This window comes from Malaclemys terrapin, chromosome 1 (genome assembly GCF_027887155.1).
Source record: "Malaclemys terrapin pileata isolate rMalTer1 chromosome 1, rMalTer1.hap1, whole genome shotgun sequence".
In the NCBI taxonomy this organism is placed as follows: Eukaryota; Metazoa; Chordata; order Testudines; family Emydidae; genus Malaclemys; species Malaclemys terrapin.
The window spans coordinates 133,345,489-133,417,577 of record NC_071505.1 but is presented as its reverse complement, the minus strand read 5'-3'; the positions used below and the strand labels follow the sequence as shown (position 1 = coordinate 133,417,577).

At 40.2% G+C, this 72,089-nt stretch overlaps 2 protein-coding genes across 12 annotated transcripts; one reads left to right on the top strand and one right to left on the bottom strand.

The window, feature by feature from the left end:
- Window positions 1–14,980: 14,980 nt before the first annotated feature.
- On the bottom strand, window positions 14,981–30,598 carry RAD51AP1 (RAD51 associated protein 1). Its single transcript, XM_054039357.1, has 9 exons — window positions 30,472–30,598; window positions 26,889–26,938; window positions 25,587–25,728; window positions 23,695–23,804; window positions 22,488–22,574; window positions 20,535–20,687; window positions 19,998–20,156; window positions 16,992–17,141; window positions 14,981–15,802 (listed from the first exon to the last, which is right to left on the bottom strand). Exons 1-9 carry the CDS (start codon window positions 30,489–30,491, stop codon window positions 15,675–15,677), a joined length of 999 nt encoding a protein of 332 aa, XP_053895332.1. The 5' UTR covers window positions 30,492–30,598; the 3' UTR covers window positions 14,981–15,674.
- On the top strand, window positions 30,250–58,515 carry C1H12orf4 (chromosome 1 C12orf4 homolog). Of its 11 annotated transcripts, none has more exons than XM_054039271.1 (15): window positions 30,634–30,722; window positions 32,168–32,335; window positions 32,538–32,732; window positions 33,011–33,156; window positions 33,970–34,151; window positions 37,328–37,427; window positions 37,511–37,632; window positions 39,188–39,294; window positions 40,036–40,233; window positions 42,608–42,736; window positions 45,744–45,818; window positions 48,057–48,259; window positions 54,230–54,287; window positions 56,164–56,231; window positions 57,857–58,515. In XM_054039271.1, exons 3-15 carry the CDS (start codon window positions 32,555–32,557, stop codon window positions 57,947–57,949), a joined length of 1,659 nt encoding a protein of 552 aa, XP_053895246.1. In that variant the 5' UTR covers window positions 30,634–30,722; window positions 32,168–32,335; window positions 32,538–32,554; the 3' UTR covers window positions 57,950–58,515. The 11 variants fall into 11 exon arrangements, with proteins under 11 accessions (XP_053895310.1, XP_053895246.1, XP_053895282.1 ...); XM_054039281.1 differs by lacking the exon at window positions 30,634–30,722 and adding an exon at window positions 30,734–30,906; XM_054039291.1 differs by lacking the exon at window positions 30,634–30,722 and adding an exon at window positions 30,913–31,123.
- Window positions 58,516–72,089: the final 13,574 nt, after the last annotated feature.

The following is a 72,089-nucleotide window of genomic DNA, read 5'->3' as shown; positions in this document are numbered from 1 at the left end:
ACAACCTGCAGTGTTCTGCTATACTTGTAAAATGGTGATTTTAAAATGAAAGATTAAGAACTTGTTGGCTTTTTAGAAAGTAATATTTGTGGCTGTTGTTGTTGTTCAAAGAATCATAAAAATTCAAGATGGAAAAGGCCTGTAAGATCATTCTGTTCGTCATCCTAGAACTAGTGTATGTTTGTTTCCTACAGGAAATTATCTAGAGCTTCGGCTAATCTATGTGCCAAAAAATGGAGCTTCCAACATTTCCTCTGGAAAACTATTCCACAGCCTAAATTTTTTCCTCTGGAGATCACAGTTTTAGGGGGCCGAGGGGTGGCGTGCTCTTCAAAATGGCATCTCTTGTCCAATACCAGACAAAATAACATCCAGTTTTGTCTCAGAATCAGTCAGGGAACAAACCTTAGAAAAGGAGGACAAATAGCTTGCCTAGTGTTAGAACATATTTTTGAAAGAAATGTCTGATTGCTACCCTCCACTGTTGTTCAATTCAGTTAGTGCTGTAACATGACCAGAATGAACAGATTTTCCAGATTTAAGATAGATACCAATACTGAAAAAGCAAGAGATGCCCTTCTAAATTACCTCATTTGTTCAAGAAGGAAAACATAAAACTGTCCAACCTCCGATTTTTTGGAGCTTTCTCGGGCTTTCTCTTCTGAGGAGTTTTGGTAGCACTGTAAATGTGGATTCCTGGGCCACAAGCACAAAAACTGTGAAAGTGAAATTGGATATGTAACCCCCTGCTTTGTGCCCCTCTGGTAAAGGGTGCCTACAGATAAAGTAGAGGAGCTTGGAGATCAGAGAGATGGGAAAGTAGACACACAGAGATAAAAATAGATGGGAGTAATAGACCAGGGGAGGGGGGTCTTGTAAAAAAAAAAGAGAGAGAGAAAGAGAGACTACTATTGATTTTTGATCCTCCTTGTCCAAATTCACTTAAAGTTGGGGATTTGTATCTTTTTCCTGATTGGAACAATATTAAGATTATTTGATGTCTTTTTGCTTTGTAGTGGCAGTGGAAAAAAACAGGTGGTGGACGAGGGAGGAAGCTGCAGAAAGCAAAACCTCACATTTTTAAGTGTGCCACTGTCCACAGGTATGGAAGCAAACCATCACCGTCCTGACAAATCTCAAAGATGACAGTCAGCTGATCTACATGTGACACCTCGAGTGTTGAGTCGACGGACACTGAAAAATATCCCACATCTTTGATCTCATCTACAATGGCTGATAGTGTCTTCTTTGCCAGCAGTGGAATGAATTAATCACAAATAATCTTTGATAGATATGATGCATGGCCTTTTCCATGATTTGCGTGTTCATTGATGTGCTGAACTAAGAAAGGGTTGAATTTAGCGATTAGCTCTAAAACGCCAAGGTAATTGCCAATGTGTTTCGATCCAACAGTCTCATCTGAGCCACGGAATGGCAGACCATGCTCAGCAAGAAAAACTATGGTTTCAGCTATGCGTCTGAGAACGTTCTTCCAATAAGCACAAGCTTCCAAAAACTGGTTTTCCATTTGGGTATCAATTCTGCCACTAACTTTCTTTCTGGCATGGTACCTGTTAAATGACAATGCATGCTGTTTACTCATTGCATGATTGGTAACGTATGCAATATACTTCCAATTATTGAAGCCTTTGCAGAACATTCCCCACTTTTTGGTATCAGAAAACAGGTGGCAATAAAAACAGTACACTTTCTTCTTAGAAGGCTAATAGATGAGCCATTCTCTCTTGCCAATCTGTTTGTTAGGCTTCACATATTCAAACATTGATTTGGTCAGATAACGATTCTCATTGGTGTACTCTCGCTTTGTCAATGAAAAGTCAGTATCTAGATTCGGGCATTTCTGTGGGCCCTTCTCAGTCCAATACGCAATGAGATCTTGAGATGTGATGTCCCACTTGCCTGGATGGTTGGAGAAGGATATTTTTGTATTACTATCACTGGGAACGTCTTCAGAGGAGTGGGGTGAGACTGCAGCTAGAGAAGTCACAGGTGGCTGCTTGTTTTCATCAGGTGCAGGAGCAGCAGGTTTACTTGGGCTGGTATTCACCTGGACTTCCTCACCACCAGACTTAGTAGGAGGAAAAAACGTTAGGATGAAAGGAGTACCTTTCAGCACTACATCTTGTCTTTGCCGTCTTTCTTTGACCTCCTTCAATTTCTGCCATCCTCCTATCTTCAACATGGTTTCTATAGTCCAGTGTAGGCCTTCTGTGTACAAAGTTCAATATTGCTTGGGCCCACAAACACTTACTTAGCCCACAAAGACAAAATCACAACCACCATAAATTGAATTCACAATCTTGATTGATTTGTACAAAGCAATATCTAATGAGACAAAAAAATTCTGCTGGCCCTGCTACTGTCGCTCAGCTGTTACTTCAATATGGAATGGGGGGCCAACAGTAGGGCCTAAAAATAGGAGGGCCTAAGGCTATAACCTTATTAGCCTATGCGTTAATCTGGCCCTGAAAACACCTGATACACAATTGTATTTTAATACAATGTACCTTACTGGTATTAACTGCTAATTCAATAAGTTTCGGAGGAGAGGGGCTTAGTTGGAGCAAACATGAAACAGGAGTTAGACTATGATATTGCAACTCATTATGTCAGTGTAGAGCGGATGTCCAGTACAGGTACTCTGTAGGGAAGGGACACAGTGATCAGATAAAATGGATTGGAAAAAAATTTAAAGGAGGTATTCTTTAAAGGAGAGGAAACAGGAGAGGCTCAGGGCTTTTATGACTGGTATATCTTGGAGCCAATCCCCTCTCCTTCATAGTCCCTCCCACTCAGCAGGTTGGGTGGGGACCAGGATGGGTAAGGGGGAGGTGTAGTGGGGCAGCTGCCCCACTCCTGGGTAAACAGGGCTAGTGCAATCAGCCTAGCTGAGCCAACCAGCTAGGCTGATTGCACTAGCAGCCACAGCTGTGGCTAGGTCAATTAGGGCCCAGCTGGCCCTTATAAGAGGGTTGTGGCCAAGCGCTAGAGAGAGTCTCTCTCTAGCTGAGGAGGGAGATGGACCTAGCTGCCTGATTACTAAAGGGTACTGGAGTGAAGCAGGGCTGGGGAAAGGCCAGAGGACCTGGGGAGCTCTGGGCCAGCAACTCCCCAGGCTGCAGGGCCTTGTACAAGGCCCATGGAGGTACTGGGTTGCAGAAAACGCAGCAGGTGAAAACCTCCCTTGCCTATGATGGAGGCTTATACAGACTGCAGTCGGCCCCAGTGAAAGGGGGCTAGATGGTGACTGGCAGTAGCCCATAGGCTGAGGCAAGGTGGGGATAGAGGGTGGGGGTTCCCCAGGGAGGGGAGACCCAGATCTGTGGGGTATTGCCTGGAGGGGCAGCATCCCAGGTAAAAGGGCACTGAGTTCCAGGAGGGACATGGGGGCCAGCGGCGGCGAGACACCAGCAAAGGGCGCTCTAGAGCTGGTAAAAAGAGCTAATTCCTGGACAACCAGCAGGAGAAGCTGCAGGGTGAGGCGTCGCCCCACTACAAGCGGGTTGACAGAAGCCTCCTGGGTATATATTGAAATGGTTATGGAATTACCTGCACTGTACACTCCCAGACAGTTAAGAATAAAGTTGCAGCCTAATTAAACCACATCCAGTGTCTCCTGTCCTTCTTCCAACATAGCTGGATAATGAGGTTATTAGAAACTTATAGAAACTTGCTTAATATTGTGTGTGAGGAAGGCAAAGATGTAGCACATCAGAGGTGGACTTGATTCAAATAGGATTTTATTTTTCATTACATTGATTTATGACACAATGCTGCCACACACCAGCTGCAGCGCACCAAAGCTACTTTGGAATTTCTGGACAGATTGTGGTCAAATGCAATCAACAATTTGCTGTAGGGTGACCAGATGTCTCGATTTTTATAGGGACAGTCCCGATATTTGGGGCATTGTCTTATATAGGCTACTATTACCCTTCACCCCCTGTCCTGATTTTTCACACTTGCTGTCTGGTCACCCTACTTTGCTGCATAGAGAATCACAGAATTAAGTGGCACGCCATCTAGTTTCTGTACATCTGGGGTCTATAGTGACAAGGTTGTTAGTATGCTGGGCCAAAGTCCACAAAGACAAGAGAATTAATCAAACATGTAAGCCATATAAATACTGATGCGCTAGGAGATACAGGTCTCATTAAGGGATATTCTATAAAGCATGGCCTGATACCTACTGCAAAGCCCAGGGGAGATTATCTGTTTCACTGGCACCAAAAGTGCAGGTGGAGTTTGAATGAGGGAGAGTACTCGAATTATTGTGCAGATTCATGAAGCAATTGAGTGGCATGAGCTTATTGTTCCTGTTTTTGAAAACAAATGAAACGATAAGGATTTGTGTTGACCTTATTAAATTCAGCAACACTGAAATAAAAGTAAATTATGCCTTCACTACTTACCTCACCAATGCAAAGAGAGAGCTTGTAACAATAATGCAGTATCTTAAAGAGGGTGGCTAAATATACTACTGATGAGGGCTGAAGCTCAGATCTTTTTGCTTTACTTAATGAATTGAGTGTCACTGCACTGACAAACCAAGAGCCTCTGAACTGAGAATAAATTCACAGTCTTCCCAGAAATACTGAAAGGTGAGGGAGTGATCCAGATATTTGAAGCTCACATGGGATTAAGCATATGTTGAGAACAAGCACACAAGCCATCTGGTACCTAGAAATGAGTATAGCCATTAAAAATAAAGTAATATCTTGCAACGGCAGTGACAACAGGCTCCCGGCACAAAGAACATTTAAACCCCTCTGCCTGATGGATCATGCAGCTACAGCTATACCTGACTACAATGGCCAATCATATTTAGTGGTCATTAACTATTTTTCATGTTTCATAGAGATATTACTCATGTGAACTACATTTGGCAAGATAGTTATAAATGAAAGTGTTTGTTTGGTCTCTATGTAATGTATAATCAGTTAATTTTCAATCATTTTTCACCTGCAAAATTCAAGACATTCACCTCTAGTCCATATTACCCTCAAGGGAATGGCAACACAGAGAGAGAAGTCCAGACTGTCAAAAGTATCCTGAAGCAGAATGAGCCATTCCAGCCTTCCTGAGCTAACTGTTTAAACAGTGATAAATAGTCCACCAGTTGTTATTAGAAAATCAAATTCACATATATATACCATCATTTCCCCAAAACTAGAGCCTTATTGGCCAAATTCTGAAAAGGATAAGGTGTTATATGAAACAGAAAGATTCGTGTAAAATGTTTCATGACAAAAGAAATTCTACTAGGCCCTTACCAGACTTAAACGCTGGAGCTAAAACAGTTGTTTAGAAATAGTGGATAAATGAAACAGGATAATTGAAATACTCCAAGATCCTATCTCATCAAAGCTGAGGAAAAAAATGTTACAAATTACTTCTGTCTGCTCAGGATTCCTGGATAGATTTTGCTGACATTTCACAAACAAACGAAAGTACAAACAAACAAGACAATTTACCCAGGGCTGAGGTCATGCATAAAAAATTTAAGCTAAATGGATCATTTTTCATAAAGTTATGAGCAAGTGGAAACAAAGTGTTATAATGTAAATCCCAATGTCGTATTAAACAATGGCTTTTACTACTATGTAAGTATATATATATATATAGCTTATTTTAATTGCTTATAATGCACCTATCACTGCAGTAGTTTATATGATCACTCAGCTTTATCTGTAATAATATAATTGTGTATACACAAAATTATGTATTGGTTTATTTGTATTTATTTATTATTTATTTTATTGTGTTACCTATTGTTTATTTATGCTAATAATTTATTCAGCTCTGAAGAAAACTAGAAAATAGGATGAGTACAAAAATCATAGCAGTGCTCATAAAATATTGATAAATCTTAATTCTCACTTCATTTTAAGGAAACCCCAATTGTTATTGTAAATCATAATTGCTTTAATTATCTGTCTAGGTTTTTCTACTACACCCATCGCTGTAGTATTTCAGCACCTTAGAAACAATAAACTTGCAACAGTGTTTTCTCTCTTGAATGAACCCTAAGCATTTGAATACAAAACACACTTTTCACATATTGAGGAAATAGAATTTAGCACATATTCCTGTTCTCAGATGCTCACCGCAGATCTCTTTTGCATATTTTGCATCTGATCAGTGAGCAAAACTCCCACTAAAGTCAATGGGAGTTATCTGTGGGGTATGAACGCAGACTATGCAACCAAGTTCTGCAGCATAATCAAGAGTTAAGGAATGTGGATAAGAGTTAGATCCAATGGGACAGTCTTAACTCTAGTGTCAAAGATAGTTTCCAGAAGTATTTGGATGCTATCAGCCTCTCCCATGCCTCCTGATACTTTCTGCACATTCTATGAAGACCCAACACTGCTAGATAATACTTAGTCCTGCCATGAGTGCAGGGGATTGACTAGATGACCTCTCGAGGTCCCTTCCAGTCCTATGATTCTACTGCCCTCCAATCTATCAATTTTTTAAAATAACATATTTTCTTTAATTAATACACTGCTCACATTATTAAGTCTTTCAACCTCCATTTCCAAATGTCATAGACCTTGCTATATAATTATGGCAGTATTAATAAACAATTAGTAAGTGTCTGCAAAGTTTCCCACCATGATTCAATAGAAGTTTCAGTTTTTAACAACTGTGGAGCCAAGGCATCAATCTTAATCTCCAACCTTTCCTCCATGGATCTTAATGCAGAAAGAAACGTCTTCCATGAGATCCCCAGAGAATCACCATTTTCAAAAATGGGGTCCCTGGGACTTGCCTGCCGTGAAGGAGAATAGGGAGTTGCACTGGGTGTACCCGAACATGCAGCTCCATCCCACCAATCACCAGTACTTAACCTCAAATTGTGTTCAGTAGGCCTCTGCCGATTGCTCTCATCTGGCGATTTTCTCTTTTTCTGTGGCATTATCACTACACTCAAAGAGAGTTTGAAGTGAGAAATGCACAAGCCGATGACACAGAAGAATGCCTGCAGGTAAGGAAACCTGCTGCATGCACATTCACAGCACCACCGTCCTGCACTGTCCCCAAGATTTTGCCATTTTGAATCTAGTTTTTATAAGCATGCCTGGGATCAAGGCTAGTGTTAGGGCCAGAGCAGATGCATGGTGTTTGTGGCAGTGGAATTCTGCGGATTGTATCTATGATGTATTAATATTCTATATGACAAACTGGCATTCTTGTGGTCATAGTGACCAAACTACCCTCAAAAGTCATGCAAATAGTTTGTAAATTTGCATGTGAGCTTGCAATTATATTGTTTTTGATTTCATCTGTAGGATATGGTAGCCAGATATAGCTCTGAATAAAATTCCTTGTTACTCTGGAGTGACAATCATCCTTTTGCTTCAGCCAGGGTGAGTGTTACCAAGCTCAATCAGATTTTTAGAGGAGTTGGAAGCAAGGTAGTGGACCAGGAGCTACAGCCAGAGACCTTGTCTGCCATAACCCTTTTCTTAAACTCTCTCACTGTTGCCTTATCACCAGTGCAGTTCTACCAATGGTAGCAAAGGGGAGAGCACTAGTGTAGATAAGGCACTGGCCACGTTTACTACTATGTTGTCTAATGCTGCTCCATCTTCTGTTTACAAAGCGCTTTTCCTTCTGAAGGATCTCAAGGTACCTTACAACTAAAAGCAAAATGTATACAAAGACCACTTAATGTCTCACTTAATGAACAGTCAGCCAGTGGAGTGAAACACAGAAAAAGTTTAACAGTGCACAGCAACACTACAAAAGAATTTAGAGCAGAAAGGGAAGAAGAATATTATATATAACTGAAATTGGAGGTGGAATTTACATAGAGTGATTTCCTGAGATGGAAAATGGCCAGGATAATAGAATCAGCCTATGCTTGACAAAAGACTATGGGATTTCAAATGGTCAGGGTCTCTATTTTATGCATTATCCAGTCTTTTTTTGGCTACTTCTGTGTCCCTTTATAAGTTGGGGCACAAAGGAAGCAAAACCCTTCATAGCAATGACCCTACCTACCAGACATACCAGCAAGACTTCTGTCTTCTTCAGGTGAAGTGTGAGGCAGCCCTGACACATTCAGCCAGAAATATTGTCTATACACCTCTTAAGAATAGAGACTAAGGCTATGTGTAGGCTACAGAATTAAGTCGACACAAGTTATGCTGCCGATCATAAACCGCTATAATCCCATTGCTTGTGCATGTTCACACAACACTCCTTGTGTTGTTGGAGCATGTCCACAGTTGGTGTTCTAGTATCGAGAGAGAGCAGTGCACTGTCGGTAGTTATCCCTGTGTAGAAGCTGCTAGGAGTTGTGGGAATGGATTGCAATGCATCATGGGTGCAGGCTCACCATCCCATGATGCAGTTTTTTCTGTTCCATCATTCCGACTACATTTCGCGCATTTTTCAGCAGCCCCTGTAAACTGTGTGCCTGCCATCTCTGCCTGAAAGCATGGATCCTGCACTGCTCTCTAGTCTTGTGATAAGTGTTATGAACACAACACGACTGATCATGCAGTATTTCATGACCTGCAAATCTGAACAGGAATTTGTGGTGCTGACCCTGCTGTGTGCCATGGAAAGAAACAAATCTAGATTACTTTTGGCATTCATGGAGCAGCTAAACACGGTGGACTGTCACTATTGGGCTCGGGAAACAAGCACTGAGTGGTGGCAGCAGAACTTTTGGATGCACAAAGCCACCTTCATGGAACTGTGTGTGGAGCTCCCCCCTGCCCTGCAGCATGAGTACACCAACATAAGAGATGCCCTCTTGGGGGAGAAACGCATGGGGATCGCTGTGTGGAAGCTGGCAACTCCAGACTGCTCCTGGTCAGTCACGAGTCAATTTGAAGTTGGGAAGTCCACTGTGGGGGTTGTATTCACGCAAGTGTGCATGGCAATTAATCACATCCTGCCAAGGACTGTGACTCTGGGAAATGTGTGTGAAATAGTGAATGGGTTTGCGGCAATGGAATTCTCTAACTGTGGCAGGGTGACAGATGACATGCATATCCCAATTCTGGCCCCAGACCATCTTATGACAGATTATATCAATAAAATGGGCTACTTCTCTATGGTACTGCAGGCACTGATGGATCACCGGGGTCGTTTCACTGCTATCAATGCGGGGTGGTCAGGGACGTATATGACGCACATATCTTCAGGGGGAGGGATAGTTCAGTGGCTTTGAGCATTGGCCTGCTTAAATCCAGGGTTGTGAGTTCAATCCTTGAGGGGGCCACTTAGGGATCTAGGGCAAAATCAGTACTTGGTCCTGCTAGTGAAGGCAGGGGACTGGACTCGATGACCTTTCAAGGTCCCTTCCAGTTCTAGGACACAGGATATCTCCATTAATTTATTTTTTATTTTTAACACTGGCATGGATAGCAGGCTGCAAGCAGGGACTTTCCAGACCAGAAGATTCAGATGGGGGTGGTGAAATGCCTACAGTGAGCCTGGGAGATCCAACCTACCTCTTACTCCTGTGGCTCAAGAAGCTGTACACCAGAAACCTTGATAGCAGCAAGGAGCTCTTCAACAAAAGGCTCAGCAGGTGCAGAATGACCATTGAATGTATGTACCTTTGGCAGATTAAAGGCTCATTGGCGCTGCCTATTTGGCAGGTTAGACCTCAATGAGGAAAATATTCCCATGGTTATAGCAGCCTGCTGTGCTTGGCATAACATTTGTGAAGCTAAGGGGGAAAAGTTCCCCCAGGGGTGGAGCGTTGAGGCGGCTCGCCTGGCGGCTGACTTTGAGTTGCCAGATACTAGGATATTAGAGGGACTCAATGGGGGGCTATTTGAATAAGGGAGGCTTTGAAGTAGCATTTTGACAATGAGCCCCAGTAATGTGTCTTTCTATAATGCATTCAGCAAGGCTTTGTTTACTTGCTGCCTGGAATGACCCTTGTAATGACTGCTTCTTGAGCGTGATTAGTAGTCTGCAAATACGCCAGTTGCCTCTGTGTATGAATTCCAGCACCAACCACTGTGTGTAGGAGAAAAAGATTCATTTTCTATGAGTACATTTTTATTAAACAGCAATAACCAATACACAGAATTCAATGTCTTGCAAGGAAAATGACACTGAGGAGCACTCTCTTAATGGAGGTTCTCATAGCTATGTGTAGGTCCAGCTGTCATTAGGCAACCTGTTTGAAGGGGTGGAGTGAAAGGGGTACTGCGATGGGCTGGGAACATGCAAGGAATGTGTGTGGGGAGTTTGGGAAGGGGAGGGCATGGCACGCAGTTCTGTATAGTCTCTCTAATCTCTTGGAGCATTTCTCAATCACCATTGTCATCCTGCTCAAGTGGCTGGTAGTATATTCCTACTGATATATTCTTATTATTCAAGGATGGAATTTCTATCCCTAGAGATTCTATTATACAGTTTGATTCATTTAAGACTTTTACTATATTTAATTTTCATATACAGAGACACTCCCCCCGCCACCCCCGAGCACAACTTACTCTGTCATTCCTATATATTTTGAACCCTAGCATTACCATGTACCATTGATTATCATCATTCCACCAGGTTTCTATGACGTCTCTTATATCAATATCCTCATTTAATACCAGGCACTCAAGTTCACCCATCTTATTATTTAGAATTCTAGCATCTGTATACAAGTACTTATAAAATTAATCACTTTTAAGCTGCCTGCCATTGTGATGTAATTGAATGGGATTCTTTTTCATTTGACTGTTTCTCTTCAGTTCCCACCTGAATTTGATCAACTTCTATTCTCTCATTTTTACTAGGATATAGAGAATCCTCGTTAATATATCCTCCCATAAGGAATATCTCTGTCTGAACCATATGCTCCTCCGCATCTGTTGGCTTTCCCCCAGCCCTTAGTTTAAAAATTCCTCTACAAACTTTTTAACTTTATCTGCCAGCAATCTGGTTTAGGTGGAGCCCATCCTTCCTGTATAGGCTCCTCCTTTCCCAAAAGGTTCCTGAGCTCCTAATAACCCAAAGCCCTCCTTCCTATACCATTGTCTCATTCATGCACTGAGACCCTGCATCTCTGCCTGTCTAACTGGCCTTATGCATGGAACTGGAAGCATTTCAGAGAATGTTATCATGGAGGTCACAGACTTCAATCTTCAAGCTGTGTCAGTCCCAGGACATTAGAGAGACAAAGTGAGTGAGGTAATATTTTTTATTGGACCAACTTCTCTTCGTGAGAGAGACAAGCTTTCGAGCTTATACAGAGCTCTTCTTTGGGTGTGCGTAAGCTTGAAAGATTGTCACTCTGACCAAAAGAAGTTGGGCTAATAACAGAGATTACCTCATCTTGTCTCTCTGTTAGGATTAGGGTCAGTGATGAGAGGTTCTTTTGTTCTGTTTTAAATAATTTTGATAGGGTTGTCAAACTATAGCAAATTGAGCTAAATACTGTGTTCTTTCTTCATTTATACCCTCACCCCCCCTTTGCTTTTTATTAACAAAAAAAAGTAGTGGTATTAATGCTAGAAACCAAACTATACAATTACACTGGTCTACAATTTTTGAGAAGTCGTCTGCTTCAGAGATAAAATGTGCTATCTATTATGTATTTTGATGTGCTGAATTCAAATATGACAATTAAAACAACTGATTGGCTACTGTTTCTAAGATATTTAAGTGTTTACATTTTATGTCTATGTATATTGTGTAGATAGTAGAGTTTTAATCATAAATTGTAAACCTAGGTCTTTTCATGTGTTTATGGTTGCTTTACATTATAATATTTCACCTGTCCTGTTTATGTAACACTTTAAAAATCAGCAAAAGGGTTATCTAAATACATTTTATTATGAAACAAAAGGCAAAAAACTATTATGTACATAGTTTAGTCCTATTCAGTGTCTATTCGGCGCTTCTTGGCTTGTCTCTTGTATTCATTAAATGAAGCATCTCTTGTCACTGTCCAGCAATAGTCTGCAAGCATTGATGGGCTCCATTTGCCCTGATAGCGTTTCTCCATTGTTGCAATGTCCTGGTGAAATGGCTCGCCGTGCTCGTCGCTCACTGCTCCGCAGTTCGGTGGAAAAAAATCTAGATGAGAGTGCAAAAAATGTATCTTTAGTGACATGTTGCAACCAAGGCTTTTGTATGCCTTGAGGAGGTTTTCCACCAACAACCTGTAGTTGTCTGCCTTCTTGTTTCCGAGAAAATTTATTGCCACTAACTGGAAGGCTTTCCATGCCGTCTTTTCCTTGCCCCACAGTGCATGGTCAAATGTATCATCTCGAAGAAATTCACGAATCTGAGGACCAACAAAGACACTTTCCTCTATCTTAGCTTCACTTAACCTTGGAAATTTTCCACCGAGGCACTTGAAAGCTGCTTGTGTTTTGTCAATGGCCTTGACAAAGTTCTTCATCTGACTCAGCTTGATGTGTAAGGGTGGTAACAAAATCTTCCTTGATTCAACAAGTGGTGGATGCTGAACACTTTTCCTCCCAGGCTCCAATGACTGTCGGAGTCTTTCTTGATGTAGTGGGAATCTCTTGCACGACTATCCCATTCGCAGAGAAAACAGCAGTACTTTGTGTATCCAGTCTGCAGACCAAGCAAGAGAGCAACAAACTTCAAATCGCCACAAAGCTGCCACTGATGTTGGTCATAGTTTATGCACCTCAAAAGTTGTTTCATGTTGTCATAGGTTTCCTTCATATGGACTGCATGACCAACTGGAATTGATGGCAAAACATTGCCATTATGCAGTAAAACAGCTTTAAGACTCGTCTTTGATGAATCAATGAACAGTCTCCACTCATCTGGATCGTGAACGATGTTGAGGGCTGCCATCACACCATCGATGTTGTTGCAGGCTACAAGATCACCTTCCATGAAGAAGAATGGGACAAGATCCTTTTGACGGTCACGGAACATGGAAACCCTAACATCACCTGCCAGGAGATTCCACTGCTGTAGTCTGGAGCCCAACAGCTCTGCCTTACTCTTGGGTAGTTCCAAATCCCTGACAAGGTCATTCAGTTCACCTTGTCTTATGAGGTGTGGTTCAGAGGAGGAGGATGGGAGAAAATGTGGGTCCTGTGACATTGATGGTTCAGGACCAGAAGTTTCATCCTCTTCCTTTTCCTCGTCTGACTCAAGTGAGAATGATTCTGGTGCATCAGGAACCGGCAGTCCTTCTCCGTGGGGTACTGGGCGTATAGCTGATGGAATGTTTGGATAATGCACAGTCCACTTTTTCTTCTTTGACACACCTTTCCCAACTGGAGGCACCATGCAGAAGTAACAATTGCTGGTATGAGCTGTTGGCTCTCTCCAAATCATTGGCACTGCAAAAGGCATAGATTTCCTTTTCCTGTTCAACCACTGGCGAAGATTTGTTGCACAAGTGTTGCAGCATATGTGTGGGGCCCACCTCTTGTCCTGATCTCCAATTTTGCAGCCAAAATAAAGGTGATAGGCTTTCTTAACCATAGTGGTTCTACTGCGCTTTTGTGATGCAAAAGTCACTTCACCTCAAACATAGCAGAAGTTATCTGCACTGTTCACACAAGTACAAGGCATCTCTGCTCACTTTGGCTAAACAGAAATGTGTCCCTTTGCAAAATCAAACACTGACAAATAAGAGAGCACGACACTGTTATGATTTCTAGAGCTGATATAGGGCAATTTGTTCAGCAGAGTGATGTAAGCTTCGTTATGATTGCATCATCCATGACTTCTAGGAATAACATGATGCAATTCATACCATGTATGACGCAATACCAGCTTCAGATTGCATCATTCATTGTTTTGCCTAAAAAGCAAGTACTGTCCAAACCCAGTCATAGATTTATTCATAGATCCAGTCAAAGATGTATTTTAGTCATTTCTGGTTTAAATTGAGATCCCTTCCCTTTATAACTCACTTATCCTCCGCCATTCCCAAGTCAAGGGTCGTATATACTGACCCAATAGCATATCTTGAAAACTAGAGCCAATCAACAATTTTAAGCATCATTTTCGTTCTCAGTGACCCAGAATTAGTAAAGTTTGACTACATTTATTTCAGAAGCATTTTGGCTGTAGAGCAGTGTTATTTATGACAAAAACCAAATCATGGCATGTAGTGAACTGTTGTGAATGCATTTAGAGCTCAAATAAATTGCATAACTACTGAAAGGAATTATGTGTCTTTCGTTGATGTTCCAGCTTTTACCTAACATTGCCAGTGGGACGATTCAGGCACCCAGAGGTCAGGTGACTTGCCTAAAAAGTTGAATCCATTACTTAGAACCAAGAATTCCTCTTGGTTATTCCCAGGAAACCATTAACCTCCTCAGTTTCTTAAATCCACAATAAATCTTTTAGTAGCTTGTTTTATTTTTATAATCACATTTGTACTGCAAAAGTATAATTATATAAAGGATTAATTACAGTTAAGTTATATTTTACTTCAAACAGCATCATACTTCACAAAATTATATTCAAATATCATTCTGAACAATTGGGCTATTTATCCCTTTAATGCCTTTGCCCCATATCCCATACTGAAGGGAATTAAGAAGTTAAAAACTATCATCTATTTGCAAATGATTCACTGATTCATTACCCAATCCTTTGAATTGTTATGAGGTCAAATTCATCCCTTGTGTAAGTTGGCACAACTGACTTTTGTGGGAATGCACCTGCTTAGACAAGAACTGCTTTTGGTCCATGGACTCACCATTTCTAAATTAAGGTCAGGTCCTGGTGTTTCAGTAACTACCATTCCAAAACTATATGAAAATCTATTTATTGTGCAATAAATAATCAAACACCTTGATTCTGCAAAAATTTAAGCATGTGCTTAACTTCAATGGGTTTTGGATTTGTCTCATAACTAGTTCCACTGACTTTAAGGAACTAGTCACATGCATAAGGTAATGCTTGCATATTTGCAGGACTAGGGCCAAAGTTTGTAAGAAATTTTCAAAATGCATAAAGGCAGCTATTATTACAAACTAGCTGTTTATAAAATATATTTTATTTTACTTTTTTAAAAAATACAGTTTTCTAAGCAGCACATTATACATTCTTAGAAATAAAATCCACACAAATACAACTATCAGTAAGTTTTAACAAAGATTTGAGAATCAACTTTTCTGGACTGAGAGGAACAATGATTTCACTTTATTAAAGGGATGCTTTAATTGGACTATGAACAGAATGAATACTAAACATTTGGAATTCAAAACTGTAACTTTAAGGTTACATTAAGAATCCAGTCTATATATTTAGATCCATAATTGATACACTGCTTTTTAGATTCTGTTTTTATGCAATTTAAAAATGTAATGCCTATTTTTTTTCCCCAAAGAGGACAGACATCAGAAGGGTACAATCTCAAATACACAATCCCTCTCTTTGGGTGTGATCCATCAAGGTGCTGAGCAACCTGAGGTCTAGTTGATTAAGTATTATTCAGCAGCTGAAGCTGCTCAGCACTTCACTGGTGGTACACTGCACCTTGAAGGATGAAGGCCCTTTATTAGTATCAGACAAGCAACATCGACAGCATTTCCTCCCTCTGAATGAACAGTTTAATGAACAGTTTTCTGCTCATTTGTTTTCAACCCTGTTTAAAAACAACAGAATCATACCACACACCCAATTCTTTCCAAACAGTAGTCCTTCAAGTGAGAGACACTTTCATAGACCATTCAACTGCTGGCAGCAGTTGGGTGCAGCGGTTTCACTCGTGCTAATCTGGACAGGCCAAGTCTGAGACCTTGAGTAGGTGATTTAACTGAAATTCCTCCCAGTGGGTTACTACTGCATCCTGAGGCAGCTGAAAGCATTTTAAAACAAAACAAATGTCACAAATTAACAGAAAAATTATTGTCACTAACTTACAAAGAAGATATTACAGAAGAGCTAATTAGGTATCCTCTTATGGAAACTGCAGAAAGGCCTGAACAATATTGCAGGAAAGCACATAAAAATCAGGTACGCTGCCAGTGGGAACATACTTGATAGCTACAGCAGGAGGATACAAAATCTGCAGGAGACACTTTTAAGGCTCCCCCTACACGTAACCTCAGAGTGACACCAACACATTTCACTCTGCTACCATAATACAGCATTTCTCAAAATATGGTCTGCTGTACACTTGCTGGTGCTCTGCAGAGCATTAACAGGTCTCATGGTACTATATTCCTTCACCCTTTTAATCAACTGCTTTTATACATATCCTGTCTTTATTGCCATGAAGAGGCAGGATATATGTAAAAACAACAGAGAACAAAGAGCCCATAGCCTAGCAGTTTACACTAGAGGCTGCTGCTACATAGAAGGAGAGAAACTATGAGTCTCCCCCGACAGGGTCTGCTCTGCCTGAAACTGTGAGTTACCACTCGGAGCCACCAGCAGGGGCAGGACATATAACTGGAGGATGAATATCCAGGGGAGCATGGAACTAGGCATTTTGCAGCATGTGAAGTAGAAAAGGAGGACCTAAGAGTATGTAGTCACATGCAAGGAAAGAGGACCAAGCATAAAGGATCCACATGCAGAAGAATAAAACAGATGGGAAAGGTGAAAAAACAAGAGGCAGCAGCAGTGTGATCTAAGTTTTCCAAAAAAGACCAAACACTTCTCATACTAAAGGCAGCTACAAATACACCAATACTTGCCCACTATTATTTTTGTAAGGAAGCAAATAGTGCAATGCAACAGGGATGCTGGACAACTCTTAAAAGAGGAAATGTCTACAAGACAATCTCTATATTGAGATTTGGGCCACGCTATTGGGAAAAGCTTTAGCACCCTTTTCCTTTCAAGAGAAAAGTTATTAAGGCAGCTGGGAAGTGGGCAAGTTAATTTTGTGTGGGAAAAGTGACTCTAGGACACAGAGGTGAGTGGAGTAGCTCATGTTTTGATGAGGAGGTGCTCATTCAGAAATACAAATACTTTAGAGAACACCTTTTTAAACACATGTAAATAGGCATATTTGTCTGCAGCTACCATATTGCATATACCTGGTGGTATCCATTTGGGCTTCTTCTTGTCTGTTGAGGGACTTGATGCGTATAAAGGTTCTCCAATAGGTTCTGGAGAACTTGATGTCTCCTTCAATGTTGACTGAGATTTTGCTTGGATTACCCGTGGAGAAGAAACTACTGGAGTCACTTTGGTTGGAAAACAAAAAAAGCTTTAGAAAAATTGCTCTTTATTGAAGAAATCACACTGCACAAAATTACTGTACAAGTGAGGATCATTCAATTCAAAGAAATCCAGGTGGATACGTCTTGAGAATCATGCCTTCCAATCAATGCAGGTTCATTTATTTGAACAGGTTATAGCCTCATATTTATTTCCTGGTTTGGAAGTCGGCACTTATCTCGTTACTGGCATGGGATGTATTGTAGAACTGCATGAACGGACAAGCTAGCACAAATCTGCCATAAACGCTACAAGAAAAAAACATTTCCACACCACAACTAAACTGGTTCTGTAATATATGATTTAGCTTAAACATTGTTTGAAACTAAATCACAATAGCAGATGTGATGCATAGTTATTTAACACATATGTAAGAAATAGTTTTTTAAAAGGTTGTTGTGCGGATACAAATTGTGTTAAAGAGACATAGTGACCCTGTAATTCAAGTGTGGTAAATAAATATCTTTAACTATGCTATTAATAACACTGAAGGTCATTAAGGCCTTGATTTCCTGTAAGCAATCCATGTGGGTGCAGGGATCCACCCAGCTAGATGTGATCATACGATAAGGACCTAAAAGTAAAATAATCTATAAAACCTAAATTAATCATGGTTATGTTTGCTTGGTGTTTTTTTTTTTTTTTTAAAGGGACACAGTCAATTGAAAAAAAAATCATACCTCTGTCTGTTCATTTTTATTTTACTCTTTTTACACCTAAAACTGATAATTACTCTAACTTAAAGATTAAATAATTATTTCTAGGGCTGTCGATTAATCACGGTTAACTCATGTGATTAACTAAAAAAAATCGCGATTAATCGCAGTTTTAATTGCACTGTTAAACAACAGAATACCAACTGAAATGTATTAAATATTTTGGATGTTTTTCTACATTTTCAAATATGTTGTTTTCAATTACAACACAGAATACAAAGTATACAGTGCTCACTTTATATTATTTTTATTACAAATATTTGCACGGTAAAAATGATAAACAAAAGAAATAGTATTTTTCAATTCACCTCATACAAGTACTGTAGTGCAATCTCTTTATTGTTAAAGTGAAACTTTACAAATGTAGATTTATTTTTACATAACTGCACTCAAAAACAAACGAATGTCAAACTTTAGAGCCTACAAGTCCACTCAGTCCTACTCCTTGTTCAGCCAATTGCTAAGACGAACAAGTTTCTTTACATTTATGGGAGATTATACTGCCTGCTTCTTATTTACAATGTCACCTGGAAGTGAGAACAGGCGTTCGCATGGCACTTTTGTAGCTGGCATTGCAAGCTATTTACATGCCACATATGCTAAACATTTGTATGCCCCTTCATGCTTTGGCCACCACTCCGGAGGACATGCTTCTATGCTGATGATGCTCGTTAAAATAATGTGTTAATTAAATTTGTGATTGAACTCCTTGGGGGAGAATTGTATGTCTCCTGCTCTGTGTTTTACCCGCATACTGCCATATATTTCATGTTATGGCAGTCTTAGATGATGACCCAGCTCATGCTGTTCATTTTAAGAACACTTTCACTGCCAATTTGACAAAATGCAAAGAAGGTCCTAATGTGAGATTTCTAAAGATAGCTACAGCACTCGACCCAAGGTTTAAGAATCTGAAGTGTCTTCCAAAATCTGAGAGGGACAAGGTGTGGAGCATACTTTCAGAAGTCTTAAAAGAGCAACACTCCGATGCAGAAACTACAGAACCCAAATCACCAAAAAGGAAAATCAACCTTCTGCTGGTGGCATCTGACTCAGATGATGAAAATGAACATGCGTCAATCTTCACTGCTTTAGATAGTTACTGAGCAGGACCCATTATCAGCATGGACACAAGTTCTCAGGAATGGTGGTTGAGGCATGAAGGGACATATGAATCTTTAGCATATCTGGCATGTAAATATCTTGTGATGCCAACTACAATAGTGCCATGCGAACACCTGTTCTTACTTTCAGGTAACACTGTAAACAAGTGGGCAGCATTGTCTCCTGCACATGTAAATACACTTGTTTGTCTGAGCGATTGGCTGAATAAGAAGTAGGACTGAGTGGACTTGTAGGCTCTAAAGTTTGATATTGTTTTGTTTTTGAGTGCAGTTTTTTTGTGTGCATAATTCTACATTTGTAAGTTCAACTTTCTTGAGAAAGAGATTGCACTACAGTACTTGTATTAAGTGAATTGAAAAATACTATTTCTTTCATTTTTACAGTGCAAATATTTATAATAAAAATAAATATAAAGTGAGCACTGTACACTTTGTATTCTATGTTGCAACTGAAATCAATATATTTGAAAATGTGGAAAACATCCAAAAATATTTAAATAAATGGTATTCTATTATTAACAGCGTGTTTAATAGTGATTAATTTTTTAAATTGCTTGACAGCCCTAATTATTTCTCATTTTTATGTTGTCCATTTGACAGCAGTTTGTGTACTGTTTCATTATTACCCCAGATAGTCAGTTTGTCAGTCAATTTCCCCTATTTCTGCAAGTATTTCATACAATAGAAGACAGATTTTTTTAAGTAGGAAAAAATGATTGTAAAACCACAAAAATCAGCAGGTTGATTCAAGAACAGGGAGAGTACCTGAAACTTCTTTTCACTCACTTTTTGAAAATGACTCTGCTTTGAAATGCGAATAGGTCAGTGTGCACTAGGGAACTTTTAGTACATGGTAGCAGGGTTCAGAGGGACAGTTAGCATGCGGCACAATTAAATGTTGTAGATTCACACCCCAGCTGCATATTCACTAACTGTTTGTCTAGACAAGCTCTGTATTTTTTGCTGATTATATCAAGCTTACCTGTAGCATTAATTCTGGATTTGGGGGGTTTCTTTTCTTTTTCTGTTTGGACCTTTAACTTAATTTCTTTCCTTTTATTTTTTTTAGTTTTCTTGTTTTTTGCAGCAAAGTCTTCATCATCTTTCTCACTGAAATCTGAACCACTCTCTGATTCCTCATCTAAAACAGAAGAAAAAAATATATGAGGTTTGACATCTCTTTTCTAGGAGTGCAATTTATTGTTGCCACCTGGTTTTCTAAGCATATTCTGAACAAAAGGAAACCATGTTTGGAGTCCTAGGCTAAAACACATTGAAGGTTGAATACGGACGATTAAGCTCAACTGACCATGTCAAAAACCTAGCCTTTAGCTTCGGTCTCTTGAAATGCAATCAGGAAACATAACTGAAATACAATGATTTGTTATTAAAGAGGAACAAAGGTACTGTATATAAGGCTGAAAACAGTACACATTTCACTGAAAATATTCTTCTCTCAGAATAATTAGACATATTCAAAACATATCCAATAGGAAAAATTTAATAGTAGAAAACTTACCAGACACAAACTCTGACTCATAGTTATCAGCATGGTCTCCCTCATCACTGTTATCTGTCAGTAACTTCTGCTGTGACACAGCTTTAGACGCTGCTCTTCTTTGCCTATGACCATCTGTGGGGATGTCATTGTCATCTGGGACCTGATTGGGGCCTGCAGGATAAACAGTGGTCTTATTAACACAAGTTAATAAAAGGACTGGTTGCATGCTTAATAGTAAGTAAGTACACTAAGTGTTTTGCTGGACTGGAGCCTTAGTTTCCAGTACTGATTCTGAGTATTTTTGGAGATCATCATCCAAGTACACAGTATCTGAGCTTCTTCCAATGTCTGTAATTCTCATTTTATCTTTTTTAAAAACTACTCTGATAAGTCCTTTTTGCAGGTAAAAGTTGCTATTCTGGATGTGACGTTGTGCAGTCTATATGGTTTTATAAAAACATGAGGATAAGTGAATATAACATAACTGGGATGTGCTTCATGCAAAAGGTCTCTTGTAAGGTATCATTACAAAGCTTATAATCTACTGAGTGTGATCATCCTATTTGTAGAAATGTACCACTCTTGTATCTAAAACTAGAAATATAAAATATAACTCTGAGGGCCTATTGTAATTATGTAAAGTGTGGGCCATTAATGATGGTTTGGAATCTTGATAACTCCCATTGTCTGCAGATGGCTGTGTTTACCTGTGAGTCTTCCTGTATATGTGTGTGCTGGCAAGTGAGTAATGAAGTCTTGCAGTGACATGTGATCATGTCACCTGAACTGGAATCCATCTTTAACCTGGTGCTTTTCCAGTGGGGGGGTGTGTGTGTGTGTGGAAACCCAGAGGGACAAAGGGTTCCCGCCTTATGCAAAAGATATATAAAGGGGTGGAAGAGAACAAAGGGGAGAGAGGAGCCATCATGAAGAATCCCCTAGCTATCACCTGAGCTGCAACAAGAGCTGTACCAGGGGAAAGAATTGTGCCCAGGCCTGGAAGGTGTCCAGAAAAAAAATTACTGAAACATCTCTAAGGGTGAGATTATCTGTATTCAGTTTGATTAGGCATAGATTTGCGCATTTTATTTTATTTTACTTGGTGACTTATTTTGTTTTGTCTGTTACTACTTGGAACCACTTAAATCCTATTTTCTGTATTTAATAAAATCACTTTTTATTTAGTAATTTACTCAGAGTATGTATTAATACCTGGGGGAGCAAACAACTGTGCATATCTCTCTATCAGTGTTATAGAGGGCGAACAATTTATGAGTTTGCCCCGCATAAGCTTTATGCAGGGTAAAACGAATTTATCTGGGTTTAGACCCCATTGGGAGTTGGGCATCTGAGCGCTAAAGACAAGCACACTTCTGTGAGCTGTTTTCAAGTAAACTTGCAGCTTTGGGGCAAGTGATTCAGACCCTGGGTCTGTGTTGGAGCGGACTGGAGTGTTTGGCTCAGCAAGACAGGGTGCTGGAGTCCTGAGCTGGCAGGGAAAACAGGAACAGGGGTAGTCTTGGCACATCAGGTGGCAGCTCCCAAGGGGGTTTCTGTGATCCAACCCGTCACACTGGAATCAAGGTGTTAAGAGTGAAGAGTCAAGGAGTTGAGAGTACTTAGATCTTCCAAGGAGATAAGCAGTACCTTAAAATATTTGTGTGCACACATGCATACATGTGGTTTGTTCAGTTTTCACTTCTTGATGATAAATTGATGGTTTAAAAAGATTATTTGAAAATCGGAACTCAATTCCTACTGATTTTAAGGCAGGAGCCAAATTTAGATCTAAGCAGATTGAATATACCTTTCAGACCAAAGCGTATCTACGCAATTTAAAATAAAAATCATTTTTATTCTTTTTTCTCCAATAGTTTTTGCCTTCACTTTCCTGAAAAGAAATGTTTCAGAAACACTGCTTACACATAATACATATGTTTACATATAAAGACAGACACAAAAATAACTTACCTAAGAGACCACTATCTGCACTGCAGTTGGAGAGGAGGGAACTGCTGTCTACATTTTCTAATTCAATAGCTGTAAATTTTTTAATGCCTATATTTAAAAAACACATAAAATATGTTGGAAAATTAGCACTATAAAGAGTCAGGATATCAAGAAATGAAAATAATTTAGCAAAAACAAGTTAAACTCTAGCAGATTTCAAATAAAACTCTTTTTAGTAGATAATTATGTCATTATTTTTCCATCACAGAAAAGCTGCAATGTAAGATATTAACTTTGACCAGAATTACAGTTGCCACAATGTGATGGGCTGAAATAATTTTTGATTTTCTTTCTTCTTTATAATAAACTGAATTGCATTATATCCATGTTCACTATAAGGAAACAATGTGTAGACAGTATAGCACAGTGTTAAGAGGAAGATGTTAATATGGAGCATAAATGCACTTAAAACATTTTCTCACACTTCCCCCCCCCCCCCCATTTTAACTATGTTTTTCTCCCTCCACATATTTTGGAAGCAGAGAAAATGCATTTAATGTTTAGTAATACTTCTCTGTAATTACAGATCTACATTCCACTAAAAGCTGAGATAAATAGAAGCCATTATTGTGGAAAATCCACAAATTTATTGTAAAATTAAGTCTCTAATACATCTGCTTGCAAAGATTATCATATTTTGTTATGCATGGACAGTGAACTCAGTAGCGTACATGCACCATTAAAACAGCTTCTGCCCCACATTCTTCCAAAGTCTAAATCTGTAGATTTTGAGGATTGTGAGACTGAAATGGTTGAAGTCATCTGCATGGGCCCAGTTCAATTCTCATTGAAGTTAATGGAAATTTTTCCACTGACATCAATGGTGAGTTGCATCAGATCCTATGAGAGAAAGTTAATATTGTTCTTGGAAAGTTTAATCAACCCAAGAGCTTTATATTTAGGATAGTCAAAGACTGAAACTTAATCTATATTATAAACAAGTGATTATAGTAAGTTTTTTCAGAATTGCACAGCACTACTTAGCACTAGCACAATTTTGTATGATAAACCTCATCCCATCAACAAATAAAAAGAAATGTTCAAGTCTTCTCAATTAATCTATTAAAAGAAAGGATACAATACTAGCACGGTTATAAAGCAACTACAAAGGATGCCAAATACAATCAAGGAATAGGCTAAAATGGGAAACGTTAACTGTAAAGATAACCTTGTTCTTCTGAATCTTGCACTTCAAGGATGTCTGCAGATGGTTCTTTCACTGACAAGGCTAACGCAACTTCTAAATCTCTCTGGTAAAGTTTGTCATCTAAGGCTATCCTGAAACAAGTAAAAAATGTTACAGGAAATTTTTTTCCAGTAAATCTGGTGAATATTATTTTAGCGAACTGAAGCAATGCAAAGCTACTTCTGAGCAGCTACTCATTAATGTAATTATAAATCAGCACTTATGCAGGAAATAATAAAAAAATGTTACAATACATAATCTGTAATTTACTGTATAACAAATGAGCAGTGGTTTGTGAAATTCAGATGATATAACAGAAGTTCTTTGCACTTACCAATATAGAATGTTTTATGTCTTCAAAGTGTTGTACATACATTAATTAATTATCAGTAACAGACTGGAAAAATATATTTCATTTGTAGAAAATATCCTACTGGCATGGAATTCCACATAAAATATTTTCTACCAAAAAGTTGTTTAAAATAAGTATAACTCAGTTTTATTTTACTTTTATTAAGATCTACTTCTGTATTTCTGTCAAATACGAGCTGAACTTTTGTTGAAGCCCAAAGTTTGTTTGAACCTTTCACTGCACCGCACCTTTAAGTGGGGGGAGGAGCTTGCCGTGGAGAGGGAATAGCACTGGGGGGCGGAGTGGGGCGAGGCTCAGAAGCTGCTGCAAAAGGGGGAGTGATCCAGCATAGCCATGCTGATTCATCCCCAGGGACCGGAAGGGCTGGGGAATTCAAAAGGAGCAAGCCCAGCAAAGAAAGCCCCTTTTCCCTGGACCAGGTGGAGCACCACCTGCCCTCCCTCCCTTGAGGTGGCAAAATACCAGGTTTGGTCAGAACCTGCTGTGGGCATCAGCTAGCCGCTCCTTCCTAGGAGGGCTAGGAAGGAATTTTTCCCTCACCACCCAATTGTCTTATGTGGAGTGGGGATTTTGTTTTGCCTTCCCTTCATGACCAGATTGGCTTAGGTGGAGTGGGTTTTTTTTCACCTTCCCCCATAGCAGGGTCAGGGAGGTTTTTGTTATGGTGAGTAGGGAAAGGTGTTAAACTATTATGTCGCAACTCATTATGTAAATGTAGGGCGAATGTCAAGTGCAGGTACTCCATAGGGAAGGGATACAGGGACAGACAAATGGCTTGGTAAAGGACTTAAAAAGGAGCTGTTGATTAAAGGAGCAGAATGGGTGATGAGGGGTGTTTGGGGCTCCTATGACTGGTATGGCAGGGAGCAAACCCCCTTTTCTTACAGCCCACTTCAACCCTCGTTCGGAGTGGGTGGGAAGGGAGGATGGTAAAGTCCCAACAATGGGTTGTCTAGGGGACCTGGATGGAAAAGTGGGGGGCTGGCAGAAGCCCCCCGGTAGATATTGAATGAACATGGAGCTACCTGCACTGTACACTTTTAGCTGCCAGGTAGGCCCAGGCATCTAATAATGAAGTTGTGGCCTGATTAAAACCATGTCAAGTGTCTCCTGTTCACTTTTGTATACTAAGCCTATGGACCATACAGTGTTTTCATGTACTATACTGATGAGTTCCCTAGAACTACCTAGATTAGATTAGCCACAAATTTACCTAATTTAGGCCACAAACCTGCATTGGATTTATGTGGGCAGATCTCTGCACCAGTGTAGTGCCCTGTTGACATCCACAGTGCTTCATGTCGGCAAAAGGGTCCACTAGTCATATATGATTGAAGGACTGATAATAAATCTCAGATTAATACGTTAGACCTTTATTTGTAGTTATTTAAACTACACTCTAGGAAAATGTAAAACATGAGGAAAATTAAGAAATTGAAGTGTTGTTGAGATGAAGCTTTTCTATTGCACACACAACTAACTACACTTCATTACCTCTCACCTTTTACTGGGTGTTTTCTTCGGCACTGTAGTCACCTCTTTGTGTGGCCTTTTCTGCTTCTCCTTTTTCTCTCTATTTGTCTCTGTAGGTACTACTCTAGATTTTTTGTTTAAAGGTGCAGGTACACAGGCAAAGTCTTCATCTGTTTATGAAAACATGTGCAAGTTACAAATAGTTTAGCCCATACAGTGCAAGTTTCTCCAACCACCACGAAAAAAAGTCTCTCGTCAGAAAACTTATTTAATCACGAATATAAAATATTCTAAAACATTTATGTTCTTATGGCCCTCATCTGAAACTATTAAACCAATTTTCAGTCTCATAATCGGACGACAAAGAGATGTAGCTGTAATGATCTCTGAGATACTCTTGAACAAAAGGTACTAGCTAAATGTAGATCATAATCATAGTGAGATCTGATCATACTATTTCTAACAATTTTCAAGATGTAAATATTCAAGTTAATTAATTATTATCAATATGGGGATAAAGTTTCAATCTCAAATGTGTTCTCAGAGTTCTCATTCACTTGAGATTCAAGTTCTTCTGGTAAGTGAATACCATTCAATATACATCATTCTTACAGTCCTTGGTCTTTTGGAACCTTTTCCTTTTAACGATTCCCATTCTTAAAAGAGATCTCCTCTCCCCTTTCATTACACTGCCTCTTTACAAAGTATACTTCTTTAGTCCTCCAAGGCCCAAACTGGGAACAAAGACTGAAAATCAGGGATATCAGACTAAAAGCAGTCCAAGAATTTTAAAATTTTGTCTTTAGCGCAAATTATTTGTATAACTACGATGCAAAAAAATTGCAATAAAAATAAGTGATAATATCAAGTTTGAATGGGATGGAGGTGAGAGAGGCATGAGACCTCTGCACAGATGGTCCTAGATTCCTGCAGATCACTGTGATTTACAGAAAACTCTGTAGCCTGTTCCATGGAAGGACATGGAATAGGCCACCATCCCTCTGGAAAAATGTCAGAGAAATCTCTGCAAGAAGAACCTAGCAGAGCTCTCCTGCCCCAAGCCTCCTCCAATTACTTTTTTCACCTGTAGGAGGGGTTGAACTAACCCAATATTATGAACAGGACAGCAGTGTAAATATCACTTCTATTGTGTAATATCCTTATAACATGGATTGTACTCTAACAGGGCCTGAATTTGATTCCACTGAAGCCAATAAAAGTTTTTTCACTGAATTCAACAGAAGGATAGGGCCCATATTCTACCAACATTTTATATTAAGCTATTGCAGAACTTAACTCTTTTTGGTGTGTATAATAGTAGACCACTTACCATCATTTTCAAAGTCCCCAAACTGTGAATAATCAACAATTTTCTTATTCCTGTGACAAAACAACACACATTATTAGTCATTCAACACAAGAATCATTGTTTGTTAACTTTAGTTTCTCAGCATTGCACTAATTCCCCTTTTCAAAGCAGTCAGCACATACAGCAGATAGCAAAACAAGAGCATGGAGGGAAACCTCAGGCTGGACAGCCTGGAAAGGAGACAGGGGCAGGAGCAGATGATAAAGATACTGGAGAGTAAGAGAGAGATGCCCAAGTCCCTCATAGTGCTGCAGTCTGAGCACATCCATGCATGACTCCCCCTACAGCAAATACTGAATGCTGTTCCATGCCCTCCCCCAAACTCCCCCAACACATTCCTCAGATGTTCCCATTCAGTAGCAGTACCCCTTGAGACTAGTTTCATGATGAAAACTGGAGTTACACACAGCCCTGAGAGCCTTAATGGAGAGACTGTTCCTCATTGCCATGTCCCGTGTGCAAAAAAATGTTTTATCCTTTAATTAAAGCAGGGGTAGGCAACCTATGGCACGTGTGCCAAAGGCAGCATGCGAGCTGATTTTCAGTGGCACTCACGCTGCCCGAGTCCTGGCCACCGGTCCGACGGGCTCTGCTTTTTAATTTAATTTTAAATGAAGCTTCTTAAACATTTTAAAAAGCTTATTTACTTTACATATAACAATAGTTTATTTATATATTATAGACTTATAGAAAGAGACCTTCTAAAAACGTTAAAATGTATTACTGGCACGCAAAAATTAAATCAGAGTTAATAAATGAAGACTTGGCACACCACTTCTGAAAGGTTGCCGACCCCTGAATTAAAGTATAGTCTTTGAAACAAAATGAGTCTTTGTGTCATGCACACAGTAGTTTCTGTGAAAATTCAAATACAGTGGCTATAAGCAGAGGAACATTTGCTCACTACAATCTAAAGCTCAGGAAGCAAGCATTACAGGAGTCATTCAAGGAAGCAAGTAAACACCGCCTGGCCGAATGCATCACATAAAGACACATTACTGGGGCTCATTGTCAAAATGCTCCTTCAAAGCTTCCCTGATTCGAATAGCCCCCTACTGAGCCCCTCTAATTGACCTGGTATCTGGCTAATCAAAATCAGCAGCCAGCTGATCTTAGTGCTCCATCCCTGGAGAAACATCTTCCCTTTGCTTTACAAATGTTATGCAGAACACAGCAGGCGGCTATGACCATCGGAATATTGTCCTCATTGAGGTCTACCGTGCCAAAGGCATATTCAATGGTCATTCGGCCCCTGTTGAGCCTGTTGTTGAAAAGTTCCTTGCTGCTGTCTAAGTTCCAAGTGTAAGATTTAATGAGCCACGGGGGCAAGAGGTAGGTGGGGTCTCCCAGGATCACTATGGGCGTTTGCACATCCTCCATTGGAATCTTCTGGTTGGGAAAGAAATTCCCAGTGTGCAGCTTTCTATATCGTCCAGTGATCCTAAAGATGTGTGTATCATGAACTTTCCCTGACCAACCAACATTAATGTCAGTGAAACGGCCCTGGTGTTCCACCAGCACCTACAAGACCATGGAGTAGTATGCAAGACCCTGGAGAAGTAGCCCTTTCAGTTGATATACTCTGTTGCAAGATGGTCTGGGGCCAAACTTGGGATGTGTGTGCCATCTATCGCCCCACTGCAGTTAAGGAATCCCATTGCTGCAAAGCCATCAAGTATTTCCTGCACATTACCCAGAGTCACAGCCCTTCATCGCAGGAGGCGATTGATGGCCCTGCACACTTACATCACCACAACCCTCAGGGTGGACTTTGCAACTCCAAACTGATTCGCAACTGACTGGTAGCAGTCTGGAGTTGCCTGCTTCCACACAGCAATCTCCACTCGCTTTTCCACTATGAATGCAGCTCTCATTCTGGTGTCCTTGCACTACAGGGCAGGGGCAAGGTCTGCACACAGTTCCAAGACGGTGGCTTTGCACATCCAAAAGTTCTGCAGCCACTGCTTGTCATCCCAGACATGCATCACGATGCAATCTCATGACTCAGTGCTTGTTACCCAAGGCCAGTACCAACAGTCAATAGTGTGCAGCTACTCCATAACTGCCAGCAACAATCTTGAATTGTTTCTTTCCACTGCACACAACAGGGCAGGCAACACAGATTCAACTTCTGTTTCCCAGCTCATTAAATACTGCAGGACCAGCTGCTTTGGGCTTGTAATGCTCATCACCAGACTGATCAGCAGTTCAGAATGGTTTCAGGCAGAGATGGCAAATGCAGTTTACAGGGGCTATTAAAAAATGGTGTGAAATGACGTTGGAAGCCCATAGAATAACTGGAAGGAAAGAACTATATCATGGGATGATGAGAACAACCCCATGATTAATGCTAAAATTTTGTCACAGATATTTTTGGTAAAAGTCAGGGATAGGTCACGGGCAATAAACAAAAATTCACAGAAGCCTGTGACCTGTCCCTGACTTTTATTAAAAATATCCCTGAACAAATGGGGAGGGAAAGGATGGTCCAACACCCACAGCTGCTGGGCTCTGGGGTCCCCCCACTGCTGGGGGTGGCTGGGCAGCTGCAGGGGGTGTCTGTCCCCCGCCACCTAGGGCGGGTGGGAGCTTCAGGGGGAGAGGGGGCAGGGACAGGGACTGACAGCTCCAGCCCCGCTGCCCTGGGGCTGAAGTGGAAAATGTCACAGAAGTCTCTGGAAGTTTTGGATTCCGTGACCTCTGTCACCTAATCATAACCTTACCCATGATGCACTGTGATCCATTCCCAGACTTGCCGGGGGGCAGAAAGTGGCGAATTGCACAGTGAGATAGCTACCAACAATGCAACACTCTCTGTCCATGCAAAAGATCCGACTGTGAACGTGCTCTGCCGACACAAAGAGCGTTGTACAGATGTGCACAACTGATGTAATTAAAGCGGCTTATGATCATCAACATAACTTAGGTCAACTTAACTCTGTAGTGTAAACATGGCCTTAGTAACACCATTTCCCGAAGTGGCGCAGTCACAGTCGACGTAACGTCAGCGAAGACACTGCGGTGCTTACGTCAACTGTTATTAGCTTTCAGGAGCCATCCCACAATGCCCCAGGCAGACAGTACAATCCACCCAATCGCTCCTGGTGAGGACCCGCAGCACCTATGCAATGTCCACACTCACACAAGCGATGTGATAACAGTGACAGGTGCTTGCTGACATCAGTGACACGGCGTCAGACTATCAACCCCCCCAGCGGTGCCACCGGTGCCCCCTTGGCGCTGACAGTGACCACGCCGCCCAGAGAGGGGTAAGGGCCAGAAGGCCGTTACCCCTGTCCACGGCGCTGGATTGCCCCCGGGAGACCGAGCCACCCGCTAACGGGGTGAGTGGGAATCAGACCCGCCAGGCCGGGGCTCTGCAGGGGGCGGGGGCTTGTCACAAGCGCCCCCCCCCCCCCAGCAGCTGGAGGCCGCGGGGCTGCTCCCGCGCTGCCCCGCCCCCTCCCAGCCGTGTAACGGTCCGTGCGGGGTCAGCGCCCTGGCCCGTGTGCGCGAGGAGAGAGGGGGGGGGGGGGGGACCCACCTCCTGACCGGCCTCTCCATCGCGGCGGGGCGGCGCTGGCTCCCCAGCCGCCGAGCGGGCTGCTCCTCTCCCCGCGCGCGCTCGCGCCAGCCCGACACATTCGTCACCGGCACAAAAAAGGAGGCGGGGGCCGAGCGGGGAGGAGAAGGCGAATCTGCGGCGCCGGATCCGAAGGAACCGTTGGGAGCAGCATCGCCGCCCCACTGGCCAATAGCCCGGACCAGCTGCTCCCCCCGCCCGCTGGGGCTCAGGTGAGGGCGGGGCTGCCCCGCCCGTGGGGAACAGCCCCCTCCCCCCGTCACTAGCGCCAGCCAAGGCAGGGAGCCCAGCCCAGGCCCGGCTCGCGGTGCGGGGCCCGGCTCGCGACCCCCGCGCTCAGGCTCCCCCGCCCCCTGCTAGCGGTGACTGGCGGGACTGGCTTATGCCTCGGGCGGGGTAAGGAGGCGGGACCGTTGGGTGTTTCTGCGCCTGAGCGCGCGGATGTTCTGTCCGGAGCCGGGGCTGCGTCATCCCCGAACGAACCCAGGTGCCGCGAGCTGCGCGAGCCACTCCCGAGCGTGGGCAGCGCCGGGCTCGGGGCTCTAAGGCGTGTGTTGTGCTGGCCCGTGTGGACAGAAACCCTGGCTCTCATTCAGCCTTCCTAGCGCTGCAGGTCGGGAAAGGATCATTTAGTCTGATCGCCGATTTAACCTAGGCTACGGGGGACAGTGTGTCAGAGGAGGGTAAAATCTCAGACGTCATTAACTCCTTCCTTCATTTGTGCAGTGGTGCAATAGAGAGCTTTTCTCCACCCCTAAAAAATCCCAGGGTGCAGCTTCCCACTGATAGTAGGATGGTGTCCTGCAGGTGACAAACCACTTTTAATGCAGCCAGCGAAGTTCTATCTGCATCAGGCCCCCTCTGCACAGGGGACATGGTCCCTCCTCCCCTCCATTCTTGTTTCATTAATGTATGTGGTTATAAAAAGTGAAAGAATTATTGTTTACTTTTTGCACTTCACCAAGTTTGGATATGACAATAAACTAGCCAGTTTCACTTTCTGTTCTCTTGGCCCAGTACAATGCTGTAAGGTTTGAGTTGCAAACCTTGCAAGGGACTGTTTAAATACAAACAAACTGTTCTAATTTGTCAAGTATCAGAGAGGTAGCCGTGGTAGTCTGGATCTGTAAAAAGCGACAAAGAGTCCTGTGGCACCTTATAGACTAATAGATGTATTGGAGCATAAGCTTGCATGGGTGAATACCCACTTCGTATTCTAATTTGCGGTGTTTTTTAATTCATGGAAACATATTCATTTTAGATTTTGTAACTTAGGTCTTGTTAAAATTGTTCTATTACGTTTGTAGAAACCCTTCAAAACAATTTTTATTCTAAAATGTACACTTAACCCAAAATATTCCCTCTCTGTTTTAATATATCTGCATTAAGAGTAGGTGAAATCCTAATTAACATGTATGGTCTCTTTGGGTCTGAAAATACAAATGCATACTATTGGACGCAGTGTTTGACTTCAGCAAGGCTACTTATGGTAATTTGCACTACCCCAATAGCGTGTTTGAGTTTAGGGGCCTAAGCCACGTTTTTCAGAAATGGGTGCTAAATCCATATTTAGTCATTAAAATCAGTGGAAGCTTCCAGGTGCTCAGCACTTTTGAAAATCAAGCAACTTATTTAAGTACCTAAATGTGATTTTTAGCAGTCTTAGGGCAAGTCTACACTATGGCACTACATTGGCTGTAGCGCATCTGGTGAAGACACACTATACAGATGGGAGAGCACTCTCCAGTTGGCATAATTACTCCACCTTGGCGAGAAGCAGAAGCTGTGTCGCTTGCCGGGAGACTTTTTCACATTCCTGAGCAATGTAAGTTATATCAGCTTAAGCTATAGTGTAGACCTGCCCTAAATATAGGCACCCATTTTTTTTTTTTTTAAATGTTGGCTGTTATGTCCCCTTCCCTGAATATTTTAATTATTGCCAACTCATGTTTTGTGTTTCTCTTTGTTAACAGTTGAAATACGTAAATATATAAAAGATACAACGTGCTGTTTTGCTTATTATGCAGAAAATCAACCAAAGAAGATGAAGGCCAATAAAGGAAAAACCTGCACTAGAGAGAGAGAGTTTTTATATAAATTCAATGCTGGAAATCAGCGCTTAGTGCTTACAGTGCCTCTCAAATTTCCTGTGCAAGAAAATGCCAGTCACTTGCATGGACGTCTAATGCTCCTGCACAATTTACCATGCTTCATAGAAAATGGTGAGAATTGGGTTTGTAAATGATCAGTATTATATGTATTAATGTGCTGTGACATACTAAGCAAAATGATACTATTTCTAAAATGTTTTTAAAGGAATTTTTAATAATATTTAGCTGTTTTTATGGTTTGACTGCATATTAATATATGAGGAAGGAGTGTGGTCAAGTAAACTTAGCAGTTTTAAGTACGTGTTCATGCAGTTGTTAGAAATTTCCTTTTATTTTAACTATTCATAGTAAACTCTGGTTGATGACACATTCTTTTCTTATTACAATAGACTTAAAGCAATCTCTTAGTCAGTTCATAGAAGGAGAATCCATAAAAGATTATGATAAAGAAGCAGAGGCGGCCCTGGAAGCTGTGAAATCAGGAGAAGTGGACATGCACCAGCTGGCAAATGCTTGGGCTAAAGCTTATACAGAGGTGAGACAAAGTCTAAAATATGAATTTCCAGAGGTTTGCTACGTGTGTAGTCTTTCGAAATGTATGTAGGCAGCATTAGAAATTACACTGAAATTCAGTTTTACTGATCACCCCACGTGGTGATAATTTGGCTATTCAAATAAAATCTGAGGGCTCGTTCTGCAAGTTCTTAATCATGTCTGTGGAACTATCCATGAAAGGACTACTTCAGTAAGAGTTTGCAGAAATGAGCCCTCAGGGTTCAACTCCCATTGAAGTCTATAGGGTTGAACAAATGTAAATGGGGGCAGAGTTTATCCTTATACTTTGCCTAAGACTTTTCCTATTGATACTGATGTGTTGGCCCCCTTTTTTTACACTGATCAGTAGGAATTTTTGTTGGAGAGATCCAATTGGAAATGATTTAACTGATTTTTTTTAAAAAAGTATTCTCAGAGGTAGATGATAAATCATTTTTATTCAAACTCAGTTTCAGGTAGAGAATCTTTTGTAGGGTTATCAGCTCATCCACATTTGGAGGTTGATCAGCCCCTGTTCTATTATTTCCACCGTAGTGTGCTGGGGGAGAGAAATGGTTGTGATAGAAATTAAGGGAAAACAGAAGATGGAATGGGGAAATGGAGGAGAAAGAGAATTTCAAAGATAAAAGTAGATGGGGGAGAGAAGCCAAACTAGAAAAGGAAAATTTTAAATTTTGAACAGTGTACATTGGCACAAAAATTAACTCTGTCATTTGAAGTGACTTTGGTTCTGTGTGCTTGTTTAAAAATGTCCATAGCATTCTTTAAAATATTTGACTTTATTACTTTCTAGACAACATTAGAACATGCAAGACCTGAAGAACCCAGCTGGGATGAAGATTTTGCAGATGTGTACCATGATCTGATACACTCTCCAGCTTCTGAAACTCTGTTAAACCTGGAACACAATTATTTTGTTAGCATCTCAGAATTAATAAGTGAAAGAGACGTGGAACTGAAAAAATTACGAGAGAGGTATTTTTAAAATGTCTCATTAAACCTGATGTTTTCTATATGACTCTGTAACAAGCTCTGTAAATGAACAGTTAGCAATATAAGGCTTATTTTAGCTTTTTCCTTCTTTAAAAAGAGTACAGGTCAGTTAAAATACAAAAATGTAACTCCATGTAATAATTGTTTCAAATTTGAGTCTACTCAAAAGCTAGAAAATGTAAAAGCTAAGATAATCTGAATCACATTAATACGTTCAAGTTCCACATACATTGTGGAATATATATATATTTTTAAGTACATCAGAATTAGGAAGCCTGCCAAACAATCAGTGGGGCCACCGGATGCTAAAGGATCACTCAAGGAAGACAAGGCTATTGCAGAAAAGCTAAATGAATTCTTTGCATTGGTCTTCACTGCAGAGGATGTGAGGGAGATTCCCACACCTGAGCCATTCTTTTTAGGTGACAAATCTGAGGAACTGTCCAAGATTGAGGTGTCACTAGTGGAGGTTTTGGAACAAATTGATAAATTAAAGAGTAGTCAGTCACCGGGACCAGATGGTATTCATCCAAGTGATCTGAAGGAACTCAAATATGAAATTGTAGAACTACTAACTGGTATGTAACCTGTTGTCAAATCAGCTTCTATACCAAATGACTGGAGATAGGTGATGTGACGCCAATTTTTTAAAAAGGCTCCAGAGGTGATCCTGGTAATTACAGCCCATATGTCTACAGTACCAGGGAAATTAGTTGAAAGTAAAATATAGTAAAGAACAGAATGATCAGACACAGAGATGAACATGATATGTTGGGGAAGAGTCAGCATGGCTTTTGTAAAGGGTAATCTTCCCTCACCAATGTATTGGAATTCTTTGAGGGGTTCAGCAAAGGTGGGCAAGGGTGATCCAGTGGATATAGTATATTTGGACTTTCAGAAAGCCTTTGACAAGGTCCCTCACCCTCTTAAGCAAAGTAAGCAGTCATGGGATAAGAGGGAAGGTCCTCTCATGGATCAGTAACTGGTTAAAAGACGGGAAAGAAAGGGTAGAAACAAATGGTCAGTTTTCACAGTGGAGACAGGTAAATAGTAGTGGGTGTCCCCCAGGGATCTGTATTGAGACCAGTGCTGTTCAACATATTTATAAATGAACTGGAAAAAGGGATAAACAGGGAGGTGGCAAAGTTTGCAGACAATACAAAATTACTCAGGATAGTTAAGTCCAAAGCAGACTGAGAAGAATTCTCTGTTCTGTTCATTCCCTCTGAAGAATCTGGCACTGGCTACTGTCAGAAGATGGGATACTGGGCTAGGTGGACCGTTGGTCTGATCCAGTATGGCCATCGTTATGTTCTTGTTGTATTTTTAAAAGGAATGTAGTATATAGACAATGCAACATTTATTTATTTAGGGTCTAGAAAACACAAAAAGGCCCCTGTACAAAAGGTCCAGTACCTTTTAACATGCCTGAAGTAATGCAAACCAACAACTTCCTCACATCAAAAGAGGGAGAAAAGACCTCCATTCCAGCCAATGATTATAGCTTATAATACATATTATTGGAACATTGGATTCTAGATAACTGATAGACTGTTGAAAAGCTGCAAAAAGCCTCTTTATCCACTAGGAAAAGTATATGCAATGCTTTCCTCTTTAGAGCAGAAATAAAAGCTTAAGCTGAAACATTAATACACAGAAAAATATATAACAATATAAAATATTAGTTAAAAAGGGACAGTTGTCAGGCATCATTGTATTAACACCAAAGTGTCCCAATTACATAGTTTGTTGAGTAGCAAGTGAAGGTAAATGTCTCAAAACCTCAACCTTCTGGTATTATGCCCACATTATACAGTGCATGCATACCTATTTAGTTTTTTTCTCCCAGTATGAAGTTACTTTATTCATGACCGTTATGGAGACATTAAATTGCTACAATATGGGTATAGTATGAGGTTCTGACTACTAGTGAATTATTTTCTCAGTGAATCACATGTATGGATAAGCAGTAACAGAGCATATGGAAATAACTCCACATTCTATCTTGCAGAGCTTTGCTATGGCATAACTGTGTATTGACTTCAGTGGAATTTATTTTCATGTATTTTGCATGACCATGAATCTTCATATGTAAGGGACTATTGAAGTTACACCAATTGAATGTAGGCATTATACATTCTATTTACACATGACCTGATTCGAAAACCCTGTCCCTAGGTTTTAAATAGCTGTTTTGTGCAAGGTATTGCTGCCAGTTCTGTGCTATGTTGAGCTGATCTTTCCTTGGAGAAAAGTGTGCCTGCAAAAGAAATGATGAGGCAAGTGACAAAAGAGGATTAAGGAAAGGAAAAGAGAGTTTAGCTGAGCTGGCTTAGATGATTGGTGGTTATGTGCTACTGAATCTTTCTTACTTTGAACGTAGCTCACACTGGAAGTTAGTTCAATATAAAATGATTTGATAGTCTCAGTCCAGTTTCTGGTGGTTAGGTATCCACATCACAGAAACACTACCAGTTGATAGTCTCACAGGACTGAATAGGTTCAGAAATTAAACTATCCTTTCAACACAACAGATACTCCCTTCAACTCAGAATTGGGAGAAGTTTGTCCTGCTCTGTTTCTGTAAAAAGGATTTTAGTATCCAGGTTCCTTAATTTAACACACTTCACCTGCTTTAATTTTTTAAAGGGAAAAAGATTAAAATAAACTGTATTTAAACTATTTTCAACAAACAAAACAATGACATCCTTCTGATATGCTGAGATTTGAAAAGTTGCTACTGCACATGTGGAAATTGACTTTTTAAAAAATGGTTGGTGTTACTGATCCTCAAACAGTGTATAAAAAGTTCACTCTTAAAAGGAGTCAACCAATAGCATTTATCTAATGCTAACAAACCATTCTACACATGGTTTGTTAGCACTGGATAAAAAGTTGCATAAAAATCTGCTTGCTTTACACAAATATTCCCAGTGAAGTCCCTTGCACTACTTATGTGGATAAATTGGGTGGGTTTGGCGCTGGATTTCTGATTTTTTGCCTTCAAGCTTAATTTTATATTTAAACCTACCTTGAGAATGAAAATGATGATGTAATTGACAGCTATAAGTAGCTAAGCTTTCAACATTGGCAGAGACATCCAGAAAGTTTACTTAATGTAACTGTGCATTGGTCTAAATGATTGGCTTCTGATTTAGACAAGGAGCAGAAATGGATAAGGTGATGCAAGAACTAGGAAAGTCGCTAACAGATCAAGATGTAAATGCGTTGGCTGCTCAGCATTTTGAATCCCAACAGGTAAATTAAGTTCAGTGAATTGGAATAAATCATGCAAAGAATTGTCTTAAAAATGAATTGGTTGGAATGATGTCTACTCTTAGGTTTTGGAGAATAAATGGACCAGTGAACTAAAACAGTCCACCGCCATCCAAAAACAGGAGTATCAGGAATGGGTGATAAAACTTCATCAAGATCTAAAAAATCCCAACAACAGCTCAATCAGGTATTTATCTCTGCTGTAAAGTTCTCTTTTAAATATTCTTTCTGTTCAACTACAGTAATTTACAGGACTCGCTTTTTAGTAATTGTTCTCTAATAGTCATTTAAATTGAAAATATATATTGAAAGGCTGAGAGCCACTGAAAATAGAACCATCACATGTTCTTTTATAGAAGAGAGAAAATATAGAACACTCTGCATGGGCTTAAATTATGTCTTTAAGTTGTGTCTTCCTACTTTACCTTTATATTAGAAATATACATTTTAAATAGTATGTTCCAGAATGCATTCTGAGGTCATTTATGGATGTTTTTTTATGGGTGTAAGCTGGTGTAGCTCCAGAGTTGTCAGTATATACTAGTTGAGTTTCTGACCCTTGTTTCTGATTTTCAGAGTACCAAGGGCTGTAGGTCCTTAGCACATCTGGAAATCATGCACAAAGTCTCAAGTCAGGTGGTACCTAAAAACGGAGCTACGCCAACTTAGGCCCCAGTTCTGCAAATGCTTGTGGATGGAGTAGTCCTGTTGAGTTTAATAGAACTACTCACAAGAGTTCATAGGATTGAGATCTTTACTAATAGTTACAAAAGTTGGAGTCTTAATTTTTTTAATTAAAGCTTTAATTAGGCAGAAACAGATGGGGCACCTGGGAAGTGCTAATACAGCATGCCATCTCTTACTGTTTCAGCTGCACCCAGTTGTGAGAGGAGACTGAAAAGTGTTTAATGATTAACTTTAATTGATTTGGAAGATGCTGTTTACACAGTGAAGAGAATAAAAATTAAATCTCAGTTTTTAAAAATAATACAGTATTATTCAACTCGATACTCATTACTTTTTTATTTTTCCTTTTTGTGACATTTATGTCTTAGTCGTCTTCTAATGTTGCAGAAACAAACATGTTTTATTTATTTGTGCATGAGCTGCACTAAGCATGTTGACAACACTGTTTTCTGGAAACAGTGTTTGTCTTCTGCCGGGGAATCCAGCAAGGGGAGCTTGTGTTCTTAATGTACCACAAAAGAAATTGAGACTTTCATATCATTCATTATGAGCAAACAGTGGTGGATTTTTTTCTTTTTTAAAGGAGTGTTTAAAAGCTTTTCTACCAGATTGTAACGATTTAAAAGTAGGTCTAATTTGAAGCTCACATTCCTTTAATATTCCATTTTAAAACATCCACAAATGGATTTTTATAAAATCCAGCAACTGCAGAATTATTTACTGGATGCTCTCAACAGCTAGGTTAAGAGGGAAAATCCAATATTTTTTTTTATCTTAAATCTCCCCTCTTTATAGTGGAATCTGTGACTTCTGCTCAGTTTAGGATAGAGCTGGGATTTGGAATCTCTCTGGGCCATACCGCTGTATTTTAATTATAAGGCTGCAGCAATCTGCTCTGTTTCATGCAAATTATATGCAGCCTTTTGGCTTCCACAGATCAGTTGGGCAAAACTTGTATGTCCCTAACACAAAACAAAACAAATTTCTGCATTTGAAAAGAAGAACATTAATGATAAACCTACTAGAGCTTTTAAATGTATTTTAATGGATTTCAGTGAGGAAATTAAGGTTCAACCCAGTCAGCTGAGAGAATCTGTAGAAGGCAATGGAAGAATTTATGAAGAGCAGAGACAGTTAGAAGAAAGTTTTACTATTCATTTGGGTAAGTATAATAACATGATCCCATAGATAATTGAGCACTGAATTCTCAAGAAGCCATTAAGCTGAAGTGTAATTATACAGAATCATACTTAGTACTGAGAATAAGTGACAAAGTATTAATATAATACCTAGCATAAGGCATCTTGATCTGTTGTATTTAAACAATAGCCTTGCGTAGTAGCTAACTGAAAAACTCTTTCCAGGGAAAATTTCAGGATACAGATAAAATTGTTGTTCTTTTTACCTAGAGCCTGATTCAGCTTCTGTTGAAGTCAATGACAAAAGTTAAGAGTTGGATTGAACTCCAAAAAAGAATTTCCAAACATTAAATATTTAAAATGAACAATTTAAATTTGTTTATGCAATTGTATTTTTTTAATATTTGACATGTGCTGACAACCTACATATTTCTTCCTCTGTCTCATGGTGGAGGATGGGACTTGTTTAGAGGCCTAGATTTACCTTCCTTTTTCATACACACATGGTCTTAGCAGACCCTTTAGTCTTGTAAATTGCTACTATCGGTAGTATAAAATCTTGACACCTTTATAGATGCTAAATGCACTCATTACCCTCATTTGATTATTTGTTGTGTATCTTCATTCTAAGTTTTGTTCACACACATACACCATGCATATTTGAGCATTAAAGGGTTGATAGCAATGAATATTCTAGTTCGTTATTTAGTAATATATCTGAAGTTGTTTGTATTCAGCACTCTTTGGGTTTGCTTTCTACACAGGAGCCCAGTTGAAAACTATGCATAATTTGAGATTATTGAGAGCTGATATACTGGACTTCTGTAAACACAAACGCAATCATCGAAGTGGAGTAAAGCTTCACAGACTTCAAACTGCATTGTCACTCTATTCAACTTCTCTTTGTGGCCTGGTTTTATTGGTAGACAACCGAATCAGTTCATACAGTGGCATCAAAAGAGGTAAGTCATCTAATTCAGTGCATTGTTGAAGCGAACACCAAAGTTACCCTTGCAGTCTTTACTTTTGCTCCCTATCCCTTCTCAAAAAGAAGCAATTCCTATAAAACTTGATTTTACCACAAGTCCTCCATTTCTCTCTTTATCTGACAGATCTCAAATCTTGTAGCTGAATTTGCTTCAGCTTATCTCTGTCCTCCAACATACTACTAAAATAGTCTTAAGTGTCTGGATCCCTCTCTCACTTGCCTATTCTGGAACTTGCTTAATAATAATAATAATAATAATAATAATAATTAATAGTATTTCCAGAGTGTGCTGCACTGACTATATCTTTACAAAGATAAAGGTTTTCACAGTTGGGTGCCTAAAGCTAGGCTTTAAAGTCCATATTTAGGCATCTTAAAAAAAAAAAAAAAAAAAAGGCCGGAGTTTCAGAAGTGTTGAGAACTGCAAATTTGAGTGGAAGTCAATGAAAGTTGTATGTGCTTTCTGCTCCAGAAAACGGAACTGGTAGCAGTTGGGAGAGCACTCCTTTTAAATAGCTAGACTTGTATAAATGGTTAGCCACTGTGGGCAAGGCAACTGAAATTTTATTTGCCCCAGTTCCAATCTTGGCCACATCGGCTTTCTCTGAACCGCATTACAGACCTCTCCCAGCTTCCGCCTGAAATTCAGTACAAAAATGTTTACATTTCAAATGTTTGTTTTGGCCAGAGTCACTGTTACTGGTTGGGTCTCCTGTCCCTGACATCCTGTTGTATCCTTTCCTTAAAAAATACTTCCAGTGAGAAGTAAAGTATTCCAAGAGAATAAAAACAGAGTAGCAGAAGAAACTGCATCATGATATAATTGCCATTACTACTATTTCTAGTCTGCTTCAGATCCTAAAAGTATGTTTCATACTCACAATAATTATTTTTTACTTATTTCAGTTTATCAAAACAGACAAAAAGCTGCTTGTCCTAATCCCTAGATGTTGTTTAGAAGTCATAATAAACAAAGATTTAAAAAGGCAGCAACTTCTATCATATATAGCAGCAACTAATTAGACCTTAGAGCTATGGGGGGAAAATGTCTTCTGCCTAAAAACTACTTCTTAAGAAACATTCCCAAAAGCCCTCTTAAGATTAACCTGGTCACATACCAGGGAGGTCAACAAGGTATATAAAAATTCTTACTTCCTAACTTTTCAATCATTAGCTTCCTTATTTAGCGAATAATAGCAAAAGCATCGTGTGCACTCTACACATTTTGAAGGTATTTTCCCATTCAGTTTGTTTTTAATAACAAATAAAAACCTGAACCTGGTGACTTTTATTTAGAGAGTGACTGGAGGAAAATTCTTAGGCCTTGATCCTGCAACATAAATCTACAAGTGGACTGTAGAGCCACAATGAAGATAATGGGGCTCCATAGGTGCACAGCAATCTGCCCATGCAGTAAGCATTGTGGGATCAGGGCTGTGTTATTTGTTCAGGGCTGACAGTGTGCTCAGTACAGTAGAAGAAAGTCTTATAACTTACTTTGATAGTCTCGCTTATTTAGCCCCTGTGTTGCAGATATTTTAGAACTATCCATGTGAAGCATGTGTATATTAGGGCCTGCAAAGATTTCTAAATCCTTATGTTTGCTTATGGGAGTAGTCCCATTGAAACAAGTGGGGGGGAGGGGGGAGAAAGAGTGTGTGTGTGTGTGTCCCCGTCCTAGCAAAATGGGGCCTTGATCTTAGTTGGAGCCTTTATGCACCTCTGAAATACTAATAATCATTAATTTTGAACCAAAATTGCACTTTGATCTAAGGAGATGTATACTATTGTTCACAGAAAGGATGAGGAGTCTGCTACCAGCTGGGGCACTCTTCTGTAGTTGTAAGGTCTGTGTTTTTGGTGTTGGAGGACTAGGGTTCTGATTCTGGCTTCCTAGATATGTTGTGTGAGAAATTTATCTATTAATTCATTTTGTCTGCAGCACATAACTTTTTACACTAGTAGTCATACCAGTTGTTGGTAACTAACACTCTGACACATTTCACTAAAATATTTATGGTAGGTACCAACAAAAGAGGTTACAGCATTCAAATGTATATGTCTTACAAAATAAGAGAGAAAACTAATTTATGCACACAGTATTTGTTTGGTTCAGGCATGGTCTTTTAGGTTACTTGGTATGTAATATCAGTCTTTGAAGATTTTCCTTTTTAAATAATCCATTTATTTAAAAAATGTTCTAGCTCTCTTGTAAATTGTTTGCATTTAAAGTGGAGCATAGTAGATACATTTGCTATTCTCACTAGCTTGCTAGAGTACTAGCACAAAATTATATAATATTTGCAGACAAAAGCCGCAACTTGTGTGTTAAACTTACTTTCTTTTAGATTTTGCAACAGTTTGCCAAGAATGCACAGATTTCCATTTTCCTGGGATTCAAGAGCAGCTTGAAATTGTGCAGCAGGTTGTACTTTATGCTAGAGCACAGCGCAGCAGTAAGTCAAAAAGACAGCATGGTCAGTGTCAATCAGAATTATTTTTCTTGAAATAGAACATCCCTGTGACTAAATGCTTTGTGTGTGTCTGTATGGGAAAGTTACTCTGTACTCTCTGTATGGGCAAGTTACTCTCTGTACCTCAGTTTCCCTCTATGTAGAATGGGGATGTACCTCCATAAAGCACTTTGGGATTGGGTGCGGGGGAGAGATGAGTGATATATAAATACACAATAGTTTATTAGATCGCTTCTGTCTCTTGAAGCATAAATGGTCTGCCAAACTGATTGTCTGAAACTAACGTACAAAATTTGCAATAAAAGTAAGCTAGAGAGCTCAGAGAAGACAGAAACATTAGGGATATCTGTGGTTTCCAATATAAGTTACTTTTACTTTGCTTCATAGCAGTAATTCAGCCAGCTCTCATTTTAATTTGTCTTTTTAAAGGTTCATATGTAGGCAGAAAAACATTCATCTGTTAGGTCCTTTCTCTTCTTGACACTTAAATCTTTAGAGATCTCCGAAAGACAGGATCCAATATCTGTTATGTAGTAAGCAAAGAGTAATTGTCTTCTTTGATATTGTTTACTCTAACTGGCACTGAATTAGTTTGACTCATTGGTCCTGGTGTGGAGAAAGCTATCTGGCACAATTTTATAACTTTTACCAGTCCCTCTGTTAATGCCTGGAGCAACATTAGTATTATCCCTTTCTAAGCTACTGATGAGCAGAGATCAAGGATTCAAATGTGCACTTTAATATAGTGCACATTGCCATATATCCTAAGCTTCTACACTCATGCATGTGTATCCTGTAATGATTGTGTGTCCTGTCAAAAGGTAGGCTCAAGCCCTAAAAGAAAATACTATAAGAAAAGCTAATTGTTATGACATTTTCACAAACTCTGTATAGCTGGTGTCAAATTTTTAAAAGAAAAAAGATAGAGGTACTCTTCCAGTGTCCTCCCACAAAAGAAGCTGCCTGCTTGAGAGGCCACTCGTGATTGATTGAGCAGATAATCAAAATATGATTGTGTATGTCCTCTAGGCTTGTTTACCTCTCAGTGGTGTTCAAATATACCGATAGGTTCTCCTGGATGCCTTGGCTCCATCTTTATTTTTCTCCCCTTCAATCAAGTGGCAGTATCTCCACATTCATGAGGCCAAAATGAGATGTTAGTTATACTTGAAATACACCAGCAACTGAATTAATGCCCTGTGTGATGAATGGGGAAATTCACCCCTCTTAGAGCTATTGTTCCAGTCTGTCTGTAAACTTGGGCACACAATATGGCATTGGTTAACAGAAAAGACTTAATTAAAAAAAAAAATCTTGAGATTCTGATGCACAAAGTGGCAGCTTGGGAAAGGTTCTGGTATGCCGTACCTTCTCCCTCTCTCTGATTTAAGCCTGCCTATAGCAATGGACAAATTTTAGTCTGATTTATTTTTTTTATTTTCTGTCTAAAGATTTAGAAATTTCAATAATGTGGAGGGAGTTACTATTTTTTCCTTCACAACCATTGGGTAGTAAAGAAGAGAATATCCTAACTAACATGAGGACTGGGGGGGAAGTGTATCATTCACCCCTCTACCTTGTATTTACAAGTGGCTAAGAGATTGCACAAAATGACAGGAAGTCTTCAACCACATGCTGTTGAGGCAGTACTCATTCTTTTGTTTTCATGCAAAGAAGTACTTATGTGGTTTAAGTGAGTCAGTAACGTGAGTAGGCTCACAAAAGTATATAGAGAAACTATTTTCCTTTAGGAACCAGCATGTTGTAGTAGACAGTCTTATGAAAATAGTTTTCAGTATTTTTTTTACTTCCGGTTTTACGTAAACATCTCCATAATTTTCCTTGATACAAAGTAGTACTGATAATTCATTTCATGTAGTAAATCATTGTGTTTTTCTTATTTTTACACTTCTTTTAAATTCTTTTTGTATAAAATGAATGGTAAATTGTTGGTTATATGTTAATGGGCTTCCATAAACATTTATGTTCCTGTTTGCAAATAAAAAAAAAATCAAGTTACTGCTCTCCTCTTATCTGTAAGACTCTAATGTGACTTTAGAGCAGGGATCGGCAACCTTTGGCACACGGCCCACCAGGGTAAGTCCTCTGGCGGGCCGGGCTGGTTTGTTTACCTGCCACGTCCACAGATTCTGCCAATCACAGCTCCCACTGGCCGCAGTTCGCCGCTCCAGGCCAATGAGGGCTGCGGGAAGTGGCGCTGGCCGAGGGATGTGCTGGCTGCTGCTTCCCGCTGCCCCCATTGGCCTGGAGCAGTGAACCGCAGCCAGTGGGAGCCGTGATCGGCTGAACCTGTGGACGTGGCAGGTAAACAAATTAGCTTACCCTGGCGGGCCATGTGCCACAGGTTGCCGATCCCTGCTTCAGAGAATTAAGACCATAAAAATAAATGAGAATTAGGAGACCAAGGGGGGGCGAGGGCAGCTTTAAGAAAGAAAAGCAGTGGTTCTCAACCTATTTACCATTTTGGGCCACATATGCAGCTCTGTGTTATGTGGGCCACATCCACACAGTATGCATACTACCTGTATGGCCCTGAGGATGTTACATGGGCTTCAGCTGTGTGCTGATTAGGCCCCAGGTGGGCCGTGAGTTGAGAACCACTGGCCTAGAGTGACTATATATTTATGCGTCCCCAACATCATAGTATCTGAGTGCCTTGCAAGTACAGTGAAATAACAATCTTTCTTCCTTCCAAGTCTGTTCATAGCATTCTGTTTCTATTATATTTTGAGTGCATTTGGTTTTCGGAGCACGCCTAAATAAAGGACTGCTGTGTGAAAGCGAAGTCAGAGATGATTTTGCAATTTGGACCTGATCCAAAGCCTACTAAAGTCCATTAAAAGACTTGCATTAATTTCAGAGGGCTTTGGATCAGCTCCTAAATTCTTAAAATGTGATGAGTGAAAATATTTAATGTCCGTTTACCAAGGCTAATGTAATATATAGCTTATATACAATGTACAGTATTTAATGGTTACATTACATACAGATTCAGTAAACAAAAATGGTGGAAATGAAGATAAGTCCAAGAATATTGAACGAAACCAATCAAATATTTTGCCTGGTGAGTACTATTATGAGGATTTGTATTTTTTTTTTTTAAAGCAGACTGTGCTTTATAGATACATATTTTTCTAGTTCTAAATTCAGAGCACAAATTTGAAACTAAACACAGCTTGCCCTGAATCAGAGAGAAGGGGTGTTCTTGTGGCTAAGGCACGGGTCTGGATGTCAGGACATCTGGTTTCTATTCCCAGCTTTGCCACTGACTTGCCATGTGACTTTGGGAAAGTCACTTAGCCAGTCTGTGCCTAAGATTTGTTTTGCTAATAAAAAAAACAACCCACCTTACAATATTTGAAGGAGTATTGAAATATTTTCAGAAAACAATTGTCTTTTAAAATAGTTGATTCTGGTCACTATTGCTGTGATCCAGCAAAGCACTTAAGCATGTGCTTAACTTTAAGCAAATGAGTAGTCCCACTAAAGTCAGTGGGACTACTCATACACTTAAAATTAAGCATATTCTTAAATGCTTTATTTAACCAGGGACTTCAGGAGGAAATCTCTCATTGCTTCTCTGTATGTGTTGTCCCATTAGTAAGAAAAGTTTATGTAGAAATGATTTGAACATCTACACACAATTTGTGCACTATTTAGAAACAGCTTTAGTTGAATCAGGGTAATTCCTAATGTGGACACTTTTTAAAATCACTCAGTTAAATTAGTTTAGTTTAATTGCAAGCCAACTTCAGCTAAAAGACATTCAAACTGATGTGAACATGTCCAAACTGGGGGTGTGGTGGTTGCACTGATTTCACTAAAGCTGTTTCTAAACCAGGGCAGTTAAATTAATGTACAAACTGCATGTAGACCAGCCCTATAGGAAGAATAACATTTCTCCCTTGTTTTGCGTAAGCAGTGTTGAAATTAGCCTACCAGAAGCAAAGGGCCCAACTCAGAACTTTGTTTCCCTTGCCACCTCCCATCACAAGTATTCTTTCCTTTTGCCTCCTTTACTTTGTCTGTGGGTGGTTTTTTTTTTTTTTTTTTTTTTTTTTTTTTGCTGCACACACTTCCTTTCCTTTCTATTGACCCCTTTACCTTTATGATATATAATTCTCTTGTATTCCAGTTCATTCACATACCTTTCCTTCGGCCACTTCTAAAAATGTTTATATTTTGTGTGACTGGTGGTAGACGAGTAGTGTTAAATTCTCCCCCCTTTTCTCTCTCCACTTTCCAACTGGCTTGTTTGCCGCTTTTACAACACCTACAATATCCTTAATTTCAAAAATATTTTGTTCATGAAAATCCGCATCCTACTGATGCTGTTTCTATATCCCATCTTTATAATTAGGTCCCAATCCTGCAACGAGATTCACGCAGGTGGCCTTCCACCTCCCCCCCCCGAGATTTCCCTCTTGACTTCAATAGGGCTATACCCAAGTGGATCTGTTTGTTGGATTAGCATCTTAATTTGTGGTGGCTGTCCCCCAAAATTTCCTCACACCTTTATCTCTGTTACTTTGGGCTAATATCAGATCCAAGACTCCATTGCCCTTCATTGCTTCCTCCACTTTGGGGATTAAAACTGTGTTCCACCAAGTCTAAAAATACCTTTTGACAAATAGTTTTTAGGCACTTTTTAAACAAACCCCCATTACTACACCTTCTTTTTAATTTTGATGCTCTCTGATAACCCGCTTCATCTTCCTGTACATTCCTGTTAGATAACCCACTATCCTTTCCCACAGGCTTTTTGTAGCCTTTATTTTAACCCATCCATTTTGGGTATTTCCGCCTCCCACATCTGTCTGCACTTCACTGCTTGCGTATATGTTTTCACTGTTACACCTCCTCTTTATTTTTTTTCTCTACTGACGTCTTCTACCACATATAGATCATATCTGTCTATATTGGCACTGTCGTGCCTTATTACACCAGATCTCTGATGCCAACTAAATACAGTGGAAAAGCATGGAAATAAGTCTTGGGTCAATGTGAACAGGGGATGGGTGTCACTGTTCCGCAGGTTTTTACATCTGTTAGTGTCTTTTCTTATTTATAGCTACTGATCTAGGTTAGATGGGCACATTTTGCCTTGTGTCTTTAAAATAACAGTAAGAAAGTACAGCAATTGATTTAATTTGATAAAGGAGCATTACACACCACATTGGATTCAGACCATTGGTATTAAAACATGTCATTCCCAGCATGCTTTGATGTTTATTATATATGTTTGTATTTAGTATAGATTACTAGCATGATAGAGATTACATTCTCTTTCATTGTTTTGCAGGAGAATTTTACATCACACGCCATTCAAATCTTTCTGAAATTCATGTTGCTTTTCATTTGTGTGTGGATGATAATGTAAGGTCTGGTAACATTACTGCTCGGGATCCTGCGATCATGGGCCTCAGAAATATTCTCAAAGTTTGCTGTACACATGATATTACTACAATTAGCATCCCTCTTCTACTGGTACACGATATGTCAGAGGTAAGTAAAAGCAAACAAAACAAAAAAAACCAACAAAACCACCGAGTAATTTAACCTCTATATTTGCACTCAGAAAAGTAGCATATTCCTACATTTGCTGGTCTAATTGAGAAAGCTCTACAGTAGCTGTGCCATACTCCCAGTTTTCATTGATGCTGGTTGAAAAAGAGTGGAGGTGAGAAATTTAGAGCGTACTAGCACTGTTTGTCTCTGTGTTCTATTTATTATTTGTAGATAGTACAGGATGGTCTCAGTCTTTATATTTAACAAAAAAAGGGGGGGGGAGGAGGGAGAGGGAGGAAAAAGCAACCTAACTTAAAACACTACTTTTAGCATTGCATAGTCCTTCTTCAGAAACTTATCAATCTGACCCTAGTCCTGCAAAGGAATCACCAGTAGGGATCCTGATTTAAATGGCACTCCACACAGACATAGGGTCTGCACAGATTCTTTTGTAGGATCAAGACCTATTATTGTAAAAGATGTAATTGTGCAAAAGTTAGGAAACTCTCAGTTAATGTTGTGCATAATTATATACTTCAACCTAAAAGTTTAGAACTAGATAATTAACTCTCTTAAAAAATGAAATCTTATCTCTGATATAAACCTTTTTTCAGGCTGCAAACCTGAGTTGATCTATGCAGGCATAAGTCTATTCATGGAGATTGGTTATCAGAACTTGAGTCTTAGGTTTTAATTAGGGAGGGAGAACATCAGTTGACTCCTGTGATATATTTTGTGGATTTTCTTCAACCTTTAGTTCAGTTTTATTTTCAGTTGCATAATCTTAAAAAAAAAAAAAAAATTATATATATCCCGTCCTTGTACTCTAAGGGCAGGTTTACACTATAGCCCAAGTCGATATACAGACGCTCCCTGGGTTACGCAAACCCAACTTACACAAATTCGCACTTACAGAAAAAGTTCCTTAAGCTTTTTTTTTTTTTTTTTTTCTTGCGTAATTGTCGGATAAACGTTCCCGTCTTACACAAAATTCGACACTTGCGTAAGTCAGGGAGCATCTGTAACTTACGTTACTCAGGGGTGTGAAAAATCACATACACATACCCCAAGCGACGCAAGTTTTCATGGTTCTCACCGGTGCTATGTCAGTGGGAGACACTCTCCCGCCAACATAGCTTCTGCTTCTCGCCGAGGTGTAGTAATTATGCTGATGGCAGATCGCTCTCCTGTTGGCATAGCATGTTTTCACCAGATGTGCTACAGCCGTGCATCTGCATCGGTGCAGCTGTGCCGATTTAGCACTGTAGTGTAGACTTGCTCCTCGTTTTCTGATGGGATCCTAGTTAAGACATGTTCTAATGTGTGAAACTGAAGAATAGAATGAACACCTAGCTTTTTAGATTATTAAATGCTAATTTCTTTTATCTCCCTTTTTGTATTGGTTTTCTGGTTTAAGCATTTGCAGAATAAACATTATGACCAGCATAGTACCGGGTATGTGTAGATTTAGGCAAAACTATATATTCATCCTTGATATACTTTGTGAATTGAATTGGAACTGTTGGTAACAAACAAATTATTGCAGCTGGCTGACCTAATTTAAAACATACAACTTTTGTAATACATTTGACAGGGAGAAATGAACAATATCAGATTTCTGAAAGCTAATCTGAACTTGGTGCCTTTGGAAACCTTGTTTTCTAAAGTTGTGTTTACCACCTACGCAAAAATTTTTTTTTGTAAAGTGGTTAACCAGGAGCACAGCTGCAGAGATGTTGAGATGTTTCATTGTGACAGGCATTCATCAGGAGCTTTCTTTGTTGTTCTGCAAAAAAAAGAAAAAAAAAGCCCTTTTATAGATGGCTTTTTATAATTTAGCAACTGCATGGAGTTTATTAACCTGAATGAAGGGTGACTTCTCTTTTACTGGTATTGGAACTTCATATAAAGTGAATGTCACAAAAAAAGTTGCTTTTCCTGTTTCACTTGTGCCTAATGGTCCTGGTCCATAACTGGGGCCCCTTGGTGATATGGCAGTGCAAATAATTGTAATAATAATACTGCTGGGTTTTTTAAAAAGTACACTCTGTAGACTTCAATGTGTGCAAACCCGGTTCTGTCCTGTGTGCTGCATAACCTGAGGTAACTTCATGCTATTTCCTAATGGACGGGTGTTTACATTTCATCACTGAAAACACCACAACTGGCAGTCTGAGCAGATGGGCTGAACTCCTCTCAGACAGGATCCCCCTCCCTCCCTCAGCTCAGAGCTGTTGCTTTGTTCCTCAGGTGTTGTGGTTGCCATGGATAGAAAGAGGAGGAATATTTTGTGGCTTCTGTTGCCTGTATTACTGTTCTATAGAAAAGCAGAACATTTCTCAGGGGTGTCAGTCAGGCACCTATTGTGACCATTACAGGGATGCAGAACATTTTCTGAAAAGTCCAAAAAGTAGAAATGGAGATTTTACTACCTGTAGCATAAACTGGCTGTTTGTATAATTTTTGCAGATTATTTTGGGTATGTGCCCTTGTACCACTATAAACAATTCCACTCCTCATTTCCATCAGATATATCATATGAGACAGCTACCAAATTCACATTTAGTCAGAGTATAACTATTGTAGCCCGGTCCTTACTAAGGCAAATGTATAGAAATTAATTGGACTTTTGCCTGACTGAGAACTGCTTAGAGACTTCAGGACTTGACTCTCTATTTTTAGCCCTTATAGGGCCTGATGCTGTAAAAACTTAAGCACCTGTGTGACATTCCCCAGGGTACAATCTGAACTGATGGCCAGCTGTGTCCCCTCAGTTCTCTAACCTGGGGTCCCTTTCACATTGCAACCACTCTTGGCCTTGTTCACACACAGCCTCTCTAGCATGTAAATTACTCCCAGATGAGTTATGAGTGCTCTTAGCCAGCCACTCCTGAATGTGAGTGTCAGAGTGACATCAGCAAACTCCCAGGCCCAGACTTGCCCCTAGAAATGTGTGTGGTGTACAGCCCAGTACCCTTCTGAATAACACAAGCTCATAGAAAGTCCGTCATTTTGTTAATAGAAAATAACATGCACAAACCTTATCTCAAATGGAGCTTCCCAGACACTTCAATCGAAACACATACTGCTTTAAACAAAACAATAAAGCAGGTTTGTTAACTACAGAAAGATAGATAAAGTGATTACAAGTAATAAGGTATAAAATTTAGAATTGGTTACAAAGAAATAAAAGTTAAAACACAAACTAATACCTAACTTATCAAGCAAAGTGAATTCAAAGCAAAGATTTCTCTCATCACGTGCTTTATCGGTGTTACTGGCTGAACTCCTTTCAGACAGGATTCCCCCCCTCAGCCATGCCGTCGCCACCGCACAGCACGGAGCACTGGGGTCGGAGTGAGCTGCGGCTGCAGGGAAGGGGGAACAGCAGGGGAGGGGCCAGGGGTAGCCTCCCGGGCCAGGAGCTCAGGGGCCGGACAGGAGGATCCCACGGGCCGTAGGTTGCCCACCTCTGTCCTAGACAATGGCCCTCCTAACAAATCAAGCTCTTTTTTTGATAGATTTTTACAGGGCAAGACAGTGATGAGATCATGGTTACTGACTGCAGACCAATACTCCCTGAACACTTCTTGTACCTCACTAGAGTGATACTAATCAAAACTCAACCCAGAATGATCGTATCTTTTTTACCCCATACACTGGCACATAGGACCCTGCCCATCTGGTCTGAGTAGCCTTATGAACCTTAGTGGAATACTCTGCATGTAAAAAATAACCTGATAACATAGTGAAATCATGAGTATATCACTTTTAAAGATGACACAGTAATGATTCAGGTTCTAATTCATATTTGAGTTTTTGTGGGTTTAATTCATTGGTGTTCTGTGTTCAATCTGTTATTTCCGTGAGTGTCCCCAACACTTAACATCTGTACTCCTCTGACACTGTCCAAGAACTGGTGTCATATCCTGCTTCTTCGGTAGGTCCTTTTAAGGTATCAAATGTTTTTTGACCTTACTGACTGCAAAACTACTGCTAGTTTGCCTTCAGGGCAACAGGACCTTTCTTTTTAGACACTGGTTTTTAAACTAGGCCAAAACAGGGATCAAAACCACCAACAAACGCCTACCTTACATGTGACAGACAGCCTGTGTAGGCAGATAAATTACAATGAAGACCCAGTATTTCTTCCGGAAAGCTTGAAAAAATATATATTCTATTGTCCAGCATTGTGCTATCTGATTCATTCGTTGCGTAATCTCAGGGCAAAGCAAACAGATGCTAAGGATTTGCATCATGAGAAAATTGTTTTTAAATGTTACCATTTTACGATGTTGGTTCTACCGCCACTCTAGTTTTTTTTTTTTTTTTAAATAATATATAACGATCCACTGTATCTAGTGTAGGTGGAAACTGTGGCTTACAGCAACCCCCCTGAGGCAACGTATAGGGTGAACTGTATTTGTGTTACGAAATGATCAGAAGTATACTTTTTAAATAAGGCTGATTTCCCCCCCACTGTAGAGATGCTCTTTATGTGGTGTTTGACAGTCTGTAATTTACACTGTGCAGATTTAGAACCATTTGCTGGTTTTATGGAATACAAAAGTGCTTAAACTGGAAATTTGGAAGGGTATGTAGAGTGGCAAGTCCATGTTTATATGCATAGTTCTGTTCATACTGGGAGGTGCTTATCTTTTGAAGTTCCAGAGTGTGAATCATAGGAATGATTCTTTTTAAATAAGGTTAATAAAATTGACATTTATATATCTGCCACTGATGGATTACAAGTGAGATAAAAATAGTATTTTCCATTTTTTGGCTTAGATTCCAAGGAATGTCCGAAATTCATGTAGAGATGCTCCCCTGGTTACGCAAACCCGCACTTACGGAAAAAGTTCCGTAAGCTAGAAACAGTTGGTGTTTTTTTTTTTTTTTTTTTTTTGCGCATAATTGTCGGGCATATGTTCCTGACTTACGCAAAATTCAAGTTATGCCAGGCATTTCGGAACTGAATGCTTGCATAAGTTGGGGAGCATCTGTAATGTTCCCCAGTGTTTAAACTTTTATCTAGATCTCAAATTTATTTGACAAGTCCCTATTAGCCATGCCTCTTGGAAAACGTTATAGGCGCAGGGTACCATACCTAATCTTGGTATTTAACAGAGCTACAAATTTCCCCCTCCATCTCTTCTTGTATCTGTATCACTTGAATTTTTGAATTTATTTTGTGATATAAATCCAACACAAGACCTAGCTGCCCAAGGCATTTTTAGTATGCCAGTGGCCATAGTATGAGGGTCATAGCTAGAGGTCCTCAAAAGGAATACCAACAAATGCAGTGACTGCAGTTAGGCTGTTAAACACATCCTTACTCTAGCAATCCAAAGTATGGATCTGACCATATAAGCAATTTAATTGTACCTAATACCTGAAAGATGAGATTTTCAAAGCTGCTTATGGTAATAGTGCATGTGAATGTTCTTGAGACAAATGGGCGCTGTTCATCAATATCGTCCTTCGAAAATCTCAGCTTAAAAATGCATATTGCATTGTTCACACAGCCTGTCGCAGCACTGTAAATAACTCAGTAGCTGAGTTTTTGTGGTAATCCATAACAATAAACATTTCCAGAATGCATTGGAAAACTAAGTGTTCTTTGTCTATGATATTATTTGAAAAGAATGAAGCCGATCAATAAACATTAGCAAATGTGGTCTGTGGCCTGAGACGTTCGAGAGACCTCCGCTTAAGAAGAGAACTTTCTGCTTTCTAGTAGAGAAAATTGTGTTCAGCAAATGAGCAGGTGTGGAAGGTCATAACGCTAGAGACTGTAAAGACAATATGGGAGTAATAAAGACATTTGAATAAGATAAACACGAAAATATTAAAGACCTGATAGAAAAAACATTGTCTTGCAACGCTATTGTCTTGAGCCACTTGTTGATATTTTTGTTATATTTTTATTAACTTAAACCAATTTTTAATTAGATTTTCTTTTTTAAGGAAATGACTATACCATGGTGCTTAAAGAGGGCAGAGCTTGTGTTTAAATGTGTCAAAGGTTAGTGCATGCTTCATCTATTATTCTGTGTCACATTCACTGTCAGCACAAATCACTTAAAATTACATGTCGCAAAAGAGATGAAAAATGTGAGGAATTCAAAATAGAGCGTCAGAAGTAATTTTGTATCTGTTGGCACAACTTTCCCATTAATGTGTATGTTTTCTATATTCTTTCCTGTTTAAAAAGTGATGAACACATGATACTGTGTTAGAACAGAGGGGAAAAAAGTAATATTAACACACACTTGTCATATGAGGACTTGTCTATACTTGAGCGTGACACCTGCACCACTGTAAGCGCTTCAGTGTAGACACTATCTATACCGACGGGAGGGATTCTCCCGTTGGCGTCAGTAATCCATCTTCCCTGAGAGGTGGTAGCAAGATGGACAGGAGAATTCTTCTGTCCACCTAGAGTTATCTACACAGAGGGTTAAGTTGGTATAGATCTGTCTCTCAAAGGTGTGGATTTTTCATACCCCTGAGAGATGTTCGCTATATGCCTGTAAATTCCTAGTGTAGACCAGGTCTAAGTCCTTGTCTACACTACAAGGGGAAGATCGATCCAAGTTATGCAACTTGGGCTATGTGAATAACGTAGCTGAAGTCGACGTACTTAGATCTACTTACCGTGGGTTCCACACTACGTGATGTCAACTGGAGATGCTCTCCCATCAACTCCCCTTGCGCTTCTCGTTCAGGTGGAGTACAGAAGTTGACGGGAGAGCGATCTGACCTGCTACATCGATTGTCATACGTCGAACCCCCGGTAAGTGTAGACAAGGACTAAGTCTAGAAGACAAAGATGAAAGAAGACACATTACATCATCAAGACATCTATCTGCCAGTGCAGAATTGTTCCTTCACAGTATATTTTCCAGTATCTCATTCAGTTGACATTTTAAATGACCCACACAATGGAGCTTCTACTAATTTTTTTTGGAGATTATTTCAGAGGTGAATGAGCAGGAATTTTCCTGACATTTAGCCTCAGTTTTTTCCCTTTTTTTATTTATCTATTATTGTCTATTACTACTGGTTGTAGTCCTGTGCCCTACATTTAAATAATTCCTCTCCATCTTTGCTGTTCAAACCCTTCAAATATTAGTTGAATGTTATGTCCCCTACACTAGAAGTTAGACAGTTTCTTCTTAGTGGGGGCCAGTAGATGGGGGCCATATGCTCATTCACAATTATACTACATCCCTATATCAGCACCATAGAAAAATACTATTAGGAAAGTGTTTAACATATTTTTGTCAGCAGTATGGTATTGTGGACTTATACTGGTCCATATTTTGGGAACCCCTGTCCTATAAACACCATGTCAGCAGCTAGCCCATCTACATGTTTTGCTCTTTCTTCACAAATCAGTTCCTCATGATAATTTATATTGCCCTTCTCCAAACTGCATCCAGTCAATCTATTTCTGGTATTAGAGTGCCCAAAACTGAATTCAATATTCCAGGTGTGCTCACACCAGAGTTCTATAGAAAGCATAGCTAGTTGTTGAAAGCAAGCTGTCAAAATAATACAGATCCAGAAAGTATCTTCTGATGCCTACTGCAGCTCCATGTTGACCAGCACCAGATTGTGCAGTTTGCTCAAGTGCTGGAACTTCACACCCTTCAAGACTAGAATGGTGTTCTTCATAGTGGATCATCAGGATCTCTAGGCTGACCAGAGATTTGAACCAGCAGGTTGGCCAGGCTAGTGAAAACTAATGGGCCAGAGGTGCTGATCTGGTTTATGCAGCTCCACCAGGTTGCTGAAATCATAATTATAGATGTAAATGTATACCACACTCTGATAAGTGTCATTAAAAGGAAAACCTAATGCATATAGCATGTAAATATGTGAATGATGTCTTTTAGGCTTCATGATGGAAATGGCTTCATGGGATGGAGGAATTTCTCGGACCGTACAATTTCTGGTACCGCAGGTAGGTTAAATTGAGAAATTAACTCCTGGTATGGCCTAGAAGGAGACAAAAATAGAACAGGGCTCTGGGTGCTGATAAATCTGGGTTCTGTTCCCTGCTATGCCTTAGCCTTTCTATATAATCTTAAAAAAAAAAATCAGTTAACCTCTCTGTGCTTTAGTTCTCTCATCTATAAATTGGGAATAATACATGCTTTAGAGGTGTTGTGACACTTAATGTTTGAACCACTTTTTGCCAGCCACAGATAGAAGGCATTATAGGATGTATCATTATTATCTCTATTTAATAACAGACACATCAGATAACTGGAGTCAGAATTCACAGTGTTTTAGAGGATACATATTTATCATTAATATAAAGATATGACTTTACTGCTAGTTTCTTTGGAAAGTATGAAGTGTAAGCTTAAATGACTTTATTTTAAGCTTTCAGTTGGTCTTCTCCAGCATCTTTGAAAGTTAGTGTGGCAAGAGCCCAATCATGCTTCCACTGAATCAGGCCCCAAAAGACGTGCACTAGAACTACAAAGTTGTCTGTTAATAACTACCAAATTGTTTGAATTCTGAATGATCTTCAGAAGCAGGAAGTCATCCAAAAGTTGTGATCAGTGCTAAGTTTTGTTCATTTGCTCTGGTCCTTAAAGTTATATACATTTCAAAGTTAACTGGAAGGAAGTATTATTTGGAAGCATATTCATAAGTTTAAAAAATTACTTGTCAACACAAAGTTATGAGCCTCTACGCAGTGAGAACCAAGAGTAGGCTACTCGCAAAATCAGATCTAATTTTGGAATTCAGAGAGTGAGACACCAATCTGAAATCATGAAAAGGACTATGCTAAATCTACTTAAGAAAAAGTTAGTGACTGGAGGAAGAAATCCTCTTTAAATAGATAATTTTACTAATGTAAATACAGGGTAATATTCGCAAGTAGGTTTTGTCCTATTAATGACTAGAATTAGTTTATAGCTGTGACCATATTTTGTTCGCAATATTGTGGAAATTACCGATACTGCAATATTAGGCTTCCACCACAATTTTGTTTTTAATTAGCGTATTTTGCACAGATCACAATTTTGCATGCATTTTGAGCATGGAATTAGTTCTGCACTAACGTTTAATATCTATAAAATGTAAAAGGCTAATGTGGCTGGTCTTGATTTCTATAGCCATTGTGTTAAGACTTAATTTCCTGAATTTTATGCTGTACTGGTCACTTAAAAAAAAGTAATAGAGTTGAAGCAAAATGTCTGGTTACAAAAAAATTAGCAGGCATAACATAATACTTGTGTTTATATTATTCCAGCAATTTTTTCTTAAGCAAATAGGTCTACTCTAGCTTTTCCAAATTACTGCTATTAACAAAGGTCCATTATTACTTTTCTGCGATTTTCCATCTCTTGTCCTCAACTCGGGTGCATTTATTTGAAGATCATCCCACGATTCAAGTAGGGCCCTAGTCCTAGCATGGTGGTTGGAAACTTCATCTGGATGGTAGATGTGCTGCTATAAGACTCCAATACCGAGTAAAGTACTGGAGGAGAGAGGAGAATATAGAGAGAATGGTTTGACTCATCCAAATTATAGCAAACAAATCAATGCTTTTTGTTGTCTTCTTTTTTACAGACTATATCTGAGGAAATGTTTTATCAGCTGAGTAATATGCTCCCCCAGATCTTTCGAGTGTCCTCTACGCTGACTCTGACATCTAAGCACTAACCCCTCTGAAGTAATAAGATGCATGTCACTGGAAGAGATGAGAGTATTGGTTTAAATACCAGAATTTCTCCTCTGTATTTTCCCCAAAATTGACTGTTTATTTGGAAGTTAAATTTCATTCCATTTAAAAGTTCATAAAATCAGTGTTCTGTCTTGATGTATTTGCCAAAAAAATCAAATACAGTCAGTCTTTCAGCAAGATATTAATGTGAAATATTTCACCTTTTTACACATATCCTGTACAGTAAATATTTGAGTGTGACCTAAAATGTGTGTATTTAAATGTTATCTATAGAAACATAGTAATTTTCAAACCTCAGCATTTACAGTAGCAGGAATAGATATCTATACATTTTTGGAAACATTCTTGTTTTCTGAATTTGCCCAGTGCAATTTAGAAGAGCATGAATTATGTCAGGCAAGCCTTCTTAGAATAACTTAAATAATCTGGAAACATTGTAAAAACAACTGTAATAAGGTCACCCTGACCATGAGAATAAAATTGACACCCCCTCCCATAACAGTTACAAAATGAAAGGTAAAATAAAATGAAAAATAACCACTAACTTCTTGTATTGTGCAAATCATTCAGTAGATAATATACTCTTGTGACAGTGATTATGGGTTTCAAGTTTTGTTAAAAAACAGAGTATAGTAATTTCCATTTTCACAATGTTTTTTTTTTTTTCTTTTTCATGTCCTGGTATTTTTAGTGTAGCATCTCTTCTTTAGTAAGAAGATTTGGCATTGGTGGGACTTCCACATAGGCAATTCAGTAATAGTATCAGAGCTATTTTTGTGCATTGTACAGAAAATTAGGCAGGATTAATTTAATATTAAATTTGAATCTTTATATTCAGAGTAGAGGATATCCGGGATCTGACATGGATCACAAAAGTACAAAAAAACCCCCAAAAATCTTTTGCTAAGGGCCACCTTTGAAGGCAAAAAATTAATATCACAAAAATTGAAACCCATTGCTGTATATAGCAGCTTGTTATATTGACTCTACAGATCTTGCTAACTTCAGAGGTTTGGCTTTGCCTGATAAATGTGAAGAACATAAAGGTCTCTTTTTTGGGGAAGTCAGGCCTGATGCACAAAAGGAGTTTAAGCATTGTGATGTTTACAGCATAGTACCTAATTTTTAGGTGCCTACAAAATCAAGAGAGAGTCCTGTGGCACCTTACAGACTAACAGATGTATTGGAGCATAAGGCACTCTCACTGAAGGGCTATGTGGACTCTCTACTCAGACCCTACGCCGCCAGCACTCTCAGCTCTCTCCGTGACACCACTGATTTCCTGAGAAAACTACAATGCATTGGTGATCTTCCAGAAAACACCATCCTAGCCACCATGGATGTGGAGGCTTTCTACACAAACATCCCACACACAGACGGAATATAGGCTGTCAGGAAAAGTATCCCTGATGATGCCACAGCACAACTGTTGCTGAGCTCTGTGACTTTATCCTCATGCACAGTTATTTCAAATTTGGTGACAATATATACCTCCAGACCAGTGGTAACGCTATGGGCACCCGCATGGCCCCTCAATATGCCAAATTTTTTATGGCTGACCTGGAACAACGCTTCCTCAGCTCTCGTCCACTCACGCCCCTTCTCTGCTTATGCTACATTTATGACCTCTTCATCATCTGGACCCACGGGAAGAAGACTCTGGAAGAATTCCTCCACGATTTCAACAGCTTCCACCCCACCATCAACCTCAGCCTGGACCAATCTACAGGGAGGTCCACTTCCTAGACACCACACTACAAATAAGTGACGGTCACGTTAACACCACCCTATACCGAAAACCGACTGACCACTATGCCTACCTTCATGCCTCCAGCTTCCATCCCAGACACACCACACGATCCATCGTCTACAGCCAAGCACTGAGGTACAACCACATTTGCTCCAACCCCTCAGACAGAGACCAACACGTATAAGATCTTCACCAAGCGTTCTCAAAACTACGATACCCGCACGAGGAAATAAGGAAACAAATCAACAGAGCCAGACATGTACCCAGAAGCCTCCTGCTACAAGACAGGCCCAAAAAAGAAACCAACAGAACTCCACTGGCCATCACCTACAGTCCTCAGCTTAAACCTCTCCAACGCATCATCAGTGATCTACAGCCCATCCTGGACAATGATCCCTCGCTTTCACAGATCTTGGGAGGCAGGCCAGTCTTCGCCCACAGACAACCCGCCAACATTAAGCATATTCTCACCAGCAACCACACACCACACCATAGCAACTCTAACTCAGGAACCAACCCATGCAACAAACCTCGATGCCAACTCGTCCACATATCTACACCAGCAAAACCATCACAGGACCTAACCAGATCAGCTACATCATCACCGGTTCATTCACCTTCACGTCCACCAATGTTATATACGCCATCATGTGCTAGCAATGCCCCTCTGCTACGTACATCGGCCAAACTGGACAGTCCCTATGTAAAAGGATAAATGGACACAAGTCATATTAGGAATGGCAATATACAAAAACGTGTAGGAGAACACTTCAACCTCCCTGGCCACACAATAGCAGATTTAAAATAGCCATCCTACAGCAAAAAAACTTCAGGACCAGACTTCAAAGAGAAACTGCTGAGCTTCAGTTCATTTACAAATTTGACACCAAAAAAAGAACAGGAGTACTTGTGGCACCTTAGAGACTAACAAATTTATTAGAGCATAAGCTTTCGTGGACTACAGCCCACTTCTTCGGATGCATACGAAAGCTTATGCTCTAATAAATTTGTTAGTCTCTAAGGTGCCACAAGTACTCCTGTTCTTCTTTTTGCGGATACAGACTAACACGGCTGTTACTCTGAAATTTGACACCATCAGCTCAGGATTAAACAAAGACTGTGAATGGCTAGCCAACTACAAAAGCAGTTTCTCCTCCCTTGGTGTTCACACCTCAACTGCTAGAAGAGGGCCTCATCCTCCCTGATTGAACTAACCTTGTTATCTCCAGACTGATTCTGGCCTGCATATTTATACCTGCCTCTGGAAATTTCCATTACATGCGTCTGACGAAGTGGGTATTCACCCACGAAAGCTTATGCTCCAATACATCTGTTAGTCTATAAGGTGCCACATGACTCTTTGTTGCATTTTACAGATCCAGACTAACACGGCTACCCCTCTGATACAAAATCAATGTGATTCACAAGGCCTGAGGAGGAAGCCTAAGCTCCCAATATAATGAATGGGAGAGAGACCTCTTATATGATTCACAGAAGTCAGTATGTGGGCAGGGAGCCGCCTAATTTAGACAATGAGTGATGTGGACAAGAGAGATGTGCAAGTCCAGGCTGCAGTGAGGCGCCTCTGCTTGTGATTCTCAGCAAAGAACCCTCTCTTGAGCTACAGCTACACTATGAGCTTGGGATGGAGTCCTCTGCTTGTGTGCACATGCACTAACTTTCATAGAGCTAGCGTTAGTATAAATAGCGGTGTAGCCATGCTAGGAAGGGGAGAGGCGATGGAGGCATAGCTGAGCTGGGCTGAGTACATACCAATGGGTTTCAGGCAGGTTTGTTCTCTGCATGTCTTCCCTGCTGCTACTGCAGCTACATTGCTATTTATGCTTATGTTAGCGCAATGAGGGCTAATGTACTTGTATTTGCATGAGCCAGGGAATCACAGCCCCAGCTTGTAGCATAGACAGTCTGGGAATTGGGTGCCTACTATGCCATTTTTACATGACACCCAGAGGTAGGGGGTGCAGAGGAGGAATAACTGTCATAAAACTTTTAGGCCAGGCATTAGGGTACTCACCTTGGATGTGGGAGACCCCCAGTTCAAGTCCCCCCTTCCCCTGAGGAGAAGGGATTTGAACAAGGCTGACACCTCAGGTTAGTGCTCTAACCATTGGGCAATGGGCTTTTCTGATGGTCCTGCAAGCTCTCTTGTGCAAGTTGTTGAACTCTGGAAAGATAATGAAAGAATTATTGGGCCAGAGAGCGCGAGAGAGCACAAGCATGAGTGACACTATAGCCTAATGGTTACAGCACTCCCCCAGGATGTGAGAATCCAGTCCCCCTGCTCCAGTGACTAACTATCCAGCTTGCAACAGATGAGACTGAGGGAGTCCCCACAGCAGAATATCCCATACTCCTCTGGCTATGTGCACTGCCCTAAGAGGTGCCCGATCGTACTTCACATCCCTTTTCTCCCTCACATGGAGGGGCAACTTGAACCAGCAGTCTCCCACAGCCCTAATCACTGGGCTAAAAGCTATGAGGGAGACGGACCTCTTCCTCTCCTAGCTGTTTTGTGTGAATTCACCTGAAGGTTTGTCAATCACAGTGGAGCCTAAAACTGAGACTTGGCACCAGACTCCTTTTGTGCACCAGGCCTCGCTAATAATCTTGTGGCTGGAAGCATTTCCTAATCATTTTATAAGGCATTTTACTGAGGAGCTAAATAAAAGTCCTATGTAATAGAAAAACGTGAACCAACAAATGGATTTGCATAACACTGTCGTCTTCTGAGAGCTACACACACCCTGTACAATGGAACCAGTGGACATCTCCCGCTGAGGTGCTGAGTGCCATTTGTTCCATGCCAGCAGCTTCTAAGACAATTGTAAGTATTGCACCTTAATTCAGTGTGCAAGAAAAGAGGTGGGATGTAAATGCAGCCATAAGAAGCTGGAATAATCCTGCTAGAGCTCATTTTACATTGCTGGCCTGAGCTGGAATCAAACCTGGGTCCCAGAAAAGCAAGTGCTCTAACCACTATCCCATGTAATAAAGATGCAGTATCCTAAGTATTCCCCTTAGGAGTTGTAAAGGGGCTATACACTGTGTACTTTGCCAGTTTTTGCAGCCAGTATATCCATTAACTAGAAATGAGCACAGCGAAAATCCTTGGGCAGTTGGAGAGTCTGGATTATCCCTGTGGGCTGCCTATAATGCTATAAAATTTATGCCCAAATACTGCTGTGTTACTGTGGTGTACACCCAGAGTAACACTACTGCCGTTAGTAGTTGCTCAGAGAACCTATATTGGTGTATCTGAGAGGAGAGCGTGACCTTCCTTTTAATCCTGGGCTTCCCTCCCACGTCTTGATTTTACAAATCCCATTGCCTTCAACAGGAATGCTGCCCTAGTAAAGCCTGAAGAACTGAGAAACTTTCGAGTGTACTTAACTGGCATACTAACTGGCATACTACTTCAATACAAAAGTATAACTTGTGGCTTACTAAAACTTAAGAGGCAGTAACTTATGGGACAATTTCTATTTCTAATGGAACCTGTATTGGAAGCCTCCCTAAAGTCTTAATATTGTAAAGGAAATACACTGCATTCTTTTTAAAAAGAAGAACAGGAGTACTTGTGGCACCTTAGAGACTAACAAATTTATTAGAGCATAAGCTTTCATGGACTACAGCCCACTTCTCCGAAGAAGTGGGCTGTAGTCCACGAAAGCTTATGCTCTAATAAATTTGTTAGTCTCTAAGGTGCCACAAGTACTCCTGTTCTTCTTTTTGCGGATACAGACTAACACGGCTGCTACTCTGAAACCTGCATTCTTTTTGTCCACCGAACCTGTACGTTTGTCAGATGCTTTTGACACAATATATTGCTATTTTACTTGCTGCTTTTCCTACCATACAGCTGAGAAGAGAGCCATGTTGATCAACATTTTTTGCTGCCACTTTTTCATATTGCATATATAGTGTAGATCTAGAAAATGCCATTTAGGTCACCCTGGTTGGTCCACACATGACAGATGCATGTATTTAATGACAAGAGAATCAGCAATAGACAAAACTGCAGCCTGAAGACGAATTGCCATTTGAGAGCTCCTGTATGGGTCAAGGGAAGCTATCTGAGACTAAGAGGAAAATGACTTAATAGGCATGACGATTGCCTATGTGCAATGCAACATTCCTTGGAAAGATGACAGTGCTGTTCACTGTCTTTACTGCCTTAAAAATACTTTTTAAAATTGCGTGTTGGCAGCAGGTAGGCTGGGCTCCTACTGAATAATTACTAATAAGAGAAACAAGCAAGGAATGGGACACTGCCATTGATTACTAGTGTATTGACCTACTCACCATAGTTAATTTAAATTACAGGTGGTTTTATAGGAACAGAATTCAGGTCATTAAATAAAGTTAATTAAAAAGAGTCTCTGTTTAGTCTAGATGTAACTGGCAAACCTCCAGCAGGCGAAGGCCAATACTCTATTGTCTCGAGTTATATGATCTGTGGCAGTTTGCTTGGATGACAACTGACACCCAGGAAGAGAAGACTCATGCAAACACTTGAGACACACAGCTTCTTTCTGGTCCCTAATAGGAGAACCTGCAGTAAGAACAAAAGGCCAAATAGAATACCATCTACTCACACTAGGTTGAGCCAAAGTATTCAAATATGGGACCTCCCTCTGCTTTCAGATCTGTTTTACACTGGGGTAGTTCCAATAATTTCACTAGAGTCACTCTTGATTTACACCACCAGGAGAAGAATCAAGCCTAAGGATTTTTTCTTCTGCAATAGTTTTCTTTTGGTAACAGACTATGGTTGGTGAAGCATGGACTGGAGCCACAATATTTTTGGTGTGACTTATTACCTTGCCCTTTACATGACAGGTTAGCAGAGCCAATCTAAAGGAAAGCTGTGAAGAGGCAGTATAGCCTAAATGAAGGAACTGGGGTTGAGAATTAAGATGTCCTGAGTTCTAATATAGTTGTGCCATTAACTCTTGTGTAACAGTAGGAAAGTTACTTAAGCTCTGTCCCTCAACTTTTTCCTTGTGCACCAGGGGGATATTAGCTAATGTTTGTACAGCATTTTGATGATGTAAAATACTCAGGATTACTATTGTTTCCTGTCTATGACAGAACCAGGAATACAACCGACTTCTCCGGGGTTTCAGTCCAGTGCTTTAAACATAAGAGAATATCCTTTCTCCTCTTGCAAAACTCTGCACCTCATTCACTGTCCATCACATGCACTGAATGAGGCAGGGGTCATGTGCCTTCCATAATGTGTGATCATGTAATTAAAACACATACCACAATGCATGTGCAACCTTAATCCTGGCCTTTTCTGAGAGCTTGACTTTACAACCTTAATGTTCTTTTACATTTTTTAATGTAATTTCCCATGTTCTTTAGCAGCAAACTGAACAAAGCAGAAATTCTATTATTGGCAATGATATTGACCACCCACATAGGTAATCAGCCGTTGGAATCCTGGACCTTTAAATTCACAGCACAGACCTCTACACTTGAGATAAAGGAGTGGCTGGTAGCACTAGTAAGCTGTTATCCTTTAGAAGGAGACACAACAAAGACTTCACTTCCCACCTGTGAGAGAAGTGACTTTACTGTGTTTCTCATCTGTAATATGGGGGGAGTGGGGGATGATGCTTGTTGGCCTCCTAAGATAGGGGTATGAGTCCTTACTCAGTAATGAAGACTATGAAGTGCACAGATTTGTTAACACCAGTCAGTGGAAGAACTCAGATTAAAACTCATGGTCCCTTCCTGTCACCCACCTCATACAGAGCTCTTGCCATGTGACAAGCACTGTGGGGCTGCAGCATGCTCAGTGCAGTTGGCATGTTAGGGAGCTCTGAGTGGCTGGAGCATGCACATCACAAAGTTCTAGAAAGAAGGGAAATCAAGCCATGAGCTGTCCCCTTCACTCCTACTGCCAGATGGGGTGAACAGGCTGAGTTTCCTCTTCCTCCAGTTTCCCATGGAGACTCAGGGCCAGATTAAAGTATAGTCATTATAGGTCCATGGGTTAGGCCCTAGCTCCTGGAACCTGAGCTTTTATTTAACAAAATACGTAAGTTTCTAGTCCTTATGGTTGAAAAGAAAACATGAACTGAGTATAACCGATGTAGCAATGTCTGGCTGAGCCTGCAAACAGCGCAAAATAATCACTGTGAGAGGTGTGAATTCCCATAGGTAGCTCACCAGAGCATTAACTCCAAGACAAATTCTCAGAGGGGCCTTGCCAGCACCACCCTAGCAGAGAGCTGTGTGTGGCAGGAGAAGAGTGCAGCAGGACTGGTCCACCCACCCAAGCAGATACACCTTGGCTACTAAGGTAATTACTGGGCTAGAGGGAGTTTTGCTTCCATTTCTGTCTCTCTGAGGGAGAAAGGAGAATCCTGCTGCTGCTGCTTTCAGGAAGAAGGGGGCCCCAGGCCATGAGCCGTGTCTCTCTGGGAGGGGAGATGTGTCTCTGCCCTTGTGTCCAAGTGGGGATGTGGCCACAGGGAGGTGGCAGAGTCCTTTGGTGAATAAGTGTTGTACCTAACACTCCAAATTACTCAAACCCAGCCTTCTCCAAGGATAGGAGTGGGGAGAAAGGGGTGGCTCATGAATTGCTAAATCAGTGAGAGCAGAGTGTACATGCGCACAAGTGGCTGTTTCCACTGCTTTTGTCAAAAGTTGACTTGATGGAAAAGATGGGCATAAACAAATCTCCAGGACCAAATGAGATTTCCTCCAGCACGGTCACTGGTGAGATTTTTCACTGAGCCGGTGGTATGACTGACTAGAGGGCTGGAGGTGAAATCAGGCACTCTATACTAGTACATCCACCTACCTCTGTGGCAAGAATGTGTTAGTGCCCTTTGGAAAGGGATGAACTGATGAGCTTCTTAGACACAAATGGTAAGCGAGACAATGGCTGGGGTGGGATTACAAGGAGCAGCTCCCATTTCACCCAGAGAATTCTGTGAGGAAGCTGGACGGTGAAGAGGTGAACATAATATGCTCTGGGCACAGTGAGGCTTTTAATAAACATTTTGCATGAGAAGTTAGGCCTCAATTCTGAACGTGCTGGCTGCCTCCTGAGCAGCATGGCTGAGTAACTTCACCTCCTGCTAAAGTTGGATCCCAAAGCAACAGGCGATAACGTTAATGAAGTTAAATGAGAGCCAAGGGCACTCACCACCTTGTAGCATCAGAATGTTCAAATGCAAAGCCACAAATATGGCCAGAGTGATGACAGAGGGAATTTTTTTGCTGGATGGAAGAATCCAGGGTGGGAGTAGGAACAGGATGACTTGGAAAAGTTCTTCTTGGTGCTGGGGCCAATTCGTTTTGATACTTCCATTAATGCCTTTGAAATCAAAACAAAATCTATGCTATTCAAATTCACTGATACCACTGCAATAGCGAGAAGAGTAGCGACATACAGAGATAACCTAGAACCACAGGATGGACATTGCTACACAGAGCAAGGTGATATGGAAGAGAAAGCAGCAAATGGAATTTAATATTGCATACTGTGAGTTGCAGCTATACTCTCAATGGGATATAGCAGAAAGGTGAAAAAAAGGAAGAGACCCTAAGCTGGCAGTGAAGGATTATATGAAGAGTTGGATGTCAAATGCAGCTGAACTTTGGCAAGAAGATATATGTGCTCCTCATGGTCACCTTCCCCAGCATGAAGTAGAGTTTCTTTTGGAAAATATATATGCAGAGCAAATCAGAGCCTGAAATCTCTTCTTGGCTCATAGAGTAATATTTCTCCTTTCAGAAGGGTCAACAAACAAAGTGAATATAGGGCACAGCATCTAACCTGTATGTTACGTCTTGGGCTGGGAAGAGACTGAGAAATTTTTTATCTTCGGGACAACCACCAATACCCAATGGGAAAATTAATGAAATCACAGAGCAGAAAACAGTTTCTATTGTTAGGACTAGAAGTAATGATGATCCTTATATTTAGGTAAATATGAAGCACCTGGTCCCAAATATTCTTCTGTGATTAAAAACAAATGTGGGCAATTTATACTAATAAATACAGGGGAAAAAATTGAGTTTGGTTTTATGTAACAATCTTATGCAATCTAGAGCAAGAGGATTGTGATGTTATTTCAGACCTTCCCACTAGTTCTAGCCTTTATTTTAAAAAGGGTCAACTTTTGCTCTGTTACACTGGTGTAAATCCAAAGGAAATCTACTAAAGTCAAAGTCTGAAGTTCATGGAGTTGCTCCAGAATTACTCAGATGTAACTGAGGTCAGAATTCGGACTTATGTGCCATTTTTTGGGTGCTAGGTATGAAGGGATACAGAGTAACAGTGGCTAAACGACAGCCGAAGAGGAATATCAAAACCATCTGGAAATCCTGGACGTGCGTAAACATCAAGGAGGAGAAAGGTTTATGTAGGCTGCTCCAAGTGGTGTTAAATAACTGACAGTAAGACGATTAAATTGGATATAGGAAAATGTATGATGAATTAGAGGGAGAATATCTTAACAGTGAAGCGTATGGAACAATATCCCAAAATGAAGTGATATCTATTATATAATTTACAAATAAACTGAAAAAAAGCAGTCAAGACTATGCACTAGGGACCAACCCTAATCTATCTGGGAGATGACAAAATGTGACTATTTTTATCTTTATGATGTGTTCAACTCAAGTTAACAATTCCCTCTCCTACTGTTCATAAGGCCAACACATGGGAGCTATCAACAAAATGTTATGTGAATCAAGACCAGCAGTGGCTTTGTCTTAGCTTAATTTTATAATAAATTGACTTGACCATGGAATAAAACCCTTTTTCTGGTAGTGGCTGTTTTTATGGATATTCCATCTTTACAGAACTGAACTGTTCTCATTCTAACTTGGTGGTTTTGTGCATGTGAGACACTGGGGGTCAGCTAGATACAAATTTTCTGATTTGGCTTCAGCTCGCTACCCTGATTCTTATTACAGTTTTATGGCTGCTATTCCCATGTAATTTATACTAATCACGGCAGTACATTCTGTACTTCATCCAAATGTCTGCAGCTGGATATCCAGGGATAAGGGTGCTGTCAGAGCTCTAACTGGGTAGAAGAACAGCAATGTATTTGCCCCCACTCATAATAATCAAAACTGGTGGCTGGTGAAAGAAATACCACATCTTGGGGCTTCAGAACAACCTAGCATTTTACTCAGATGTCTTAGCTGACAAAATGTTGGGTGTCTCAATGATTTTGGTGCCCAACTTGATATCTTAAAGGGTCCTGACTTTCAGAAAGTGCTAAGCACCCATTTCTTTGATTTTCCGGGAACAGCCTGCTGCCCTGGTCTGGAATCAGACTAATCCATTCAGCTCTACATAATATTAATTAATAATACCTAGCTCTTATAGTGGTCTTTTTATGCCTAGATCTCAAAGCAGTTTACAAAGGAGTTCAGTATCAATGGCCTCATTGGGGAAGTTGAGGCACAAGGAGTGACGTGACTTGGAGTGGCAGAGCCAGGAATTGAACCCACCTCACAGTTCAATGCCCGATGCAGTGGGCCGCACTGCTTCTGTGCTTCCCCCACCCTTCTCTGATGCACTGGGACCAGTAACTCCTCTGCCAGGTCCCACTTGCTCTGCCGTTTTCAAATCCACTCCTTGATGAGCACCATGTGCGTACAAACACTTTTTCTGCATTCCTGCAGGAAATGCTCCTCCCCTGGGAGGGTGGCATGGGGTCCTTAACTGAACTTATTTATTCAAGTTTGGAGCAAGGCATGCAGGAAGAGAGAAAGAGCTGCAGGCGGTTTCTTTTAAATGAGTGGTTGTTTCTTCCTTACTGAGAAGAACCTCACCTGACACTCTAAAATGGAACTATAGGCTTGAGCTCATGAACACTTCTGATTCTCAATAGCGTCAATGGGACTTCAGGGTACCCGGCACCTTTGCAGGAATGGGCCTGTAAGGATACATTTAAGAAAGCTTATGCTCAAATAAATTTGTTAGTCTCTAAGGTACCACAAGTACTCCTGTTCTTTTTATGAACTGGAAAGTTAGCAGACTTGAAGCGGGTTTGGTTGTCTCCCAATATCTTATTTTAAGTGGCTTGAATTGAACCATAATGGCTTCTGCCTGGCATAAATTATAATCCTCCAAAGTGCTCTGTACTCACTCACAACAAGTCATTTATAGGGATCATTTTGAGCTTGTTCTGAAGATGACTTTTAAAGCCAAGCAGAAATAGTATCGCTCAACAAAGAAGAGGGCTTGCTTCCTTCTCACACTTATTGCGCTTACAAGCCAGGAAGATTCAGGTTATTTCTGAAGCGGAAATCCTACCAGTACAAGCAGGCTAAATCTCCTTTTTTGAGACATGAATCTTTTGGCACTCCCCACAGACTGAGAAGTGAAAATTGCAGTGGGTCACTGGCACGTGTTTTCCCTCAAGCTTGACCAGTCTCACAAAAGGATGTGGATAGCTACTGTAGACTAGTTGTGGTGAAACCACTGTCTGACCACCAGTTTTTATCTTGGATGTGTTTTTATCCGTTTCGGGCCATTCTCCCTGCCCTTGGAAATGGTTCTTCCTTTCAAGCAGTGCCTTAATTATGGACATGTCTTTAAACCTGATGTTACTACATGCAAAACAGCACACTCCACTGTCATGTTGATAACTAACCTTGCTAAGCTCTATTTATGAATCCTTCCTGTAAGTGATTTGAGCTGCAGATAAAAATATACTTTTGGAAATTGCTATATCTTTTTTCTTAAGTTTGTTTATGTGCCAATTTTGTTGGATTTAAAAACCTTAAAAACAAGTTACAGAAACATTGATGTTGCATAAAGGTGAAGGATATTTTGTTTATCGCAAGGGCAACACCTTTTTTGACTTTTACTTTTTAAATATATTCTGGAAGATGGTATTTGCCATGCAGATTGGACCACTGATCCTTTATTTCTGCCTCCAGGAGAGGACAGTATCTGATACTTTGCAGGAAAGTGAAAAATTTCCCCTATTACCTGGCACATGTATGGTACTTTTCATCTGTAGATCCCAAAGCACCTCACAAAGAATGGCTATTATCATTATTCCCCGGGGGAAACTGAGGCACATAAAGATTAAGTGACATGTCCAAGGACACATAGCACAAATGGTCAAAGAACTCCTGTCTCCCATTCCAGTGTCCTATCCACTTTGTCATAGTGCACCTGGTCAATTACATACTACTGTACACCAGGGAATCTTTCCTTCCTGATCACTGCAGCCACCAATTGATGCCCTGAAGCATGAACATTGATTGCCCCTATTTAAGCATAGCGGCATGCAGAGAGATTTTCAGAGACACAAAGGAGAGTTAGGCACCTAATGTTCATTGTCTTTTATTGGGAGCTAGGCATCTAACTCCTCTAGTCATAAAGTTCTCCAGCCCTTTTAAAACTCCTGTCACAGTATTTGACTCTTATATCTCTTGAAGCATCTAATTCCTCAGGTTGACAAACACTGCTTAAAGAAGCATTGACTTTTAGTATTTGTCCTGCATTTATCTACCATTCATTTCATCAAGCAATTCTTTTTCCTCATATTAAGGGGCAGTGTAAAAAAGAAAGGAATGATTAATTTTCACTTCACCAATCATTATGTTGATTATTATTACTACTTAACATTTATCAAGTGGTAGCACCTACAGGTGGTGGACTGTGTAAACACATAGTAAATGACAGTTGCTGTACCAGAGCTTACATTTCCAAATTAATAGCAACTAAAATATTGAAAGGAAAAACAATAGGCAGGAAACTATTTCCTTCTTGTCATCCCACCGTGGTCAGGTCTCAGTCCAAAGTTAAATTCTCTTTGGTAACTAAACAAAATGTGGTTTTGAGTCTGACGGGGAAGATTCCTTTACACATTTTTTCATGTGTGCTAAGACAACTTTAAAATGGTTGAGATTTAGGTGGTCAAATGCTGCACATTGAGAGCTTGTAATGGGAACGAAATGTTCTGCTGTTTGCAAACATTCATTTAGTAATAACAAAATCACAATATCTACCTAGGCCTTGAGTCTGCAATTGGATCTGTACAGAACCCCATTGACTTCAATGGGTTGTATTGCAGGATCAGCCCCCACATATAAGGCATGCAATAGGTTTTAGGGATATTTAGTTTTAAAGTCTTCAGTTGTGCAATTTACATATGGCATTATATGGTGGATGACATTAAGGAAGAGGGAAAATAGGCTGTATATCAAACCGACCTTTCAGAGTGGGAGAAGTATTAGGCTGTAGAATAGCCTCCCCAGGAGGTGGTAATCCTTTTGCCTAGGACATTTAAAAGAGGACTGGACAAAGCACAGGAAAAAATGCATTGTAGGGAATAGTCCTGCCCCGGGTGATG

Coding starts and splice junctions, on each gene's coding strand:
- RAD51AP1 (XM_054039357.1), bottom strand. CDS start 30,491: ATGGAGAGGCCGGTCAGGAG. Junction 26,939..30,471: donor ATGGAGAGGCCGGTCAGGAG/GTGGGTCCCCCC, acceptor GTTTTGTCACAG/GAATAAGAAAATTGTTGATT. Junction 23,805..25,586: donor AAGAAAACACCCAGTAAAAG/GTGAGAGGTAAT, acceptor TACTTGTTTCAG/GATAGCCTTAGATGACAAAC.
- C1H12orf4 (XM_054039335.1), top strand. CDS start 32,555: ATGAAGGCCAATAAAGGAAAAACCTGCACTAGAGAGAGAGAGTTTTTA. Junction 39,295..40,035: donor AAGTTTTACTATTCATTTGG/GTAAGTATAATA, acceptor CTTTCTACACAG/GAGCCCAGTTGAAAACTATG. Junction 42,737..45,743: donor TAAGTCAAAAAGACAGCATG/GTCAGTGTCAAT, acceptor CATTACATACAG/ATTCAGTAAACAAAAATGGT.